This window comes from Toxorhynchites rutilus, chromosome 1 (genome assembly GCF_029784135.1).
Source record: "Toxorhynchites rutilus septentrionalis strain SRP chromosome 1, ASM2978413v1, whole genome shotgun sequence".
In the NCBI taxonomy this organism is placed as follows: domain Eukaryota; kingdom Metazoa; phylum Arthropoda; class Insecta; order Diptera; family Culicidae; genus Toxorhynchites; species Toxorhynchites rutilus.
The window spans coordinates 205,565,469-205,637,557 of NC_073744.1; the positions used below are offsets into that span (position 1 = coordinate 205,565,469).

The 72,089-nt window shown below is 40.9% G+C and overlaps 3 protein-coding genes across 5 annotated transcripts; 1 reads left to right on the top strand and 2 right to left on the bottom strand.

Annotated features, from left to right (window-relative positions):
• The first annotated feature begins 22,275 nt into the window (after positions 1 to 22,275).
• Positions 22,276 to 26,847, top strand: LOC129764466 (solute carrier family 25 member 35-like). 2 transcript variants are annotated; one of them, XM_055763575.1, is made up of 3 exons: positions 22,276 to 22,440; positions 23,047 to 23,797; positions 26,463 to 26,847. In XM_055763575.1, the coding sequence occupies exons 1-3, from the start codon at positions 22,438 to 22,440 to the stop codon at positions 26,651 to 26,653; spliced, it is 945 nt and encodes a 314-aa protein (XP_055619550.1). In that variant the 5' UTR covers positions 22,276 to 22,437; the 3' UTR covers positions 26,654 to 26,847. The 2 variants fall into 2 exon arrangements, with proteins under 2 accessions (XP_055619550.1, XP_055619558.1); XM_055763583.1 differs by lacking the exon at positions 22,276 to 22,440 and adding an exon at positions 22,580 to 22,853.
• Positions 26,848 to 36,468: 9,621 nt separating this feature from the next.
• LOC129764424 (uncharacterized) lies at positions 36,469 to 39,351 on the bottom strand. The gene is made up of 3 exons (XM_055763493.1): positions 39,096 to 39,351; positions 38,580 to 39,014; positions 36,469 to 38,517 (listed from the first exon to the last, which is right to left on the bottom strand). Exons 1-3 carry the CDS (start codon positions 39,179 to 39,181, stop codon positions 36,810 to 36,812), a joined length of 2,229 nt encoding a protein of 742 aa, XP_055619468.1. The 5' UTR covers positions 39,182 to 39,351; the 3' UTR covers positions 36,469 to 36,809.
• Positions 39,352 to 63,421: 24,070 nt separating this feature from the next.
• LOC129764459 (BTB/POZ domain-containing protein 6-B-like) lies at positions 63,422 to 71,317 on the bottom strand. Of its 2 annotated transcripts, XM_055763552.1 has the most exons (3): positions 71,090 to 71,317; positions 64,579 to 64,650; positions 63,422 to 64,519 (listed from the first exon to the last, which is right to left on the bottom strand). In XM_055763552.1, the coding sequence occupies exons 2-3, from the start codon at positions 64,621 to 64,623 to the stop codon at positions 63,422 to 63,424; spliced, it is 1,143 nt and encodes a 380-aa protein (XP_055619527.1). In that variant the 5' UTR covers positions 64,624 to 64,650; positions 71,090 to 71,317. The 2 variants fall into 2 exon arrangements, with proteins under 2 accessions (XP_055619527.1, XP_055619535.1); XM_055763560.1 differs by lacking the exons at positions 63,422 to 64,519; positions 64,579 to 64,650 and adding an exon at positions 69,559 to 70,833 and having other exon boundaries at positions 71,090 to 71,280.
• Between the last annotated feature and the right edge of the window lie 772 nt (positions 71,318 to 72,089).

Sequence of the window (72,089 nt, forward strand, 5' to 3'; positions counted from 1 at the left end):
TATTTGTGAACGATGATTCAAATTCTATAAAAACATGGGCAGAGGCAAATAGTTTGAAGCTCAATGCACAAAAGTCAAAAGCTCTTCTTATTACACGGGGTAATAATGATAACCATTTGAATTTGACTATCGGAAATGACACAATTCAGTTTGTAGAAAGTGCCACTAGTCTTGGTTTCATTATCCAGCATAACTTCCAGTGGGATAAATTCATATTGGGCCAATGTGGCAAGATATACGGAACTCTACGATGTTTCCAGTAGAAAGGATCTTTCTTGAACCAGGAAACTAAGCTGAAGATATTCAAAAGCTTCATTCTACCATACTTCGTGACGTGTGACTTTCTACTGCTTTCAGTGAGCATACAGACTTTAGATAGGTTAAGAATCGCACTTAATGCGTGTGTTCGGTTTGTATTCAATCTTGGTCGTCTGGACAGTGTTTCGCATTTACAGAGTAAACTTTTAGGTTACTCTTTCCATAACTTTATAAAAGCTCGCTCTTGCTTAATACTTCATAAAATAATTACAACGAAATGCCCCGCATATCTACATGAAAAGCTGATACCTTTTAGAAGTAATAGACTAGAGAAATATGTTTTACCAGTGCATTCTACAGCCTTTTATGCCAAAACTATATTTGTGAGAGGTGTTTGTCTCTGGAATTCTTTACCAAACAATCTAAGAAATCAAAAATCATTTTTAACATTTAAGAAGCAATGCAAAGAGTACTTTAATTTAATGAATTAATTTATATAATGAACATTTTTGAAGTTAGATAGTACGTAAATGACTAGTAGTACCATGCACTCCCTATACTTTGTAGCAATTTAAAAAATCTTATGCTATTATTGTGAACAAATAAACAAATAAACAAATAAATGTAACGAACATCAGTTCATCAGTACTGTCAAGGAGAGTGTAAAGCAGTCTCCAATAGTCTCCAAAATCTACTAAAACTTGTTAAATATTTTACATGTCATGACTGAAATCATCTTCGGCGACGAAGCACATTGCACATTGAATGGGACGGTAAACAGGATTTTTTTCTTTCGGAGGAATAGAAATCCGAGGCAGATTTAAGGTGTCGTTGACCTCCCTTTTTTTTGATAATCATGCTGGTACGACGGCAAAGGATAAGTGATTCCGTATCCTGATTTTTTTACACGTATGACTACGTCTATCATTTCTGTACTGGGATGTTAGTTAAAAATTTCGAAAACAAGAGCGTTGTGTTAGGGGTTTGAGGTTTGAAGCGTTAACAACTGCGAAGTATACAGTCTACCCAAGCTCAAGCTAAGGTTTTGAGAGTTAATACCTCTTTGTCGGCAGTACTAAGTTGTATGACAATTACTTCATTCGAAAAATAAATGGTTTTTACTCAGTGACCAAAAACTTTAAAAGAAAACGATAACCGCTTCGAAACTAAACTTTTGAAATCATAAAACTATAAATATGAGAAATTTCATTCCAGTCGTGAGCGGTCAACGCTTTGCCAAACAAAATTTGTTTGTTTGCTTGGTGGGCAATGTCAACTTGTAGGCAGCAAAAGACAAATGATTTTGCCAAATAAACAAGAAAACAAACAATCACGCAAAACGATGCAAAATTTACACTCCGCTCCCTCATGTAATACATTACTTGTCACTTATTCTCAACCCCTATTCCCTCATTTCTGTGTGATATATTTTTTTTGAAACAAACTATTGAATAATCACAAAATGTCAATCATTATCTAACTGCGCTAAACCCAGCGTTCTGATTGCTCTAAATTTTGCACCTGAAATTGTGCCAACCAAATCGAACAAAAAAGTAACAGCGAAACTCAATTTGAATATATCCACACAATTGCCCAATCATAGCGAACCATAGTCTATCTTTATATCCAAGGGAAAAACAGAAATAAAAACACAAACGTAAAATAACGCATAATATACATACAAAATTGGTCGCCTAAGAATGCATTCTCAGAATATGCACAAAGCAAGCACAGTGCAGAGCTTACACTGCAAAAGCAAAATCGCTTCGGATGATCGGTAGTGTGAAAGAAATCACACAGAAGCGCAATTTGGAACAAATACAAAATCATTTGCTGGACATAAAAATATGATTTCATTGAACAAATTTCTAAGCACAAAAAAAAAGATTACGCTTACGATTTTTTTGAACAATGCGTTGGAACATACTACGATTTTCGCTTCAAACCAAGTGGTGAGCGAGGGTTACTTTTCGAGTTGTGGCATAAAATTTTATGGTGAATGGAATCCAACACAACTCCGCCTGCGAATGACGGATCTCTATAGAAGCATGTCCGAAAATGGACCTGAAACTATTGAGAACCAGAGCAGAGAGTCCAGAGCCCCTAAGGAGGATGCTTGTAATAGCTGTTAACCATGGTTATTATGCGAATAAACAATGGATAAACCTCTAAGCCAGAATTTCCCCCTGTGACTTTCTCGGGTTAACAAATATATCGTCTATTCGAGGAATATTGAGTTTCTCGGCGACTTTCTCAGGTAGCCAACGAAATTTTGAAACGTAATACAAGTGATGAATAAAAATATATAGTTCGAGAGTTTTCAAATGAGTTTTCTCAGTGACCTTATGAAGTCAGAAAAAAAAAAGTTATAGGAGGTTGTATCCACCACACGGCCGCTTAAGACGTAGGACTACGCATTCGTTTGATTTTTTTTTTTTTTTGCTTGTATATCATTTCAGATATTTTTTAATTTTTTTAAATAACTCTAGTACAAAACTAAGAAATTGTTGCAACGGAACGGGGCCGACGCGCACGAGAGCTAATACAAATTGCAACTTAAAGTAGTGAAGGTGCGCTATTCATACGTACAGGATATCACCATTATTAAAAATTTCGCGCAACGAAAACAAGCAACACAAACAAATACAAACACTGGTGGCTTGAAGCGACTTCATAGTCACTATAATCATTTTTCACTTTTCTTAAAATATACTCTTTTGTTAGTATTATTCACCTCAAAAAGAGTGTCCGTCTTACCCCCATGTTGATTGCAATGCCAGTTGTACAGCAAGTGAAGTAATGTCCACAGCTCGAGGGAAAACGAAGATGACACAAAACGAGCAGAATAAGCGATTTTCGTTGTTTTGGATATAGAAAGAGACTGAAAATAATCCTCAGAAAAGATGCACTTTTTATACGCTAGCGAAATCGTACTTACTGTGCAAGGGTGGTGTTGGTGCACCGAAGTAGAGGAAATTTCCGCTTTTATAATTTTTTTCACATAGATTGAAAATTATAAAATTCCTGTTGAATACAATATACGAGGGTGGTTCAAAAAATAAGTTTCAGTGCCTCAGAAATCGCGGAAAAATAAAGTTAGGACAAAAAACAAGGTGATTTTCGTAATTTACGTTTTATTTTCTATTTTTCTACATTATCGCCGTAACGTTCGAGGAATTTTTCATAGCGTGGCACGAGTTTTTCTATTCCGAACGCGAAGTGCGTAGCGTCCAACTTTTTGAAGTAAGATGTAACTGCGTCACGAATTTCTTCAGTGTTATCGAATCGTTGACCGTTGAGATTACGAAAATCACCTTGTTTTTGTCCTAACTTTATTTTTCCGCGATTTCTGAGACACTGAAACTTATTTTTTGAACGAACCTCGTAGTTCTATATATGTTCTTTATGAATATAATATTTTATAACTCACGTTTACTATTTTCAACAACGTTGTAATTCTGATTTTTTGACGTGGGACTACGTCTAACCGGAGTATATGGAGGGTAAAATGAAAACCTAAGCACAGAACATGCAGGAAAAAATGAAAGATTCCGAATGCTTATAACTCGAACATTCCTTACTGGATCGGAAAGATGTTTGCATCAATTAATAGGGAATATTTCTACGTTTCTATCGCAATTAATAAAATGTTATTTTTCATTAAATAAACAATTGAAAAACTGTAAAATGTTAAGCGTTATCTAAACGCTCTAACTACCTCGTTTTGATTGGCTCAATTTACGGTTTCCCTAACACAACAATCAAAACCAAGCAGCCTTGGGGAAATCGGCATTGCAAATACATGAAATTCGGGGGTATTTTCGCTCCGACTGAAATGTGTTTCCCTAACACAGACTTCTAATCCATGGAGCGTAGGGAAATTGGCATTGCAAATTCATGCAAATCGGGGGTATTTTTGATTCGACTGAAATGTGTTTCCCCAACACAGACATCTGAACCAAAGTGTCTGAGGAAATTGGCATTGCAAATTCATACAAGTCGAGGGTATTTTTGTTCCGACTGAAATGTGTTTGCCTAACACAGACTTCAAAACCAAGATGTCTGGGGAAATCGGCTTTGCAATAAATACCAACTGCGAGTATTTTTGTACTCGCTTGCCTTTGTGTAAACTACAATAAGTTTCCTTAACACGGTCTCCTAAACTTAGGGACCTGGGAAAATCGTACAGACACTAGAGACGAATGAACTTTCAGGTTTAAATCCTCTATAGTATAAAAGTATAAGTTGAAGTTGTTGATTCATGCAAGCCGGAGGTACCTCTGCACCCGCATGTTTTTTTTTTGCATTCCGAAAAGTGTTTTCCCAACACGGATTACAAGAACGGATACGAACATAACGCTTTGGCTCGGTTATTCAAGATTGCATTGAAGAATATGCCTTCATATCTTTTGCTCACTGAAATGATTGCTAAGTTTAGGTAGTCCCACGTCAACCTTGCGGTTATATTACAGATATAACCCACCCATTTTTTTGTTATCGTACCTGAGCGAAACCCTTAGTTTAAGCTACTAGATTTATAATAATTTTAAATAAGATATAATTTCAATAAACTTAGGCAAATTATTACCTTCTTGATAAATCTAACAATTAAGCGCAATTAGATTTAAGTAGCACTAGGATTTTAGATTTTGACGTCGGATGTTTTGAATAAACTATTAGATTTAAGTTTACTGTACGTTCCAATATTTATAAGTATGAACTTTAGGGTTAAGCAATTCTTTTGGACTTCCTTTCTATTCCACTTTTATTTCAAACACTGACCTTTGTCCTTCTCAAAACTATTTTTTTTCCTTTCTTCGTTATCTTCTCCTTTTTCCTCTTCATCCTTCCTATAATCTATACCTATTGACCATTACTGACCATTTGGCCAGGGTGTAATATTCCTGTCGAGGTATGGCTTATCCGTACATTTGTTTGTATGGAATAGTGCTGCCAGTCAGAAAGAGGCGCGTACTGATAACAGTTTATGTCGCAAATATTCTCTTTTCGTTATCCCCTTCATTGTTTCTATTATCACGGCTTCATAAGTTACCTGTTCCTCACAGCACGGTAAGGTAAGTACACAAATGGACAGAACAAATGTATGAGAAAATAAGAGGGGATTAGCGGTCGACAAACTCAAAATAGTAAAGTAAGTAGAATTAGTCATTTAAAAACTTCTCCGCCTTCCCAACAAAATACGACTGAAATTTTCATATATGATATATTCTCAAAACTTCAATCTTATGAAAAGCCCAGCAAAAATGAAAGAAATTCATCTAAATATTTCAACCCGATTCTTTCGATGTAATTCTTGCAACTGAAATTAACTGAAATGAATCATTGCCATTAATGTGAATTTTACATCTAAAGAACTCATAACTGAAAAAAATAAACAATTTGAACATGTATGGGCAAAGTTATAAAATAGCTGGAGAAGTACACGTTTTGTTTCTATGTATTTCCCAGCTGAACATGCACATAAAAAGTCGTATGAATTATTTTTTCAGACGGGAAATCGAATAGTAGAAAAACTAGAACCAGAAGTGAAATTGCATATTTATGGCGATTTCAATCAAAATAAAGTAGAATCCATTCCCGATAACGAAAAATGTCGTCGGGGAAAATGAAACATTTTTCACATCTCGATCTTAACCAAACAAATCATGTAAAAAATACTCAAATTTTTTATCTGGACAATCTATTCACTAACGTCACCGGCGACTTTTGTGTGAATGAATCCATGACTCCCCTTTGGAAAAATGAAAAATTTCACACGGCAATTGAATACTCAATATTTATACATAACAGACAGTTGCCCATTGACTGGGAGAATGAAGAAGTACCGGAATACAACAAGATGAACTTTGAAGCAATCAAATTTAACATACAAGCCATAGAATGGCAAACTTTATTAAACAGCGAAGGAGATGTCAATTTATCCGTATATATTCTTCATGGAATTCTGATAAACATAATATCAGAATAAAGGGTGTGTCACATCAAATTGCATCACGGAAAAAAACCCCGTAGAAATTCGCCCAGTAGACCGATCCTTTTGAAAATTTTAGACAGTAAAATAAAAACTATTAAACAACTTTTGGTATTTTCTTTTTATTCATACTTCGAGTCCAAGCCCGTATGCTCGCACCTTCCTCTTTACCCCGTCCATAAGGTTCTGTACAACGTCAGGTTGTGGTTTTTTTTAACAGAAATCCATTTTCTCTTGAAGTCCGCCTCCGATTTGACAACTTTTGGGTTCTTCCGGAGGGCCTGCTTCATAATCGCCCAAAATTTCTCTATTGGGCGAAGCTCCGGCGCGTTGGGCGGGTTCATTTCCTTTGGCACGAAGGTTACCCCGTTGGCTTCGTACCACTCCAACACGTCCTTTGAATAGTGGCACGAAGCGAGATCCGGCCAGAAGATGGTCGGGCCCTCGTGCTGCTTCAATAGTGGTAGTAAGCGCTTCTGTAGGCACTCCTTAAGGTAAACCTGCCCGTTTACCGTGCCGGTCATCACGAAGGGGGCGCTCCGCTTTCCGCAAGAGCAGATCGCTTGCCACACCATGTACTTTTTGGCAAACTTGGATAGTTTCTGCTTGCGAATCTCCTCCGGAACGCTGAATTTGTCCTCTGCGGAGAAGAACAACAGGCCCGGCAGCTGACGAAAGTCCGCTTTGACGTAGGTTTCGTCGTCCATTACCAGGCAATGCGGCTTCGTCAGCATTTCGGTGTACAGCTTCCGGGCTCGCGTCTTCCCCACCATGTTCTGCCTTTCGTCGCGGTTAGGAGCCTTTTGAACCTTGTATGTATGCAGGCCCTCCCGCTGCTTGGTCCGCTGGACGAATGAACTTGACAAATTCAGCTTATTGCGACATCCCGGACCAAACTTCTCGGATCACGTCTAAACTGCTTAACTACGCGCTTGTGATTTTTTTCACTGACGGAGCATCCATTTTTTCCGTTCTTCACCTTCCGTCGATGGTTAGGGTCTCGAAGTATCGTTTTAGTACTCTGCTGACCGTGGATTGGACGATTCCCAGCATCTTACCGATGTCCCGATGTGACAACTCCGGATTCTCGAAATGAGTGCACAGGATTAATTCACGACGCTCTTTTTCGTTCGACGACATTTTTCCAAATTTACGAAAAATTGACAGTGAAGCATGGCCAACGTGATCTATACACTCTTATCTGATTATAGGCGAAAGCTGAAGATATAATTCCTAAAAATTTAATTTCTACAGCGTTTTTTCTGTGATGCAATTTGATGTGACACACCCTTTATGTGCTGAAGAAAAGGAGACGATGAAATTCAACCAGCAAATATCCTATTTGGTTAAAGCTCAAATGAAAAAGAATAGAAAACAAGAAGCACATAAAAAATACAAAATAGACAAAAGTCAACAAAATATGCAAGAATATCTGAAATTTTCCCCAAAAATCTATATTTTGCCATTAGAAGTGCACACAAAGAGTATAATAGAAAGGACGAAACCGAAGTCAAATCATGCCCGAATAAATTCTTTAATTACGTAAAGTCTAAGCTCAAAAGCAATTACTTCCCATCGCAGATGCATCTCGATGAAGATGCGAGGAATTCTTTGAACGAAATTTGTATATACCACATTTTCCGAAGAAAATCGCGATCGAGACTACTTTTAATTCTTTTTTTAATCAATTGAAACCATTTACAGACTGTGCGATTGTAATGTATAGCATATCAAACAAATCTTAGAGAATTTTCGATTCGATTGATGTGCAAATCGTCAAAATCCGTTCGCAGCAAAAATAGTTATTAACGTTAACTTTATTTCATAAAAATGTTACCTTCTTTTCGATTTGCAACCCTTAATGAAAGACGTTGTCCTACGTCAAAATACTTACGTATAACGCACGATCAATCACATCACTCCCCACATTGAATCCTGATTTTTTCTTACCCATTCTCACTAACAATCTTTCTTTCCATGATATGATAATAGCAAGAAAACCACGCTATAGTGGCGACCCTTCTGGCCGTAAATATCATACTAACATTCCTTCCCTTCCTTGCACAATAGTCTGCTGGATTTCGAGTTACGATTTTTTAGAAGGTCAATGATTATGTTTTTCAGATAATTTCTCTATAATAAGTATAATTTGTTTTTTTTTTTATTTTACACCAGGCTTTCTACGTTGCTTTTCAAAATGTGTTCGTCATTATCTTTCTACCAGATGTCATATCGACGAAATATTGAGATGCTGGAGAAGTCATGTTTTCCAATCAATCAAAAACGGAATACCTACACACAAATTTCGTCATAGGCCAATCGGTACCATTTTCGAGCTGGACAACCATGGCAAATCACCCAAAGCAACGGAAAGGCGCATCGGAATAGATTTCAATTTCGTCGATTCATTTGGGTAGCCAAAACGCGCGTCTCTTCCCACGGCACTTATTGGCGTACTTTTTTTGGTCGAACACTGCGCTGCGTTCGCTTTTTCCCCGTTGCCTATAAATAAAATTTGCCTATTAATAAGTATTTGGAACTTTGGCAATTTTCGATTCAAATATCACGGAAGAACGAGGAGAACGCAAATGTGACGACGAGCACCTTTGCAACCCAATGGCGACAGCTCTCTAAATTAGAAATGCTCCGTCGCGGGCAGTGAGATCGGTTGGATATCAGGCCGGTCTAGTTATGTGTATTTTTTTTCCCATGCTTTCCTCCGTCTCGAACCGAGATGACGTTACTAAACCGCCGCGTAAGAGACCCCGAACCGAATGTGTCTAATGTTTATCTTAATGACTGCTGAGTGATATATTTCATCTGCTGTGTTCGACGCGCGATTTACCACCCCTTCAGACAGAAATGATGCTCCCCCTCCCCCCTTGCGAGAGGACCAGATGAAGTTTATCGAATTGCGGTCTGGATTTTGGAATCTTCATTTTGCGTCGCTAAACCTGCGAAACTAGATTGTTCCTCGAAATCAAACAACAACCAACGGAATACGGAGGGAAGTGAAATAAAAGCTCCATACAAACAAAATAAGGGTCTCTCCCCCAGAGACCTGTATGATTCTTTTCGAACCCGACCGAACGTAACAGTTTCCGGCGACGGTTCGCCCGAACGTGTGCTTTGTGGTTGTTTTCATGTATTTATAATGAACGCCGTAAAACAATTTTCCGGCTAACGGCTAACTGCTGCCTCTGCTGCTGCCTTTGCGACTGATGAGCAACTAAACAACATCGTCTGGGGGCTGTTTTTTTATGCAGAAAATTGATTCTCCCACCCTCACGTTCTGCTTGTTAGTACTATTTTCGATTAATTGAATGTTCTTTGATGTTTGGGTTGGAAGATTTTTAATGTTTTTTTTTTCTTGGGTGAAAGATGATGACGGATTTTCAATTAAATGGTAGTTTTTCTCCCACACTATTTGTTAACTGAATTTTCATTAGTCCGAAGTGGCAATCAAAACTGGAAATTGTCATTACTCATACGTCTGTTCCGATGACATTGGTGTTCGTGCGCAAGCGAATGCGCGCCCGTTGACAAATGGAGACGTATGATGCTTTAAGGGGGGGAAATTGCGCTAAGCTCCAGATTGAGGAAAAAAAATCCCCCAACCAACACATATGTTCTGCTTTCACTTTTTTTTCTCGTGGAACTGGGAGACACATTTCCGACGTCACGTGTCTGCTTCGGAGTAAAAAAATCTATCGAATCAAACCGATGAAAGAAAGAACGATTCTATGCTGTCTTCGTCGGGGTCATTTTCTTCTCCGATTCAAGTTCCACATATACAAGGGAACTTCGATATAACGTACATTTCACTTGTGTAGCTGTTTGAGTTGAGTAAATATTGATGAAATAGAAGCTGAAGTATGATGCTCAGATGAAACTCAATCTTTCTCTTCATATTATTGACGCTTTAGCGTGATTCATTTAGAATCCGGAATCATAAACCAGTTGTAAATGTACAACAAATGTTTTTATATCAAAATATAGATAAAATATTGTAGAAATTATTCCTTTACAGTTTTGATTAAATTTCGTACTTTTCTTCGGATACCCTCTATCAATGTTTGGACTCTCTGTTGATCAACCTCAGCGGCCTTTTTATTCCACGATCTCTTCATGTCTGCAGCATCCCGAGTTAGTTTAGTACCAATTCCGCAATTCCACTTCACAATTGACAACCACGATTTTTCGATTGGGCGGAATTGGTCTGAGGACTTTTTCAATGTAATCGAACCCATTGTCACGTGGTACCACTGAAACATCACTCGACTGTAGTGGCAGCTTACCAAATCTGGTCAGAACTTAATCGAACGTTCCTGCAGACACCCTCCCCTATATGTTTCCGAGCCCATTGTTTTGTTTGTGACGAAAAACTTGGTCACATGTTGGATTCCAAACGTGAGACGCGTCTTCTGATTCATCAGAACAACACTTACACGTTCACGAAAACGTTTCAGTATACCATAGACTGTCGATTTACCAACCTTCACCGACTTCGGGATTTGAGTACCTGTCCACGCCAAATTTTTAATGTTGGTGTCCAAAATCATATCACTCCTCTCGGCATCCATCCTGTACAACGAAACAGATCATCGTAAAATTTTCACCATCGAATGATACAGGTTTTCGCCTACTACGACCGCTGGTATAAAATGAACTGGGATTCTAGATTCTAATCAAATCTTATGGGTAAATAGCAATGTCCTGGAAAAAAGGTAATGAAGATGGTGGTTTTTCGAGCGACATAGCATGCGCTGCCATCACTATTTTCCAAATAGTGACGTCAGTCGTTATGTTTATATTCGATTGCCTACCACATCCATGTGAAAATGCTATTTTCAGGAAGTGTTTTATCAAATAAAAACGTACATTTTATTAGAGTTCCCGCTGAATATGAAACCAATATGACAGTGTGTAGTGAATATTTCTGAAATCACGTCGGAAAATACAGATAAAAGTGATATTTCCATGTGCCATTTTCACTCCCCCACGTTCATAGAAACAAACGAACTTTCATTATTTTAACGTGACGAAGTTGATGTTTAGAAGGCTTTCAGTGTCGGTGTGTATGTTGTGAGAAAATAATCGGCAATTAATAAAAAATTCGCCGAAAATGTTACTGCTTTCGAGATCTAAGTATACGACTGCTCTCTGAACCTTTTTACTACATAAATAATCGAAATAAGCCGCAATACAATTGTCATCTGTTAAAAAACAAACAGTTGAACGATTTCATGGGAATTTCGGCTCAAATTATCATGCAACCTTGAGTACTTTGAACATTGTTTAGTTTCTTCCATATACATTCCATATTGAATGCAAATAATTACGACACGATATTTTGCTTGCCAATACAGATATACTTCGCCTACTGCTCCACCTCGATATGTACCTCATTGGGTAAATAGATAAAATGACCCCTTGTATTTTTATTTTTTAGCAAAAGTGTTCAAACCATATTGCAGAGCATGTAATGCAAACATACGAATTTCATATGGAAGTCCTGGTTATGGGCTATGGTTTCGGACATGAAAGTATAATCACCTTATTCTTAATGCACAATTCAAAGGTAGATTATTTTTATGTGGTATCCAATGCTCTAATTAACATTAACATTTTCACCCAGGCCACCAAATTACCTTTGTTGAACCTGTGAGATTGACATGAAACTCTCAGTACCTATTGCGAAAATATTTTCTACGCATTGAAAATATGTGCGTTATATCGAAGTTCCCCAGTACCATGAAAATAACTCACTTCCACGTGAGAGAACGTTTCCAGTTGGCTATCATGTCTGGGAAAGTTTTCACAAGTGTATTACAGATTGTGAGCTGTTTTCCCACTTCCAATACCAAAACGGTCGAAATTCGGATAGTCACATCTTCGAGTTGCTGCGTAAATTTCTGGCAAAAGCCTAAAGAGTAGTTCACGATACCAATGGGGCGATTTGTTTCTTTGACCGTTGGAGATCAAAAAAGAGCAATGTGATATTTGTGCAGTGGATGGAAATGCCACCGCTTGGCCTTTCTTTTTGTCTGACTATTATTTATATTCGGAGACAAGGATTTATTTTTCTCAAATGCTAGAGCGTATTCCGGTTGGTAATGTATGCGCACAAATCGTTTGCGAATTCTTAATTTCGGTAACATTTTTCGTTTATTTATATCTATGCTAATGAGCGTTAGACTGACGTACAAAGACTCCTTGCTATAAATATATTCAATTAATATGGTATTCTTCTTCAACCACAACAGAAACAATTATGCGGATAAGTTACACATAAATAATTAACTTTGAAATGGAGTATTTTATCTCTAAAAAAGGAAGAACGATAACTAACATTCCGTTATTTATCAATTGATATACTTTTCATATGAACATTTTCCCCAACCCAATGGTGAACCTATGAGAATGGACAATCCACTGGATCGAATTCAGTTCTAGCCGAAAGTTTCTCTTTGTTCCCATCAACTGAAAACGGTTCCCTTGAAGGCATCGTTAGAGTAACCTCTACCACTACCACATCGTATTTTATACCTCTACCACTTTCACTGGCGGTGACAGCACCAACGAAAGATTTCCGGTACCGGAACCTGTTTCCTTTTTCCATCTTCTGTCCTGGAAAAATAAATTCATTGAGATGATGTTCTTTAACACCGATCGTGAGAATGTTGCTCTATACATCGTCAATTGGTCCTGTAAAGAGCACACGGGTATTAACTGGGCAACATTTCACCTAATTTGAAAAAAAATTGAACTGACATTCGAGTCAATGAAGCGTCAATTGGTTGAAGTTTTGCTTTTCGTGTTAATCCTGATACCAACACGCGACGATTGATTTTTTTTCTGGATTGAGCCGGGCGCGAGTCACACGTCAATCGACATCCTCATTTGATCAGTTTGTCGAAATTTGCATTCGCCATTGTAGATCCGCTAGTTGAAGTGTGAAACAAAGCAGAGACAATCATTGATCGCCACAGTCAAACGAATCAACCGGATCGTTAGGTGGACATCGAGGTTAACCGCAAAGGTGTAATCTAGTACGAAGCAACCTCCCATCAAGTCGTATCCTGAGTTGATGGGAGCGATCGGGGAAGGTAAGCCAAAACCTCAGAAAAAAGGAGATAAAACGAACTAATGAAAACTGAGATTCCCTCACTGCACTGCACACCGTTCATCGTTGCCTAAGTAAGTGTTGCTAGCTATCGGGGGACGCGGTTTTTGTCCATGATACTTCCAAGCTGTCGTCGATCGGTAACTGATACCTGAACCGGCCAAATCTGCTCACTACTAACGATAAAAGATGGAAAAGTATATGGGATAGAAGACATCATTAGGATCGTGATTGCACGTTACACTCTAGCCAACTTCTATAAGACCACCCTGATTTTATTTTCGTTGCAACACAAACAGTTAGAATTTCAAAATGATACATTCATACATTGTTGAATGCTTAGAATAAAGCATATTTAACGTCAATTTCGTCAATTTTCATTGTTAATGTATTTATTGTGCTTAAATATGACAATTTCCGCTGTCCAGTTTCTATAAGACCATTTCGAAATTCATGACTATTATCAATGGAAAATTCAAAACGATCGGCTGATTTACATGTCAATAATTGACAACCTTGCCATTTCGGCCAATAACCTGGAAAATTCGTCTCAGAATACTATTTACCAACTTCTTTTGAATGGATTTTTCGATATTTTTCCATGTTTCCGAAATTGTGACCTTGAGCTCTTCAATCGTGGTGTACCGTACCCTCAGTGTAGATTCTACGTACAAGGATCCCCCTAAGATTTTCAACAGGATTCAAGTCTGGAGAGCGAGCCAGCCGACCCCGAGTAACATTTGAATTGAAATATTGCATTATTTGCATAAGCGATTTCGAGGTATCCGAAGTTGTTCTAGCTATTTCCCGCTAATCCCGGTCAGAGCGCTTCGATTTACGTGTAGCTCTCTCCTTTTTATCGTATCCTTGACGATTCGCCAAATAATTGAGCACTACTTGATGGTATCGTCCAATATGACGAGAAATTTGCTCTGATACCAACATTTTCTTGGTGAAATGCATCGATTTGTCTTTCTTCTCTCTCCGTGAGCACTTTTGCCTTCTGCTTTTCCAGATTTATTGATGAAAGCAACTAAAACAACGGAAAATGTAACTGGTCTTATAGAAACTTGACACTTGAAAAATGCAAAAACATTACTTTACGCTCATCGCTTGCACACACACTTATGAAAATCATGCAGTGTATGGTAGTCACCAATACCTACACACTAGAATATAAGTTTTAGCATTGTTTGTTTATAATGACACAAAGCAGCAGGATCATCACCCGGTCTTATAGAACTTCGACAGAGTGTAGTTCTCAGAACTCAGCTTATCACATTTTTATAGATCGTGCGCATTATCCCTTCTTCCACTTTCTCTGGTACTCGTCTGCTACTCCGTGTCTTAGATACCGGCTATCAACAGGTGCACGCATTTTCAGGATAGTTTGGTAGGTTCATGTCTTTCGGCGCTAAATCCACAGAATTACCACTCCTGCATGGTTTTGGAGTAGCCGAATAGGGCCAAAACAACGGGTTTTTATCGTGCTGTCACAAAAACGGTAACGGTTCTTCCATTTGAAACGGTCATCCACAGCAAACTTGTCTTTACCCATGAAATATTCCTGCCCCGGCAACTGATTTAAATCCGCGTTGATGTAGATCTTATCATCAATGACACAGCACGAAAATACCCGTTAGGAACACCCTGTAGAGTTTACGGACGCGCATTTCCATAACACTCTGCTGGCGTTCGTTCCGATTTGGGAAGTTCTGCAGCTTGTACGTTTTCGATCCGGATCGTTTTGGAGCCCCCTTTTACAAGTAGATTTTAATAAGATAATCTAAACCGTACATAGAGAAGAATCCAATAAGGATTCTCAAATGGGAAAGTCGTAATTTTCCATACAAATGGAAAATTCCATGAATCATAATGTACAATCTTCGATAAAAAGGTCAATGGATTACGGATATACTTAATACAAAGAACACGTGATACGAACAATGCGGATGCGATTAACGATTCATTAACGATTAACATTAAACAAGAAGTTGACAAAGTACGTCTGATCGTTACAAGGGTTTTATTGGAACTAATCTAAATCAACTGAGTGCGGGCCCAAGTCATCTGAGTCGGGCCTTACTGTAGAAAACTACTGCTACTACTATTCCTTATAGTAGATAGGTTAAGTAAAAGTGAGTTTCTCCGCTCTCGCCATCATCAGTAAGGCTGATGATCGGTGCAAAGTGGGTTCGGTGGTCGAAAGCTTTCCTAATATTATACACATAAGCTAGAGAGAAATATAAATAGAGTAAAGGGTGTGTCACATCAAATTGCATCACGGAAAAAACGCTGTAGAAATTTAATTTTTAGGAATTATATCTTTAGCTTTCGCTTATAATCAGATAAGAGTGTATAGATCACGTTGGCCATGCTTCACTGTCAATTTTTCGTAAATTTGGAAAAATGTCGTCGAACGAAAAAGAGCGTCGTGAATTAATCCTGTGCACTCATTTCGAGAATCCGGAGTTGTCACATCGGGACATCGGTAAGATGCTGGGAATCGTCCAATCCACGGTCAGCAGAGTACTAAAACGATACTTCGAGACCCTAACCATCGACCGGAAGGTGAAGAACGGAAAAAATGGATGCTCCGTCAGTGAAAAAGATCACAAGCGCGTAGTTAAGCAGTTTAGACGTGATCCGAGAAGTTCGGTCCGGGATGTCGCCAATAAGCTGAATTTGTCAAGTTCATTCGTCCAGCGGACCAAGCAGCGGGAGGGCCTGCGTACATACAAGGTTCAGAAGGCTCCTAACCGCGACGAAAGGCAAAACATGGTGGGGAAGACACGAGCCCGGAAGCTGTACACCGAAATGCTGACGAAGCCGCATTGCCTGGTAATGGACGACGAAACCTACGTCAAAGCGGACTTTCGTCAGCTGCCGGGCCTGTTGTTCTTCTCCGCAGAGGACAAATTCAGCGTTCCGGAGGAGATTCGCAAGCAGAAACTATCCAAGTTGGCCAAAAAGTACATGGTGTGACAAGCGATCTGCTCTTGCGGAAAGCGGAGCGCCCCCTTCGTGATGACCGGCACGGTAAACGGGCAGGTTCCACTATTCAAAGGACGTGTTGGAGTGGTACGAAGCCAACGGGGTCACCTTCGTGTCAAAGGAAATAAACCCGCCAAACGCGCCGGAGCTTCGCCTAATAGAGAAATATTGGGCGATTAAGAAGCAGGCCCTCCGGAAGAACCCAAAAGTTGTCAAATCGGAGGCGGACTTCAAGAGAAAATGGATTTCTGTTCAAAAAAAACTACAACCTGACGTTGTACAGAACCTTATGGACGGGGTAAAGAGGAAGGTGCGAGCATACGGGCTTGGGCTCGAAGTATGAATAAAAAGAAAATGCCAAAAGTTGTTTAATAGTTTTTATTTTACTGTCTAAAATTTTCAAAAGGATCGGTCTACTGGGCGAATTTCTACAGCGTTTTTTCCGTGATGCAATTTGATGTGACACACCCTTTAGGTAACAGATTAGACAAACTTTACCTGAAGTTTGTCGGTAGAAATTAGGACAAATAATGTTATCGTTAAGAGTAATGGATCAAACATACTAGGGTCTGAATTCTCAGCTTGAAATAAAAAGTTGTTTTTATTTCTTAAAGAAAGTGCCGTCCCCGCTCGGGCGCTTCAGTTTCTTGGTTCTCTGGACTAAACTTCACCAACCATCAAGCAAAGTCCCGCATCAAAATGTTTGAATTCCGTTCGGATTTCCGCTCTCTCGGTTTTTTGCGTGTTATCTCCGGTTTTCGTCCAGCTTTTGGATTGTGGTCTACTCAAACCCGTTCCTGGAACCTTTGGATGACTCTTGAGACGGTCGAATAATGTGACAACCTAGCATTTTGCATGTGGGTGAACAAAATTTTTCAGAGAACGGTTTGCTGTAGAGATGGGCTGTTCAAAAGAACTAATTCACCAAAAAGAGTGAACGAACGGTCGTTCTTTACCTACTGGGCAACAGTTCTTTTGAACTGTTTACACAGTTCAAAACCAGTTCATTTGAACTGTTTACACAGTTCAGAACCAGTTCAGAACGAATTGTGTGGGGTGATCAGTGTACAAGAGAGAAGCGAACGAGGCGAGTGATAGATAAATGGTGCTGCAAGGTAGTCCTCAAATTAACGATGAGAAACAAACGATAGCCCCATGAAACAATAAAAATAAGATGTCGGTATTGTAGTTTTCATAATAAAACGCAACATTTTAGATCAAAAATTTTGTTTTCACATTTTTAAGTTGAGAGTCGTGCTCCCTTGGCCGAGTGGTTAGCGTCATAACTAACATGCCGGGTGTTCGGGTTCGATTCCCGTTCTGGTCGGGGGAATTTTTCGTCAAAGAAATTCCCTCCGACTTGCACTGTGATCACGCGTATTCTAGAGCTTGCCACTCAGAATGCATTCAAGGCGTGTTAGTTGGCATAGAAATCTCAACTAAGTACTAATAAAAATGACGCAAGTAATACTACGTTGAGACGGCGAAGTTCCTCTAGGAACGTTAGTGCCATTGAAAAAAAAAAAAGTTGAGAGTTGTTGCTACTGGCAACGCTTCCGATTACACATCCAATACCAACCAAACAGAACCGAAGTGACAGGTTCTTAGAACTGTCACATTTGTTGAATTAAACAATAGTAAAAACGATTACTTAAAACTAGAGGAAGATAGGTTCGATTAATTGTCTATTTTCAATGATTGATTTCTTTATATGAAAAATACGAGGTGAGCAATACATTATATAGAAATATAGAAATAATGGATATATTTCTAATTGAACGTAAAATTTCAAAAATTGTTATAATTTATAGTGTTCATACACAATCACATTCGCCATCGCTTAACCTAAAACTAATTTGTTCTGGAACAAGGAAACAAAAAGCACTGAATTTGTAAGGATTTCTTTTTTATTATTTATATATATCTTTAGATGAGCAAATTCCTGAAATAAATATTTTTTGTAGCTTAAAGCACTACGCTAACGAGAATCGTGCGTTATTCCATCCGTTCTCGAACAAGAGTAAATATTTCAGTAAGATGATATGCAAATCGTCCTCACCAAGAAAGTACAGTTCAAAGCGAAATGTTTCAAACAGTCTTGTTAAACAGTGAATAAATATTCGGATCGCTGATATGAAATATATTGTGCTCGATTAATTACAGATAGACATTCGCGTTTTGGTATAGTTTTACGATAGCAGTTATTGCCAAACATCGAGAATCGTTTGAAAAGCAGCGCGAAGCTAGTTTGTGCTGAAAACAGTGAATCACGGCTCAACAAAATCAAAATTCAAAATCAAAGTTTGATTTCGTTCTAAGATATTTTTAACAAAATTTGCTAACGAACAGCATTTTATGAATGAACAGAACAGTTCTACCGAACATCCCACAATTTTTATACTTGCTTTGACATATCCCTCTACTGTGCGAAAGGGTGAGTGAACTGCCCAAAAGAACTAGTTCACTTAAGTGAACAGTTGGTCAGTGAACGGTTCATTAAAGTGAACCGTTTTGCCCACCTGCAAAACTGAGCACTCTAAAAAGAAACTGGGCAAAATTTAGTTAATTTCGGTCAAGTATGAAAAATGTTACACAAGTTCGAAAGCGTTCTTATCGACTCACCCTTTATGGTAGTGTTCTTGGAGACATCACGGATTATGAGCCTTATGTCAATTACCGCTGGTTCGCTAATAAGCGTAGAATTCACTACAACATTTAAAAAAAAAGTCTCGCATTAATTCTATATACGAATTAGTTCTTCCACGCAATTTGAAAGTGCTGACACTATACTGCTGAAACATGTCTAAAATGAAGTTTTTTTCGACAGAAACTCTAAATTTGCACCGAAATTCTGGACCCGTGTGAAATGAAATATTGATCAAATTGCCTCTACTCACCCTTTTACTTACCCTTTTTGAGATGTTGAAACAGAACAACCACCCTTTTTATTCAATTCATTTGTTTATCACTTCCGATAATACATTTGTTTAAAAAATAAATTTTCAAATACACTTCTTGGCACTCAAGAGTCTTTTCATTCACTACGGTCACTCCATCTCGGATTTGGAAAAAGCAATCAACCCTCCGAGCGATTGTTATATGTTTGCCCTCGGACATAGCGGGGGCAAAACCGCTGTGTATCTGGGAACTGATTGGCATAAAGATTCATTTCGACAAATTACACTCTAACCCACAAATGCTACTTGTCCGTTATCAGTAAACCTGGCCTATTCAAAGCAAAAAAAAAAGTTGGTTCACGAATGCCGTTTTGGCTTCTGCATTGCACCAAAATCACCCAAAAAATCATTGACTCCGATGCGCACATTTTGCGCTAAGCCTGTGTGGACACTTACCAATGTAGCCCATTTTGAAGTGGTTTGTAGTCTGACGTCGGGTCCATCAATCAATGCCTGAAACGCTCCCGCTCCCGTCGTCAGTCGCAACATGAACGATCAGATTTACCGATCCGCAGATTGTTCGTAAAAACGTGAGAATCAATTACCACTCCAATCCGTGTTTATCTTTGAAATTTGGAATGCTTCGGCAGACCAATGTTAGTAGCGCATGCCTCAAGCACGCAATCTGTGCCACATCATTTAAAGCAGGGGTTCTCAAAGTGGTCGATATCGACCCCTTGGGGTCGATTTCGGTTTCCCAGGGGTCGACGAGGTCTAGAAATCGACCCCTATGAATGAGAACAAGTTCTCATCTGAAACTTTTAAGATACTGTATAAGTTGTGTTACGTGAACCAACTCTTAATAAAAATGATATTAGTAGAAAATGTTACTGTTGTAATTTGTATTAATAGCTGTTAATTACACTTGACATTTATTGAATTTTATGTCTATTTATTGATGAGCAAAAGATGTCAAGTTTACTCACTCAACTAACCGCAAAGTTATGGAATTCCCAACAAACAATCATTAGCTGTTATTAAACTAGCCAATTGAATAATGGTCTAACAATAGTATTGAGTGCTTAATAAGACGATATGCTAGGCTATATGTTGAATAAAAACTTATTCAGACCAAATTAAAGCTATTGTTCTACCTTTTATATTTAGCTGGATAATACGTCAGTGAATAGTTTTGAGGGGGCTTTATTTGCTCAACAACTCATGAAAAAACTGAACAGACGCTATTTAAGTCTGAAATATATCTTTCATTGGACTATTCACACTCTACCCTACCAACACGAACCGATCATTTGCTGTAAACTCTCTCGCTAAAGGTCACGAGTTCAACTCTCACTTCCGACATTCTTCCAGAAAATGGAAGTAAATGTGATGAATCAGCCAAAATGTGCTGAAAGTTACTATAATAGAGAAAAAAAAATTAGCTGTAATAAAATTAATCAGTTTAATAATGCTCAAACAATAGTATTGAGTGCTCAATATGTGAAAATATGCCAAACTATACGTTGTATAAAAGCTTATTTAGACCAAATCGAAGCTTTTGTTCAACCATCGATGTTCACCTAGGTAATATGCCAGAGAAACGATTTGAAAACGTTTGTTCAATTGTAAATCAGCACATGACGGACTACCAAAATGAGCATTTGCTGCCAGTGTTTTTAAGCTCATGTTCGACTGCTTGGCATTAAATTTTAAAGTGTTCTAACGGAGCAAACGATTTGATGGATGATCATCGATGCAAAGGTCGTATGTTTGAGTCTTAGCCATTTATAATTATCTTCTTCGATATCGCAGTCTAAGTAGAGCTAATCAAATCAGAATATGGTCGAATAGACGTTTTTACCACACCTTGATAATTCCTCCTAATTTGCTTGAACAAGGCTTGAATAGAGGATTTGATGACAATTAATTCAGTCATTATTAGGCATAGAGCTGAATAAAACCATCATAAAAACGTGGCGAATTGTTAGTTGGGTTGGCAAGTATTTTGAATGAATAAGATACATATAATTTTTCAAAGATATATTGCTAAAGGGGTCGATGGTATCATTTCATTCTGGTAAAGGGGTCTCTTGCCCAAAATAGATTGAGAATCCCTGATTTAAAGTATTCACCTCGACATGGAAGAATTCCGCACCAAATTCGATTCATTGCTCTCAAAAAAGCGCAGGTTTATTGTCGTTCGGTTAACTTCAGAATGGCCAGGAATTATGTCCGGTGGTCAAACCAGACGTCAAGGGTGATACAAGGCTGGATGCTATTGAAAAACGAATTAACTCTTGAAATGAAATGAAATTAGGGTCGAATGAAAATCATCTCCTGATATTCTTCAACGCCAATGCCAGGAGTAAGAAGTGTCGCTCAATTGAATGATAGAGGGAGTTGATTACAGATATTTGGACCTTCAATAAGTTTTCGATGATAAAAAAGACTTTTCCAATCTTTCTGACAGCATTTGAGATTCGTTTCATCAAGTCTACTGATGTCATCCACGGAAATCATCTCATTTCTTGACGTCTTTATAAGAATGAGAAGGCTGTTCATACAAGCCTTATCATCGATCGGAACAAGTGATAGTCGGAAGGAGCAATATAGGAAACGTCGGGTGGGGTAGAACATTCCATTGAAGTGATTTTAAGAAGGTTAATAATGGGGCCGGGAGTGATCATGTTACAAAATTACTTTTGCCTATTTTAAAATACTTATGGATTTCAACTGTCAGTACTTGAAACTTTTCAGTATGTTAAAAATAATAATATCAGTTCCTTCGTTGGATATAATTTACAGGAAAACACACATGTATAACAAAGCATTTTGCATTCCTAATTTCCAAAAAAAAACATTTCCCTCAGAACAACCCTAATACGAGAAAATCTAACGCTGTCGAGGCTGTGTTTGACAATCCCTTCGCCATTGAACTGCGCATGTTCGTGCCCTACTGGTGTGGAAAATCACGTGGATTTTCTCTCCCTTTCCTGCGAAATGTTTTCACAAGAAATAAACTGACATTGCATGTTTTCCAGTTTGCAGTGATCACTTACGTGTTATGGTCATCAGAACCGACCTGATCTTCTCGCACCTTTTTTACGTAGCACTGAGTATCCGCGGAGCAACTTAACAATGAACCAACGCATTGAATAACTCCCATCAAAATGGTAAACATCTCGAGAAATACATCATCCTTTCATCTTCCCATGTTTTGCTCGCGAGTTTCACTGCCGCAAAAAGCCGAGTACAAACTATCTCATGATCGATCAGCATCATCACCGTTCTCTCGCGTGGTTTGTGTAGAAACGCCGTGGAAAGAAACACCAAATCTCGTTAGTGTTTTTTTTTCTTTTGGTTTTCTGTTTTTGGCAAACCTTATGATGCACTCGAATTTGAATGCAGTGCCAGCGCCGTGCAATTTAGGATGGCGAAAATAGATTCTGAAACTGTTTGCATCCGTCGATTAACTAAGTAGTGAGCTTGATATGCGCAACGCTAGAATAGAAGGGTAGTGAATCATTTTTCGTCTACCACACAGAAGAATTGTCATAGAATATTTCGTGCAGAAGACTAGAAACAGGTGAATAACGTGTTTCAATTTGTTTTGTTCTGTTAAATGATCACGTGCTGAGGAAAGATTTCGGTTTGTCCGCGGTCACAACCGCGTAGACGCAAACGAGAGGAATGGGTATTTCATATTCATCTGCAGTGAAAATTACATAATTCATTGAGTGCAAAGAGTGAGATTCGATTCGTTATTTCGTTACTAACAGCCTCATCCAAAGGAGGAAAAGTTGCCGCCATTGTCGGGGATGGATTTCCTGTTGGGCGGTTGTGCGGCGACTTGCGCCGGTGTTTTCAGTAACCCTTTCGATGTGATCAAAACTCGGCAGCAACTACAAGGCGAACTGATGGATGCTTGCGAACGTCAGAAAAATCCCTACCGATCAGTCACGAAATCGATCCAATCGATTCTGAAAGCCGAGGGATTGGCGGGTCTCCAGAAAGGGTTGGTGTCGGCGTTGGCTTTTCAGTTCACCATGAACAGCGTTCGGCTGGGGATCTATCAGACCGCCGAGAATTACGAGTGGACCCGTGGCGACACCAAATTCGGCACAGTGCTTTATTCCATCTTTTGGGGCGGCTTAAGTGGAGTGGTAGGCGCAACGATAGCCTGTCCACTGTACATGATCAAAACCCAGATACAGGCCACCTCGCACGGAAAGTACGCCGTCGGCTTTCAGCACAACCACGCCGGTACAATCGATGCCCTGGCAGGCATTTACAGGACGTACGGAATCAAGGGACTGTGGCGAGGATATCCAGGAATCGTGACACGTACTGCTGTTGGTTCGTCCGCGCAGTTAGCAACGTTCTCCACATTCAAGGATTTGTTCGTGCAGTTTGAGTTCTTCCGGGAATCGGTAGCAATTACGGCATTTGCGGCCAGCATGTTTAGTGGATTTTTCTGCTGCTTCTTCATGTCGCCGTTCGATGTTATCGCAACCAGGCTGTTTAATCAAGGTGAGCATCATATGTCAAACACGTTTCAGTTTACTGGATAAGTTCTATGAGTTGAATGTGCGTTATCTATGTTCCCATGACAATCCTCTTCTATGTATCGCCAGAGAAATACCGTTCTGAATCATATTTCGGACACTTTGTTCTAATATCTTGAAATGCTGAATGCACTGATGATATAACTATAAATTTAATATCACAAATGCTTCTTTAGAGTACTTCCTTGATTTCACTATCACTTCATTAGAGAATTGCATTTGAATTATTACATAGTCGAAAAAAAACATCCAAAATCCAAAATCCACTCATTATCGTTTGTGTTTAACGTTTGCTTAGCGTGAGCACGTAGAATATATCCCTTCATCAATATTTAAATTTCTCTCGTGTTTCATCAATTCTCATCATCGTTATCAGGTTACTGTGATTGCTTGGTAAGTGTTTCGCAGTTGACTATACAATATAATCAAGTGTAATGTAATTTTCGTTCAAAAAATTACAAAATAAAATGTCCGAAATTTGAATTCAATCTGTCCGAAATTTGATTTTTTTTTTATAAATGGTGTCCGAAGTTTGATTCTTATTCGCTTGATTCAAAAAGCATTTTATTCGATGTGTTTTTATGTTTTCAATCAAATAGCTACCAAAGTAGAAAGCTTAAAAGCACATTGAACTAATTTATTAAAAATATCAACCAAATAATACCTGTGCATAAAGTTAAGATCTGTTTTCTGCATCATATGCCTTAAGCGTCCGAAATATGATTCAGAACGATATCTGCCTTTCCGAGACAATTAAGGTGAAGGTGGAAGCTAGCCACAAATGGCTGCCAAAATGGCGCTCATTTCTTTCATCTCCCTCCCACACCCCTCGCCCGAAAATCAATGATTTTGCGAAACAGTGTGAAGAAAATGATCGTTTTCGCACACTTCCCATGAAGTAATATCAACCAAACTCTAATCGATTACTCACAAGATATTAAATTTTCATCTGCTGTCGCACTGTATAGAGAAAAATGTCGGAAAACTCGAGCAAGTGCTCTGAAAGTTAATTTTTCATTTTTCAATCTTCGGCAATGGTTTTGTTTGTATTGGTGAAAGCATTTTTTCGACACTGATGCCAGACAACATCATCGAAACAGCTATCAAAACCACTCAATAAAATGTTATTCCTGAGTTATAGCGTTTCATGTCATGAAAATCAATAGAATAAAAATGTGTTGATATCAATACAATAATTATTTTTACGTTTAATGGGTCTATAATGTTAGTTTTAGCAACTTTAACATTGGGTAAGAAAATTGTATTGCAGAGATCGGAACACTGCCACGGCTGCCTATGCTTTCAAAAACAGTAAACGGAAAAGTATTAAATTCAATCTGAATGCCTCGGCCAACGAAGAGAAGAGTTAAGGCTCTCCAACGTGAATATGTGAAAACAATACGATCAACGAAGGAAAATATTAAGGAATTATCTACATCGAGTTACTATGCGGAAGAACTTGTGAATATCTAAAGAGCCCCAATTCGCATGTGTTATAAATTTGCTCATGTAACGCTCGCGTATTATTAGAATTTTACTTCATATGCAAATGCACCTACTATAAATTATATATATATATATATATATATATATATATATATATATATATATATATATATATATATATATATATATATATATATATATATATATATATATATATATATATATAGATAGTTTGCAATTGTTCATCGGAACATATCGTTCATACATTTAACTTCAGTATTGAATTGTTATTGTTTTTTCAAATGTATTCAAAGACTCGTGTCAATGAAGCACCACACAGTCTGATAAGTGAATTGATCTATTTACATGTGCTTTTCTCTTCTATCACAAACACTATTACCCCATTTTTATACGTGGGTTTACCTATACTACTACAATGGCTAGCTTCCACCTTCACCATAGCTTAATCCCTTAGCAGATAATTGCCTTGACTTTTTTGATGTATGACTACACCTTCCAGTAAAGATGTCAAATCATCAAACAGATCACGTTTTCATAAAATAATGTTAACGTTAATAGTTATTTTCACTACAGTCGCACGAAATGGATACGTAGAGAGCAGACATTAACACATGTGAACGAACACTGTGAAGAGAGAAAACAATGCAATTCAAGCTCCGCCAGATGCTTGGCAACCAGAACGTAAAAGCAGAGGATTTCATTATGCTGCTACGCACTCCAGTTCTTTCCAGAGAGCAGTCAGCATCATATCGCAGCGTGATTTTCTTTTTGCTACTTCAAATGAAAGGTGGAACTTGATGAAATGATACAATGTGTCGGTTTTCGTGCCGTCTGGTGGAGAGCGCTTGTGTATTGTTGCATCACAAACACTAGTCAGCTCCTTGAGAGAAGAGAAAACTGGATTCATACCCAGTATCCAAAGAAGTTCCCGCTGTAGGCTCTCGAGCTCAAACATCCTGAGGCACGTTTTCTCCAATGAAACAGGTGGTTCTTCTATGAACCGTGTTTCTTTTAACAGCTGCGACTTATTTGTAAAGAATTGAGTATCGTACGCTCGTTCTGACGAACCGAAATAAAAATTATTAATGCAAATTACCTCAAAGTCGACTCTGTACAATGCCATAAAACTGAAATTTTAATCATTCCTTACTTCTCCCCCTTAGGAGTGGACAGCAACGGCAAGGGCCTGTTGTATAGCAGCGTGTGGGATTGCTTCAAGAAAACCCTGCACGCGGAAGGACTCCACGGGCTGTATAAAGGATTTGTACCCAACTATTGGCGCATCGCTCCGCACACCATCCTGAACCTTACCTTCTGGGATCAGTTCAAAAGCTGGAAGGATCTGTATTACTAAGTGGGTAAAGTCAATCATTGCGAATTTGTCTCCATAGAGAATAGGATTGTAGAAGGAAACCGATGTTTCGACAAAGTGATATTGTACTTAATTTATTGAAGCATAAGTAGGCTTAACTTGTTAAAGCATAAATAGGCACTTAAGGAAACACCGATGCAATGCGAAATTGTTCATTAAAACGAATGATCGAAGAACGTGGATTGTCAATTTTAATAAATCTGATCACCACAGTCCATATAGAAGCGCAATGCATGCCAGTGATTCCACACCTGGGATCAAAATCCAGCTAGTGGAAACCGAACACAATTTGAAAAGTGAGCGAAAAATAAATAGCGTCCGAATGGTAGAGGACGAAAGGAAATGAACGAGGTTTCCGAATGAATCGAAAGCGCACCGTGTAACTGAGCAGATATTGAACAACTGTTGAACTGGTGAGTAGGTTGAAGGAAGCGCTAGAAAAATAACCTAAATCCGCTTCATGCAACCTAGGTGACAATGAACAAATTCTAATGAATTTTTTTTCCAAAGCATACTTCATTTAGAATCCAGAATCACAAATCCAGTTGTATCTCGGGATTGTTTGAAGATACTAAAACTGTATTTATATCAAAATGCAGATAATGTATTGTTCTTTTCAGGAAAAAATATCTCCTCAATGTTTGGATTATGTTGACCATTTTATTTCACGATCTCTTCATGTCTGCAACATTCCGAGTCACTTTAGCACCCTTTTTTAAATTTCGCTTGACAAACGGCCAACATATTCCGGTTGGGCTGATTTCAGCCAATTGCGAATATCGAGGTGTTTTGACGTAGGATAACGTCTTCCGGGAACATAGTGGGGTGCAAATAGAAAAACGAAATTCTATCGCATCGTGAAAATTGTTCAATTTCTACATTTTCTCATAATGGATTGATGAGATTTTTGCGCAACTCGAATTGGACATTCCATAAGATATTAATGATGATGATGTTGATGATGATGATGGCCCACCTCATACCCCTACAAAGGTTTGAGCAGGACGATTTATCTTATAGATAATATTTATTTTAAAACATATCAAGAAGCCAGTATTATAAAAACAAAAACAAAGCGAACTGGCTCTGTTGCAAGCATAAATATCTATCAATAGAACATTTAAAAAAATAGGCATAAACTGCGAAAAAACAAACAATGTTCCTATCCATATTGACATTGACATAGTCATAGTCTCAACTTCAGGCCCAAAGTTTTTTCCAAGGCATGTCAAGAAAATTTCCAACCCGGGAAGATCCTTGACTGATTGGGAATTGAACCCAATATCCAAAAGTTTCAACTTAGAACATAAAAGAGATCTGCTACAATCAGAAATAATCGATACCACCATCTGATTAAAGATAGTTTACAACAATTCTGAATGAGCTATCCCAATTCCAGTTTCCACTTCAGACCCTACATAAAATTTCATTGTGTGTCAGTTTTCTGCCAGTGTTCATTATTAACATTAGTCCAGGCCCACCAAACGCGCGCGAGGCTCAAACTTTCGTAGACAACGCTCGTTTTTCTTTTTTTTTTTTTAAAAAAATACAATACAATAAAAAAACATCATCATCATCAGTACGAACATGGCAGTTTGAGATACCTGTATTTTTTTTTTAATTTCAATAATTAGTAAACATAAATAAATTAATTTACAAAAATTTTTCGAAACCCTGTTTACAAAACAGATTTAACGTGGGAAATACACATTCGCTTAAACTCTGCCATTGTTGCCGCTCGTTTTATTTCCCTGGGCATCGAATTGAAAAAATGTATTCCTTTGTATAGCAACGAGTTCTGCGACCTACTGAATATAAAGTTAGGTGTTCTTGCATCATCCGCGTTTCTAGTATTGTATCTATGAACATGACTTCCTCTTTCAATTCGATCACACAAATATCGAGGCAGCATACCGTTTAAAATTTTAAAGATGAACACCATTGTCAAATAGTAAATTCTTTGCTTCACAGATAGCCACTGTAGCGCGTCCAACATCAAATTAGAGGAAGTGTATCTACTACATCTTAAAATCAACGCATAATTTTATTTTGTAAACGCTGCAATCTCGTTAATTGTGTATTGTTTGCAAGGAATAGGATCGACGAGCAAAAGTCTATGTGCGGTGAGATCAATGATTTATACAATTTAATTTAAATTGTCATCACTGATAACTCCTAGGTATTTGATTTCATTCACGCGTTCTAATGTCTCACCATCTATTTCAAAATTTACGTCAATACTGGAGTTTGCTGAAGAAATTAGCATGTATTTTGTTTTGCCAACATTCAATTTCAATTGTTTGAATTTAAGCCACTGAGCCAGAGAATGCAAATCTTCGTTTGTGTGTTCCTCGGTTTCTTTTATATTCTTAGCTGCGATGAACAAGACAGTATCATCCGCGAACAAATTAATGTCACAAAATCGTAAAACCCGTCGCAGATCATTTATATATAAAATAAACAAAATGGGCCCTAAGACACTTCCCTGTGGCACCCCGAGTGAGTTGCCGATGGGATCGGAAAAAGAATCATTAAAACGAGTCTTTTGAGTCCTGTCGCACAAATAGCTCTCGAACCATTTGTACGACATTCCTACTATTCCATTGCGCTCTAATGTTTGTAACAATAAGGGCCTAGAAATTGTTTCAAAAGCGCGTTTAAAATCCAGAAATACCGCAAATATAGTCTCTTTCGCCTCGATATTCTCTTTCCATTTTGCTAATACCAGATTCAGCGCGGTTTCACAAGAGTGTCCCTCTCGATATCCCGACTGTTCCGGTATTAGCAAATTGTTGTTATTTACAAAATGCATCAGCTGGACTTTCACAACAAGTTCTAACATTTTTTCTAATATGTGCAACATGCTAATAGGGCGGTACTCTTCGGCTTTATCCGTCCCATTAACTTTGGGGATCGGAATCACAAGGGATTCCTTCCAAACCGTTGGCACGTGCCCAGTTCGTAGAGATTCATTTATTAGGTCCAGTAGATCGTGTCCAATGACATGAAAGCAATCTTGTATCACTTTTGCGTTGACATTATCGATACCAGCGGATTTTTGCAATGAAAAACAAATATCTCTTAACTCAGCAAAAGTGATGGGTGAAAAACAATCTAGTCTACAATTAATATTAATCGGCTATATTATTTCGTCAGGTTCACTGACCAAGCCAATACTTTGGTTGATCAGCAGAACACTATTGACGAAATAACTGTTGAATTTTTCGGCAATAGTTTGGTCTGACTGCTCTTCTGACCCTTCGAAAACTATGGATCGCGGTACACTATTTTTAGAATTTAATAACTTTTTCAATAACTTCCATAGTTCTTTGCTATTATTTTGATGTTCATCGATTTTCCTCTGTATATATTCACTTCTAGTCCTTTTCAAGACCTGTGAATATATATTCCGCGCGAAGGTGTACCTATTCCAATCATTTTCTAAATTAGTCCTTATAAACTTTCTGTACTTTTTATCTCTTTTGCGTTTGAGACGCAGCAGATCAAAAGAGTACCAGCTGTTCGAATTGTTTAATTCAATATATTTTTCAACCACTAATTTATTGGTACACTCTCTCAGAATATCGGTCAGAACAGCTGCTTTATCATTCAGATGTCCCGCCATTGCTTCAAAATCCAGGCTTGTCGAAACAAGCTGAGACATGGCTTCTTTGGAATATCTATTCCAGTTTTTAATTTTTATTCTATTTCCATCACGGTCATCCTGTCCATTCTCAATGTAAACAAAAATTGTCTCATGATCAGTTATTTTGAATTTGGCCTCTGTAAAATTTGAATACACGTGATCTATTAGAGTTCTACTATATTTAGATATTCTCGTAGCTTCGTTAACAGATTGTTTTAAGGTAAAGTAATGTGATAATTGTTTCAATTGATTCGAACTTCGGACATTAAGCCAGTCAATGTTAAAATCACCAGCAATTATATTTAACTTACTGCAATAACAATTAATCACTTTGAAGAAAATAATATATTTATATCATGAAACTAACTATCGAACAATTGGTCCGGGTTCTACCAAAAAGCACTACTATTCCACAGAGGCGAGAGCTGAGGGATAAAAGTAACCCACTATCGTTAAGTGAAAATGAGTGAATTTGTCTTATTTACGTTTCCGATATAAATGATAATAATTATTCTTTTGTTTCAAGGCTTCGGCAGTATATCAGACTTGGTCGAGAAGCATTTCAAAATATTTCGGATACAACCGTGTTCCAAACAACTTTTAGAAGCACTGCTACTCCTGCAGCCTTGAAATTAGCGGCCGTTTTGAATCTTCCGGCTTCTGGCCGTACCAAATTAATGTAATGAAGGAGAAAACTTTTTACTTGATATGGCTCAACCAACAGTTTCATCAGTGTTCAATAAAATGATGCCACTTCTGGAAAGAAGCTTATGCGAAAAATGGATCGAATTCGATACAACATCGTTTAATGAAACAAAGCAATATTTCTTCGTCAAATTCAAGATACCCGGTGTATTGATGGTACTCATATACCCATTCTAAGGCCTTCTTCTTCTTCTTCAATGGCACTAACGTTCCTAGAGGAACTTCGCCGTCTCAACGTAGTATAACTTGCGTCATTTTTATTAGTACTAAGTTGAGATTTCTATGCCAAATGACACGCCTTGAATGCATTCTGAGTGGGAAGCTCTAGAATACGCGTGATCACAGTGCAAGTGGGAGGAAATTTCTTTGACGAAAAATCCCCCCGACCAGAACGGGAATCGAACCCGAACACCCGGCATGTTAGTTATGACGCTAACCACTCGGCCAAGGGAGCACCATTCTAAGGCCTACGGAAAATGAATAAATGAATTGTGATTCCATAGTGCTGGATTGAAAGTATTGTATTTATACTCACATACTTATACAAATAGACGTCAAACCAAAGGAAATGCAATTGAAATTTTTTATGAAAGGTAAGCATTAAAATCCACGTTTTACTAGCATTTTCCCATATGACGATCAACCATTTCTTGTCGAGACATTTGTTCTCGTAGAAAAATGCAATTGCTCGAGTTGAAAAATGCTCGAATACAATGCACAATGGTCCAGGAGATGCATTTAAGTGGAAATTAGCATTTAGAGCTCGACAGTTATTCTCTAGACAAAAACTGTCTTAGACAAAGTTGTTACTCATGATAGAGCGCTCGTTTTTATGTTGTCAAAAATATGGTGACCAAAATTTTCGATGAAATAAAAAATCTAACTTTCTCATCTTTATAGATAGAGGTAAACATAGTTCGACAATGTTGTAGCTCTAATTATTTGAGACATCTTTGTAGAACAAAGTTTTTCTCTGTTTCTTGAAATAACCGATATAGCGCCTTTTTCTGTAATTCTCTTGAAACTCTAAATAGTAGCCCTGAAAAGTAGCTTTTTCGGTGGAATAATGTTCGTTTGCCGACTATCACAATCAAGTCGCATTGGTTCTACTTCTCAATCTATCATAGAAGGAATTGAGTCATTGAGAATTATTAATATGAGTCATGAAGATTAATATTTCATTTCGTTTCATTTTTGTGATGCGATGTATTACCGATCTCAATAGGTCCTCGCATGATTATCGCTACCTAGTATTGATATCATTTTTCGCTGTACAATTCCCATGTTGTCGCAGCCCGGAAGACACTCGTTTATGGAGTCCATCACCCCGTCATATACAGAAGTCATTCCCTAACTGGACTATCTTCAACTGGACTTATCTATAACAGGGCATACGTTAACTGGGATGCAAAGCAGTTATGTATCAATAATAGATGTTATCTTCAATTCGAAATATTGCTTTTGCTGTTTTGCAGCCCAGTTAGCGAGTAAAATTCGATAAGTGTATTGATTTTTCGGCCCAATCAACGAACGTCTTTTTTGTTAAATTGTACACAAGTTTAATTATTTTCACTGTTGATGTCTCAGGCAAAAAAATGGATAAATTTGCTGTCAAATGGTAAATATTATAACATATATCGTAAGAAAGATTCTGCGTAATATGCATTTGAAAACTCTTAATAAACGTTACATTTTTCGTAAAGTGACCCTTCTATATAGAAATCAAAGACGTAGTTCTACGTCAAAACTGAACTAAAAATTTTCATTTAAATGTTAAAATTTCAAAACTGCATTCGGGTGTTCTTCTCTGATATAAACGTTGATGATGCTGAAGTTAAAGAAGTGGCTTCGCATACTCAATCTGCATTTCTGTAACCATTTTTAAAGTATACCGATTTTTTGAAAACAAAACAAAATACGTTTGTGCACATTTGTGAACTCTACAACAGTTCATACGTTTATCTTCGAATAAAATACTAGTAGCAGCTGAATACTACTTAAATAATGAGAGAGTGCAAAATTCATTCAAACTCTTGTGATCATCCTTTCCCATGAACATTTCAGATAAACCCACTTCCGCTTTCTGCCGTACTGATTTCTACCGCTCCTCTAACCCAGCTTTACACATTAGGGACCGCACGCTTTGGGGCAAACTTGAACTCTTCATTTGTTCGGATTCCACGAATTCCACGAGGCATCGGTAGGCCTCGTTAGATTCTTGGGAAACCAAGGATTTAACCTTCAAGTGTAGAAAACACTGGTTATTTCGTGATCCATCCGTAACAGACGGAACGCGAAACACGAGAAATCTCGTGAGCGGTCCGCAATATGTTAATAACCAAACGGGCGCACTTTTTCCGTAGATCTGCCTTGAACTCACCGAGTAGTTCGATAGGTTTGGCAATGATAGCTAATTTTGCAGGACATCTTGACTTGCGAATCATATCCTCTAAGCCGGAGCTTGCCTGAAACCGATGTCGTAAACGGCTAAGAAATTATCTTGAATGTTTATATAAACATATTCAGTTAAAAACATGCATTGGTTGCACGAAAAGAACTGGTAAGACGTGGTTGAACGGAGACCGCGCTATAAGAGAACCGCGTTATAGGAGGGCTGTCGCAATTTCATCTCCGCGTTATAGGAGGGTTGACTGTATAGTCATCAGTGTTTGGCTTTGTGTGTGTATTTTTTTCGTTGCGCGAAACTTAGAATTTGTTAATTTCCTGTACATGTGAATAGCACCGATACTTTTAGTTACCATTCGTGTCGACGGCGGAATGGTGTTGACATCTGGATACGACATTAGTTTGTGTGAGGCCAACTCTTCTCTATCAGAGTAGGCCCTAAGGCAGTTTTAAATTACATAAATTTGCACGGATTTTTTTTTTCTTGGCGTTATTTATCTACTAGAAGTACGTTGTTCTGACCCTAATTTGAACTATTTTCTATGAATTTTCAGAAATTCTCAACAAAACTTACCATTACAATATAAAATTATCTTTAGACACAATTTTTGTATGATATTTTTTCACTACTTGCAAGCAAAAGTGATTTTCATTTACATAAAATACTAATTTGATTTGAGAAAAATAATTTTCATTCATAATTTTTATTTTAAAAGTGTGTTCTTTTCTTCTGCAACCCATATTGTCATGCCTACTTCCCCATTTCGTAAGACGAAGCTCAATGCCGTCAACGCGGATTCATATTTGCTCTTGTGCGCATCGGCTCTGTTCTGATGCAACAACAAATTGCGACATATGACTAATTAGTGTATTGTTCTCGCAAACGCAAGGAAGAATCGTTGCTTCTCGAAATGATTCTACAAAACCACACAAGTCATTAAACCTTCTCAGGGTCCACGGAACTCTTTACTAAAGAGTTATCTATGAAACTTCGCAAATAATATCCGAAATGATAAACCAACAAATTTAAAAAAAAAAAAAAAGATTGCGTAGTCCTACGTCCTAAGCGGTCGTGTCTCGGGTACAACCCCTCGAATGATCTCCACTACTCTTAGAAAAATCCTCGGTCGAAAACTACTAAATACATTTGGTAATGCAAAATTAGTAGAATGTACAAATTTTTTGTACATATTGTCAACAAACCCGCATCCCTACCAGAGATTAGTATATTTTACTCGATAACATTAGTAAGCTTGGATATTGTCATATCTGAAAATTGGTGAGAAAAGTGCGTATTAACCATTTTCATTGTATGGGAACAATGAAAAAAATGAAAAGGCAATACGGAGGTATAATAAGGATACAATTCTGATACGTGCATTTTCGGCGAGAAAATGTAGCCGATATTGGGCTTCCGAATCATGGTTCTGCTTGACATATGTGTTTATTAGTACGGTCGAAAATGACTATAGATTGGTAGTATTTACCAAAAAATTCGTTATATTTACTAATTATTTCTCTCAGTGTACGCTACACTCGTGGGATCCTAAATAAATATTTTTTCCTTGCTTTATTCCTTCTTCGCACTCATTCCATGCGATAAAGGGTGAAGCCTAATTGCCCGCAGTAAACTTTACTTCTATTTGACCTGCCTAGCGCACTTTCGCCATTTTGGCGCAATTCCCGCTCGGGTCTCGTTATTTTAATTCTGGTTCGCTTATCTATACCATCCAGGAGGAAGAAAAGGAGAAAGAAATATGGTTCCCTTTTTGCTGGCATAGAAATAACTTGACTGAAAATGCGTCTGTTGTGCTTTTATTTCTAACTAGCTGACCCGACTTCGTCCCGAACGAAATAGATTTTTTGATTTGAATACTTTCAAACATCCACGTTTTCTTACTAAGTGAACGTTAGTGAGTCCAATCACTGAACTCTTCATTGATTGAGTACCCTTTGACTCTTTACAATTTCCTTTTACTATAAATTGTCTAGTACTTCTACAAAAATTCGTTCTTATAATATAAAATTATTTTCAGACACAATCCTCGTTCAAGATTCTTCAAGCATTTGGAAATAACATGTTTCTCCGTTGCATGGAATACATGTTTGATACAGAGAATATTACAAAATAAAGACAGCTCAAATTGGGGTCAATTTTGGTTTTAAGAGGGTTTAAACTTTTCAGTTCATTCGCCTCTAGGGACCATTCCTTCCTCGGGCTTAGGGCACCCCAACACATTTGGCCTTCCATTTTTGTTTTAGCTAATTCTAGAACAAATGGGAATTCAATTTTCCGAATTTTCCGATTTTTCTCTCCGCTATATTGATCAAATGGGAATACAATTTTCCGAATTTTCCGATTTTTCTCTCCGCTATATTGATCTACGGGAAGAGACGAATACAACGAAATATAGATGACTCAAATTGAACCATTCCTTCCACGGGGTTTGCGCTTACCAACACATTTGGCCTTCCATTTTTATTTATAGATATAGATATGAGATATGGAAATGCGTTATTTCGCCTGAAAATCCATTTCCACTTACGAAAAAATATCAATTTCGATAGCGCAAACATTGAATGGACTAACAACGCTTATTGTGATGTAATTTTCGAACATGTGGGAATTCAATTTTCCGACCTTCCTTCAGTTTTCTGAAAATTTTCCGATTTTTCTCTCCACTATATTGATCTACGGGAAGAGACGAATACAAAAAAAATAAAGAAGTCTAAATTCGGACCATCTCTTCTTCGGGGTTTTCGCTTACCAACAGATTTTGCTTTATATTTTTATTTATAAAGATTATACATTACGCCTGATTACGCTTTAATGAACGGCCAGGCTATCTAGGCTGGGTCCGTAAAACTCGTAACACTCGCACAACTTTTTCAAAACAAAACGATTCAACTTGAAATTTTTACCGTCGAAAGATACAGGTTTTTCAAACAATTTGCTGTCAAAAGATATAAGAAACGCCTACTACGACCGCTTTTATGACACTAGCAGTGATTTCGGATTTTAACTAAAATAAAAACGGAATAACAGGGGCCTCTCTCAACTTAAAGAATTGTTACACATTGTGTGAGATAATAAGGCATCTTTTCCTAATTCAGTTACCCGGATGTTGCGAATTCAACTGCTCTTTAACTGTTCATTCAGTCGAGCCTGACACGATAACTCAAACTGAGTGTTTAGTCCAGAATGTGTCGTATTAGTAAAGCCGGCTCACGGCTCGAAATGTGTCGTAATGGTTCCCGAATGCTGGGAAATAGATCAATTACACATCGAAATCATCAGCCGCAATTGCGAACATAATGAAACGCAACAAATTGTTTATTAAACTCGTTTGATGCAACACCACTTTTTTTTTTTGTATTTATCTAGTCATTTTTACTTTTCTTAGAAGCGTCAGATGATCCCACACCATAGACTGGCTTACACATTCCGTACATCTGCAGCAATGCCTTTGGACACGGATCCCGTCCTCGGAACTGTCGGAACACCTCCGATGGGTGACATCCACCACCGAGCGCAAGAAACGTTTCGCGGAACCTCCGGCCGACCTCTTGCTCTTGACCCTTGCTCTTAGCCTCCACAAATGCGTTGTGAATATCGGCCGCAACCAAGCGAGACCACAACCGGCTGAAGTAGGCTGCTCCCCAGTCACCGGAGAATATCGTACCCATTGAGCACGGGTGGGCATCTTTCTTGTCTAACGGGAAGTGATGAAACTGGGGATACAGCCTCCTGACAATATCCAGCCAGAAGTCAGACGTTTGATACAATTCCAAGTCCAGATTCGACAGATAAAGCTCGCGACAAAGACCGTATCCACCGAGGTGTGTATGGCGTGTCTGAATGGCCTTCACCAGCTCATCCGTTAGCGGCTCATCCGTGCTGTAATGTGCGGTGATGGAACGAATCACATCTGGGTCTTGCAAAAAGTGGGTCAGAACATGACCCGAGACTTCAACAGCGTCCCATTCCACGAACGACAAACCTGCAATTTCGCTATATTTTGTCTCCGTCAGCAAATGCTGGAGAGCATGGCCAAATTTGTGGAACAATATCTGGACATCATCCAGAGTTAGAAGAGATGGTTTCCCATAGAGTGGGGCGGGAAAGTTGCAAATCAATGCAGTTAATGGTTTATCATTGACAATCTCACTCTTGTTAACAACTCCGATCATCCAGCCAGCATTACCCGCAACCGAAATTTTCTCCTCCTCGCGGGAATATAAATCTGCATAAAGTCCGGCTATTGGCTCACTGCCCTTTTTAGCATCGAAAATATCGTAGAACTTCACATCTTCATGCCACGTATCAACTCCAGATCGTTCCACGATACGGATATCGAACAAAGTTTCGGCCAATTTGAACAAGCCATACAACACTTTAGGCATCGGGAAGTATTCCCTCAAAGCTTCCCTGTCATACTGATGAACTTCAGCCAGCTGCCGCCTTCTCCAGTACGGGACATCGTAAATATCGAGCTCTCCCTTGTAACCTCTCTCGTTGGCAAAACCCTTCAACGAGACGATTTCGTTATCCATCGCGGGTCGAGCATATTGATGCAATTCATTCAGGGTACTTTTCAACGCATCGATCGAACCGACCATCTTCGTTTCCATTGACATGTGGGCGTAATTTTCGTAACCAAGCAGCTTCGCTTGACGTCTTCTCAGGCCACGAATCGTTTCCACGTGGGTACTGTTTTCCAACGACTTGTCCGTATGATTCGAACACTTCCGGGTGTCCGCTTGCCAGACATTCCATCGCTGTATACGATCTGGACAATACTCGAGAAAATTTTGCACCACAAATGGTTGCAGGGTGATTTTCCACGGCCCTTTAACAGCCTGCGACTGATCCAGGGCCAATGCTTGGAGCATCGATGGCGGAAACTCGCGCATCAATTCCGGCTCATTGACGGTGTGGGAAAACTTTTTAATGGCTACCTCCACTTTCCCGTGGAATCTTGCTCTCTCTTGGGAAAGCTTACGGATTACGTCTTTAAGTTCCTCCTTGGATGACCCATCGACTTCGATGCCGCCTAATCTGGATTCCAGTCGATACTTGTTGATTAATCTGCAATTCTCAAACGTTTAAATGAATAAATACAAGAATGTAAACCGCTGTGTGACTTTTACCGCTTCTCTTCCTGCGAGAACTTTCCTGCCACGCCGGTATCCACATCCTTCAGTGCATTATAGATTGGCAGACTGTTAAACTTGTAACTTCTCGCACTTCTCGCACGCTCATGGATTGTCATGTAACTTTTCGTGGGCATCTTTGAGCTGTTACCAAGATACAAAGTTTTAGACACGCCCCATGTTGTCTCCAGCGGAGCGCCCACCTTCTCCAGTGGCACCAAAATGTCTCTTATCACATCAAGCGTACCTCCAGCCGCCTTCTCACCGGTTATTTTCTCCTCCAAGGCTTTGACTTCTTTCTCCACGGTCCTCACCTGCTGACTGATGGTGCCAACGCATCGTTCAATCGTGACACTGTTGAATTCGGGCAATCCATTTTCAGTTCGATTCAGCGGATTGCGCTCTGACGTATCCTCTCCAATTTCGGGAACTCTGCAAGAGGAAGACCGCTTTTACTATGTAATCACTATGCCGGACGACGAAGAAACCGGTAAGATACAAAACAACACTTACAGCACAATATAACCGTGGCGCCTCTGGTTGGCCAACACATTTAGCCGGGTCAGCAGCAGACGTTTTCCACAGAATGATACGGTCATTGTCGTGTTGTGCAGGAGGTTTCAACGTCGTTTCATAATTTGAAAAACCGAAAATATTTGTGTGTATCTCCAACTCCGCACGGCCAATTTATTGCGCTGTTGTCGTAACTTTATTATTTTTCACAATTGACAGCGGCAAATCTCCAGCCTTCGCAGAATTGTAGGTCCATGGTTGCCAAATTGACGAATTAAGTCTTGAGCAAGATAAAAAAAATTAAACCGAAACGGAATGAAATGTTTCGAATTGAAACATTTCGCTATCACAAAGTAAGGGTCCTTCACATACCACGTGTATGGAAAAAGTACGTTTTCAGAAACCTACCTCCCCCTCCGCGGACAAGCGTGAACATTATCTATTTTTTGTTAAAAAAAAGTCACAGAAGGTTGTGTCCGAGACACGATCGCATAGTTGACGTAGGATTATGTTAGGCTACCTGTCGCATGTTGATTTTGGATGTTTGAAAAAATATATTGTTAAACTCTTTGATAATGATCTGATGGCCCTGAAAAGGGCCGTTTGGTTTGGTTGTTGGGTATTTTGTGTTTTTTGGCAGCGGTAGCTTTTTCGGAGCCGCTGCTGCTTATTTCTGTTTTTATTTTGGTGGTTTTCGTTGACACCATCACGTCGAGCTAAACGGCGAATAGCGAGTTTGATACACTGGATATTGTCATGTAGAACCTTGCGATACGCTTCGATCCTCCTTTGCCTTCCTTGCCGCATGAGGTCATGTTGGTTGATGTTGATCTGATGTGACCACACTTAAAACACTAAAAACATATATGTTTACCGATCTGAGCGTCGAACAAAATGAGAAATCTGACTGAGCAGCAGCATCAGCAGAAAGAGAGAACATGCCTGAAACTTTCTGCTCATGATGTTTGCTGTTGCCATCAGTACTGGACCGATGCGGGACACAGCTCGATTGTTGATGTTATGCCTCATCATTTGGTATGTGTGAAGTAGGCGCCTCCTACTCGATTGTCATGCAGCTTGCCGGTGAACGAACGCATCGGGCGCGAAACAGAAATGACGTCAATTTCGATCAATCAGGCCTAGGTATCTTCTGTTTGGATATTGGTTGAGATTTTTTAATTGTTCGATTGTTAGTTACATGATATATATTATTTTATTCAATGTGAAAAATTATTATGGAGTGCCGACAACGTATGATGCAAACATCTCATCAATCCATCATGAAATGAATGAGCAATAAGCGTTTGAAATTGGACGGGTCGCTCATTTATTTTCTAACGATCATTTATTTTCTAACCGGGAAGCAGTTGACATACTACGCTGCGCTTTTATGTACATGAAAAACCACTTTTAACATGCGGGGGAAACATCTTATATGAAAATTTCCAGATGTCAATGTTGCCAAGCGTGGTTATTGATGGTTAACCCTTCCGTTACGAGCGTCGTCTATAGACGACATCCGCGCGACGAGCTGTGTGTACGAGCGTCGTCTTTAGACGACATGAAATTCATACTGCTCTTCGATCACACCAGCGCGATGTGCATACTTTTCGGCGCAGTGCTCCGTACAGGGGTAGCACTTCGGCGGAGCACACTGCCGTAATGAAAGGGTTAAACCGACGCCGAACCGAATAGCGATGAACGCACCCATATCACGAACTTCGACATTTGATTTGCTATTATGGTGCTACTCGCCCGTGTAGTTCGCGCAAAGGCATCGGCAAAATATTATTTTAGAAAATTCCTTGAGGCATGACCGGAGCCGTTTCGCTATATATATATATATATATATATATATATATATATATATATATATATATATATATATATATATATATATATATATATATATATATACGTTACACCACAACCGACCGACCAAGGCGTCCCAGAAGTCAAGACGTCAGCAAAAGCCCAGCCGAGACCCATAGCAACAGACAGAGGCGTCAAAGTTACACCGCGCGTGTAAACCAACATTTGCCGACGCCGCGGAAATCAATCGAACGACGCGAACAAAGGTTCGATCAGGTTCGAACCACCGACGGAAATAATGAGATCAGCAGATGTAGTCTATTTAAGCCTTGTAATACGATTATAGAATTTAGTCTTGAGCGTAGCCGAGTTGAATACGGGCATAAAGGTTTATGAACCGAATGTAAAGTGTTATAAACGAATAAAAAGGGTAATTAGAAATTAAATAAAAGTTTTTTTTTTAAACCGCGAGTTAAGTCACGGCATAATTGGCGCAGTCATTGGCCAAGTGGTACAACGAAGTGAGTAGTGTTTATAGAGCGGATATCTGGAAGCACCGCCACCGAGTTAAAGAGGAGAAGTTTACATCTACTGAAGAAACCAAACGAACAAGCGAGAGGACCCCCTGAGCGAAAATCAAGGACTCGCTGCCGTTAGGAAAACTAATCCCGCCACCTGGAACGAACGATCTACGAGGAAACCGATTCAACCTACCCAGACTCCAGGAGATGAAAGCAGTAATCTTCCTGTAAGTAAACACGAACAATTATCTAAACCTAACACAACAAAATACTAATTCAGAAGTGCGAGCCCCCACCAGTGGTAAGCGGACACTTGATATATCACAAAGTGAATAACTAATTCATTAACAAGTGAAGTGTAGAACAACACATTTTCTCGCGCGTATAAAGTACGTAAGATTTTAAAAAAAAAAAAAAAAAAAAAAAAAAAAAAAAAAAAAGCTACCGCCACACGGAAACAGCAGCCATCGACATCACCCAAGAAACGCTGCGCCTACGAGACGTGTTGCGACTGCCAGACGACAGTCGTCCACACTTGTGGGTACAACTAGGCGCCGGATCATGTGGACACACGAAATGAACGAATTCGTGATCCGCGCCTATTACATCTGCACTGCTTTGGAGACGGACATGAGCGGTCGCCCTCGAATACTAACAATGTTCGAGGAAGCGTATCCAGAGTTCGTCGGGAGGCTTGATCAGAACGCGATGAACGCGAGGCGTAGAGCGATAGTACGCAACAACATGCTCTCCCAAACGCAAATCGACGAGATCAAGCAGCAGGTGCAGAGAGAAATAAGCTCCAGGAACAACAGAGCAAGCGATGTGTCGAGACGAAGTTCAGTACGGCTGAGCAATTCATTCGCGAGTGGGGCACGCGAATCAGCACCAGTGGAGGCCACAGTACTACAACCCCCTGAGCCGGAAGACCCACAGCCAGATCAACAACTACTACGCGATCTGGTCTTCCACTACGACGAGGCGATCTCACAGTTCCGCGACACAGACCCATTGTCGCGCCCCAGGATCCCGAAGTTGCAGCATTCCCGCAGGCTGACAAGTGCAGTAAAGCTCATGAACGAGCACGTTCTTCCGCTGCACTTGGTTGATGCTGAGAACATGGAGGAGCTGCAACTGAAAGTTTACTGTGCTGCTGTGGCGACCGCCAAAAGTTTAGGATACCGTATTAGGCCAAGAGGCGGACTGCTCCAACATCTCCGTGAAAGGCGTGAGCCTCCATGGCGAAGGAGATTGGAGCAACGGATCCTAAACAAGCGCGCCGCAATTGGAAGACTGATGGCGTACAAAAGAGGCAGCAGATCGGCGAAATTATGTCGCCAAGTTGCTGTGATCGTGCGGCCTACTGAACTTCGCCAGCTGGGAGCTCACCAGCTGACGGAAAAACTCGACACACTGGTACAGCAATTGAGCGTCCTAACTAAACGGCTGAAACGTTACTCTGACTCTGCAAAGCGCCAGGAACAAAATCGGATGTTCAGAGATAACGAAAAAGCGTTCTACGACCACATTAGCGACGAGAAGCCCGACTACCGCGAAGGTTTGCCAGATATTAGCGATGTGACGAACTTCTGGGCTGGTATTTGGGAGACCCCAGTACAACATCGCGACGGGCAAATGTGGTTAAGACGGGAGGAGGAGAGTTGTGGTGAAATTGGAGAGATGCCAGCTATCATCGTCGAAGAGAACGATGTCCGCGAAGCCTCGCGGTACCTGAGGAACTGGGCAGCACCGGGCCCCGATGGTGTCCAGAACTTTTGGCACAAGAAGCTGACCGTCGCACATCCAAAGATAGCTGAGTGCTTCAACAAGGTGCTACGTGACCCACACAACCTTCCTGAATTCGCCACCCGTGGCGTCACCTTCCTCCTCCCGAAAGACAGCAACACATTGAACCCATCAAAGTACAGACCGATAACGTGCCTATCGAGTCTGTACAAAATACTGAGCAGCATAATTACCGCCAAAGTTTCTGCTCACTGCGAACAGCATCACATCATCGCAGAAGAGCAGAAAGGATGCAGGAAAAATACGCATGGCTGCAAAGACCAGGCCATCATCGACGCAGCCATAGTCGGCCAGGCGGTATATAACCAGCGGAACCTAAGTATGGCCTACATTGATTACAGGAAGGCTTATGACTCCATACCTCACTCGTTTCTCGTCCGGGTATTGGAGCTCTACAAAATTGATCCCGTCGTCGTTAGGTTCCTGCAGCATGCGATGAGGCAGTGGAGCACGTCTCTGCACCTTAGTGATGGGGAAAATGTGTTGCAGTCTAGGACGCTGCAGATAAAGAGGGGGATATTCCAAGGCGACTCTTTCAGCCCGCTTTGGTTTTGTCTGGCACTGAACCCCCTCAGTAGGACGCTCAATAGAAACGGTCATGGCTATAAAATAAGGTATGGCGACGGCGCCCACGAAGAAGTGACCCATACCTTTTACATGGACGATCTCAAGGTCTACGCTGATTCACGTCAGCGTCTAGGTGTAGCTATCCGGGTTGTCGAAGACATAAGCAGGGACATCTGTATGGAGTTCGGCCTCGACAAGTGTCGCTGTGTCCACCTGCTGAAAGGACAACTTACCGAATCCGGAGGCTACGAGGTCTATGACGGCGAGTTTATAAGAGACATGGTTCGTGGCGAATCCTATAAATATCTTGGATTCCGACAGCTCACCGGGATTCGCCACTCCGACATCAAGACGGAGCTGCGAGACAAGTTCTTGAGTCGAGTGAACTGTGTCCTGAGGACTTTCCTCAACGCGGGGAACAAGGTACGCGCGATCAACACATTCGCGGTTCCCCTGCTGACCTTCAGTTTTGGTGTAGTCAAATGGAGCAAAACTGACCTAGAGGACCTTGAGAGGAGGATGAGGAAAGCATTCAAAGAGACCGGAATGCACCATCCTCAATCGGCACTGGAGAGAGTTTCACTACCACGCAAAGAAGGGGGACTTGGAATCGTCGATATTTCTGCACTGTGTGTTGCCCAGGTACGACAACTGCGCGAATACTTCGCAGAACGCGCCAACCAAAACGCGCTATACCGGGCTGTCTGCGCCGCTGACAGAGGATACAGCGCTCTGCACTTGGCGCAAGCGGAGTACCAACTAAATTGCAATCTGCAGACAGTGGAGGAGAAGATTGCAGCTTGGAAGCAGAAGGCAGTGCATGGTGCCCACCCCCATCAACTGGACCGGCCACACGTCGACAAGGCCGCATCTAATCTGTGGCTAACGCGTGGTGAACTCTCTTCAGTAGTAGAAGCCGACATGATAGCCATCCAGGACAGGATAATGCCGACGAGAAACTGCAGGCGGTACGTCTGGCATCAAGACGTTGATGACATTTGCCGGATGTGCCATCAACCAGGTGAAAACATAGAACACATTATGGGAGGCTGTCCCGTTTTGGCCAACGCAGCCTACACCGAGCGCCACAACAACGTGGCCCGTATTGTTCATCGACAACTGGCGCTCCAATGTGCTCTACTGGAAGACAACGTACCAAACTACCGGTACCTGCCTGCACCTGTCCTGGAAAATGACCGTTTCAAGCTGTACTGGGATCGCACTGTTCTGACCGACCTCTCGATCCACCACAACCGCCCAGATATAATGGTTTACGACAAGAGCGACCGCAAAGTCACCATCATCGATGTCGCTATTCCACTGAACCAGAATCTGGAGGAGACCCACGGTCGCAAAATCTGCAAGTACCGACCATTGGCCGTGGAGCTCAAGGAACTGTGGGGGCTAAGGGAGGTCCCAAGAATTGTTCCAGTCGTTCTCTCTGGAACTGGAATTATCCCGAAGACACTTCTGGAAGCGCTAAAGGTGTTGAACATCGAGAAGGAATTGGCCGGCATCCAAAAGTCGGTCATCCTTAGCACCTGCGCGATTGTCCGACAATTCCTCGGTCAGGACTAAAACAGCACGAGCATGCAGATACGTGCATTCCGCAGAGCCTAGTCCCCCTTTGGCATTCAGAAGCCCGGGGGCAGGTGAAAATTCTGGCTAGGTTCGCCTAGTTAAGAAGTGAGATAAGTCTGCCAAAAAAAAAGAAGGTTCTCAAATGGGGATCAACACTAGGGTAGGAGCCTACCTGTTGGTCTCAAATGTTCCTATCTCACGCCTCCACGAAGATCATATGACGACATTTTTAGATCGGGCGTGAACTGGAAACACACACCTGGTCTTGGCTCCGAGAACGGGTGTCGAAAGTGGCTAAGTGAGGGGGTGCGAGCGAGTCAGAGCGCTATATCTCTCCCGGGGAAGGCCTCCCGGGTCATGGAGGCCTTGCCAACCCGCTGTCTCCCGGGCAAAGGAGATACACCCAGAAAATGGAGCTACGTTCACGAAGAATACTCAGAATGCGATCGCCCGAGGAGGGTCCCCGAACTGGAGCTGGTCCTGGAACGGGCGTAAGAGCGAGCGGCCAGCGGCTGGAGGGCGATGTGCAAGAGCGGGCCACCAGCCGGGTTCAACCCGAAGAGCTACCGCCACACGGAAACAGCAGCCATCGACATCACCAACGAAACGCTGCGCCTACGAGGCGTGTTGCGACTGTCAGACGACAGTCGTCCACACTTGTGGGTACTACTAGGCGACGGATCATGTGGACACATGAAATGAATGAATTCGTGATCCGCGCCTATTACATCTGTACTGCTTTGGAGACGGACATGAGCGGTCGCCCTCGAATACTCGCAATGTTCGAGGAAGCGTATCCAGAGTTCGTCGGGAGGCTTGACCAAAACGCGATGAACGCGAGGCGTAGAGCGATTGTACGCAACAATATGCTCTCCCAAACGCAAGTCGACGAGATCAAGCAGCAGGTGCAGAGAGAACTAAGCTCCAGAACAAGCAGAGCAAGCGATGTGTCGAGACGAAGTTCAGTACGGCTGAGCAATTCATTCGCGAGTGGGGCACGCGAATCAGCACCAGTGGAGGCCACAGTACAACAACCCCCTGAGCCGGAAGATCCACAGCCAGATCAACAACTACTACGCGATCTGGTCTTCCATTACGACGAGGCGATCTCACAGTTCCGCGACACGGACCCTTTGTCGCGCCCCAGGATCCCGAAGTTGCAGCATTCCCGCAGGCTGACAAGTGCAGTAAAGCTCATGAACGAGCACGTTCTTCCGCTGCACTTGGTTGATGCTGAGAACATGGAGGAGCTGCAACTGAAAGTTTACTGTGCTGCTGTGGCGACCGCCAAAAGTTTAGGATACCGTATTAGGCCAAGAAGCGGACTGCTCCAACATCTCCGTGAAAGGCGTGAGCCTCCATGGCGAAGGAGATTGGAGCAACGGATCCTAAACAAGCGCGCCGCAATTGGAATACTGATGGCGTACAAAAGAGGCAGCAGATCGGCGAAATTATGTCGCCAAGTTGCTGTGATCGTGCGGCCTACTGAACTTCGCCAGCTGGGAGCTCACCAGCTGACGGAAAAACTCGACACACTGGTACAGCAATTGAGCGTCCTAACTAAACGGCTGAAACGTTACTCTGACTCTGCAAAGCGCCAGGAACAAAATCGGATGTTCAGAGATAACGAAAAAGCGTTCTACGACCACATTAGCGACGAGAAGCCCGACTACCGCGAAGGTTTGCCAGATATTAGCGATATGACGAACTTCTGGGCTGGTATTTGGGAGACCCCAGTAGAACATCGCGACGGGCAAATGTGGTTAAGACGGGAGGAGGAGAGTTGTGGTGAAATTGGAGAGATGCCAGCTATCATCGTCGGAGAGAACGATGTCCGCGAAGCCTCGCGGTACCTGAGGAACTGGGCAGCACCGGGCCCCGATGGTGTCCAGAACTTTTGGCACAAGAAGCTGACCGTCGCACATCCAAAGATAGCTGAGTGCTTCAACAAGGTGCTACGTGACCCACACAACCTTCCTGAATTCGCCACCCGTGGCGTCACCTTCCTCCTCCCGAAAGACAGCAACACATTGAACCCATCAAAGTACAGACCGATAACGTGCCTATCGAGTCTGTACAAAATACTGAGCAGCATAATTACCGCCAAAGTTTCTGCTCACTGCGAACAGCATCACATCATCGCAGAAGAGCAGAAAGGATGCAGGAAAAATACGCATGGCTGCAAAGACCAGGCCATCATCGACGCAGCCATAGTCGGCCAGGCGGTATATAACCAGCGGAACCTAAGTATGGCCTACATCGATTACAGGAAGGCTTATGACTCCATACCTCACTCGTTTCTCGTCCGGGTATTGGAGCTCTACAAAATTGATCCCGTCGTCGTTAGGTTCCTGCAGCATGCGATGAGGCAGTGGAGTACGTCTCTGCACCTCAGTGATGGGGAAAATGTGTTGCAGTCTAGAACGCTGCAGATAAAGAGGGGGATATTCCAAGGCGACTCTTTCAGCCCGCTTTGGTTTTGTCTGGCACTGAACCCCCTCAGTAGGACGCTCAATAGAAACGGTCATGGCTATAAAATAAGGTATGGCGACGGCGCCCACGAAGAAGTGACCCATACCTTTTACATGGACGATCTCAAGGTCTACGCTGATTCACGTCAGCGTCTAGGTGTAGCTATCCGGGTTGTCGAAGACATAAGCAGGGACATCTGTATGGAGTTCGGCCTCGACAAGTGTCGCTGTGTCCACCTGCTGAAAGGACAACTTACCGAATCCGGAGGCTACGAGGTCTATGACGGCGAGTTTATAAGAGACATGGTTCGTGGCGAATCCTATAAATATCTTGGATTCCGACAGCTCACCGGGATTCGCCACTCCGACATCAAGACGGAGCTGCGAGACAAGTTCTTGAGTCGAGTGAACTGTGTCCTGAGGACTTTCCTCAACGCGGGGAACAAGGTACGCGCGATCAACACATTCGCGGTTCCCCTGCTGACCTTCAGTTTTGGTGTAGTCAAATGGAGCAAAACTAACCTAGAGGACCTTGAGAGGAGGATGAGGAAAGCATTCAAAGAGGCCGGAATGCACCATCCTCAATCGGCACTGGAGAGAGTTTCACTACCACGCAAAGAAGGGGGACTTGGAATCGTCGACATTTCTGCACTGTGTGTTGCCCAGGTACGACAACTGCGCGAGTACTTCGCAGAACGCGCCAACCAAAACGCGCTATACCGGGCTGTCTGCGCCGCCGACAGAGGATACAGCGCTCTGCACTTGGCGCAAGCGGAGTACCAACTCAACTGCAATCTGCAGACAGTGGAGGAGAAGATTGCAGCTTGGAAGCAGAAGGCAGTGCATGGTGCCCACCCCCATCAACTGGACCGGCCACACGTCGACAAGGCCGCATCTAATCTGTGGCTAACGCGTGGTGAACTCTCTTCAGTAGTAGAAGCCGACATGATAGCCATCCAGGACAGGATAATGCCGACGAGAAACTGCAGGCGGTACGTCTGGCATCAAGACGTTGATGACATTTGCCGGATGTGCCATCAACCAGGTGAAAACATAGAACACATTATGGGAGGCTGTCCCGTTTTGGCCAACGCAGCCTACACCGAGCGCCACAACAACGTGGCCCGTATTGTTCATCGACAACTGGCGCTCCAATGTGCTCTACTGGAAGACAACGTACCAAACTACCGGTACCTGCCTGCACCTGTCCTGGAAAATGACCGTTTCAAGCTGTACTGGGATCGCACTGTTCTGACCGACCTCTCGATCCACCACAACCGCCCAGATATAATGGTTTACGACAAGAGCGACCGCAAAGTCACCATCATCGATGTCGCTATTCCACTGAACCAGAATCTGGAGGAGACCCACGGTCGCAAAATCTGCAAGTACCGACCATTGGCCGTGGAGCTCAAGGAACTGTGGGGGCTAAGGGAGGTCCCAAGAATTGTTCCAGTCGTTCTCTCTGGAACTGGAATTATCCCGAAGACACTTCTGGAAGCGCTAAAGGTGTTGAACATCGAGAAGGAATTGGCCGGCATCCAAAAGTCGGTCATCCTTAGCACCTGCGCGATTGTCCGACAATTCCTCGGTCAGGACTAAAACAGCACGAGCATGCAGATACGTGCATTCCGCAGAGCCTAGTCCCCCTTTGGCATTCAGAAGCCCGGGGGCAGGTGAAAATTCTGGCTAGGTTCGCCTAGTTAAGAAGTGAGATAAGTCTGCCAAAAAAAAAGAACAATGGTTCTCAAATGGGGATCAACACTAGGGTAGGAGCCTACCTGTTGGTCTCAAATGTTCCTATCTCACGCCTCCACGAAGATCATATGACGACATTTTTAGATCGGGCGTGAACTGGAAACACACACCTGGTCTTGGCTCCGAGAACGGGTGTCGAAAGTGGCTAAGTGAGGGGGTGCGAGCGAGTCAGAGCGCTATATCTCTCCCGGGGAAGGCCTCCCGGGTCATGGAGGCCTTGCCAACCCGCTGTCTCCCGGGCAAAGGAGATACACCCAGAAAATGGAGCTACGTTCACGAAGAATACTCAGAATGCGATCGCCCGAGGAGGGTCCCCGAACTGGAGCTGGTCCTGGAACGGGCGTAAGAGCGAGCGGCCAGCGGCTGGAGGGCGATGTGCAAGAGCGGGCCACCAGCCGGGTTCAACCCGAAGAGCTACCGCCACACGGAAACAGCAGCCATCGACATCACCAACGAAACGCTGCGCCTACGAGGCGTGTTGCGACTGTCAGACGACAGTCGTCCACACTTGTGGGTACTACTAGGCGACGGATCATGTGGACACATGAAATGAATGAATTCGTGATCCGCGCCTATTACATCTGCACTGCTTTGGAGACGGACATGAGCGGTCGCCCTCGAATACTCGCAATATGGAGAAGGAATTGGCCGGCATCCAAAAGTCGGTCATCCTTAGCACCTGCGCGATTGTCCGACAATTCCTCGGTCAGGACTAAAACAGCACGAGCATGCAGATACGTGCATTCCGCAGAGCCTAGTCCCCCTTTGGCATTCAGAAGCCCGGGGGCAGGTGAAAATTCTGGCTAGGTTCGCCTAGTTAAGAAGTGAGATAAGTCTGCAAAAACAAACTCTTTTGAAAAAACAAATTTATTAAAATGGCCGAGCGGGAGCAAATGATTTCTCCGGAACTTCTGGCCCCGGAATTGGATGATCATGCACCAATTCCGCAACAAGAAATAACAATTCAAGGGTTACTCCAACACATAAGGAGCCTAACTCACAATCAGAACGAACTGATTGGGCAATTGAGAACACTTAAAGCAAAAGCGGAGGATCCGTTTATGCAGTTTAGAACTCCGGATCCTATTAAGAATTTACCAACATTCTCCGGAAACAAACGGGAAACAAACGCATGGCTTGAAGACGCCGAAAACACCCTGCATCTTTTTGAAAGATACAGAGATGATCCGGTCTACAGCCAATTGGTCAGAGCGGTAAAGAATAAAATCGTGGGAGAGGCCAAAGAAATTTTGATTGCTGCCGGCAACCCGAACAGTTGGGCAGAAATCAAAGAAATTATTCTAAATTCATACGGCGATAGGAGAGATTTGACATCTCATATCCAATCGTTGTTTTATATAAACCAAGGAAAAAAATCCATCACTGAATACTACAACCGAATCAAAACCATAGACACTGCTATTAAATCCACAGCAGCGACAATGGATGATTATAACAACTCTACAAGAGCAATAAATAATCTAGTGAGCCTTATGACTCTCACTAGATTCATAGATGGGCTCACAGAGGAATTGTCTATGCACGTGCGAAGCTACAGACCTAAAAGTCTGGAGGAAGCGTATGCAATCACCATACAATATGCCAACGCTGCATATAGGCAGAAGTTAAACCAAAAACCATCTGACACAAATAAAAATATCAGATCCAACAATAGTAACGGTTCACATAATTCGAAACCGTCTCCCAACCCCAATAGTAATGGCAATCACTTTAACGCGAAGCCATCCACCTCAAATTCTAACAATAACTTGCATAATCAAAAACCATACGGGTCTGCGAAATTCAAAGCTAGAGCTCCACCGCCAGATGACGATGTCTCGATGAGGACAGCGAAATCGCGGGCAGAGGTTAACAGCCACGAAACAGCAGAACACAGCAAAAATCATCAAACAGAACCTGACACTTCGGAACAGCTGGACGAATCCGTCCTCGATTCGGAAGATGACGATTATTTCGTCAACGATGAACTAAATTTTCACGTGGCCGAGGCGCTACAAAAAGAAAAATAATGAACGATAATAACTTTATTCCATACATCACCATTGCAACATCCAAAGGCGAGATGAAATTTTTGATCGACAAAGGAGCGAACAAAAATTACATATCACCCGAGCATGTAAACATAGAAAACTGCAAAACAGAACCGATTTCAAAAGTAACCAACATTAAGGGAACCTTTACAATCGATAAATCCGCTTCCTTCGACCCATTTCTTATAAATAAAAAACTGAAATTTTTCATTTTCAAATTTCATAAATTTTTCGATGGACTCATCGGATACGAGTCATTGAGAAATTTAAATGCTAAAATCGACGTCAGTAAAAATACATTGAGGATCGGGAGAAAAACTTTCGCAATGAAAAAGAGATTTCCCGAGAAACATAAAATCAATTTAAATGAACAAGAATATCAGTTCATAAAATTGAAAACCAAGAAAAATGGAGATTTTCTTATAGAGGAAGAAAAGCCTCACGGAAAATTTTCTATCTTGCCAGGCCTCTACAGAAGTGCTAATAACACAGCCTTTGTAGCAGTGCAAAATTATACAAAAAAATCGATGGAAATCAATTCGAACGAGATCAAGCTTTGCAATGACTTGGATACAGAGGTTGACCCATTCGAGCTGACAGAGCTACCGAAAAAGGTTGACTCTGAAAATTACACCATAAGAGACGATCATATGAATGAGGAGGAGAAATATACCCTCAGGAAATTGATCAGGAAATACAACGACGTTTTATATGTGGAAAGTGATAAGTTATCATTCACCCATAAAATTAAACATAAAATACGCACCGTGGACAGTATTCCGATACACTCCAAATCGTATAAGTACCCCTACGTGTACGAAAGCGAGGTGCAGGAGCAAGTTAAAAAGATGCTGAAAGACGGAATCATAAAAGAGTCAATCTCGCCTTACACGTCACCTGTGTGGGTGGTTCCTAAAAAGTCCGATGCATCTGGACGAAAAAAATTCCGTTTAGTGATCGATTACCGAAAACTAAACGAGAAAACAATTAATGACAAATACCCTATACCAGAAATTACGGATATTCTGGATAAATTAGGAAAGGCGAAATATTTTTCAACAATCGATTTAGTTTCTGGCTTCCACCAAATTCAATTAGCGGAGGAAGATACAGAAAAAACTGCTTTTTCCGTAAACGGTGGCAAATATGAGTTTACTCGTATGCCATTTGGCTTGAAGAATGCCCCAGCGACTTTTCAAAGAGTCATGGATTGCATTCTGAGAGATTTAGTAGGAGTATGTTGTTTCGTCTATATGGACGATATCATCATCTTCTCCAGCTCGCTTCAAGAGCACTTGAAAAATTTGTCGCAAGTCTTCGCAAAATTGAAAGAAGCAAGACTAAAAATTCAGCTGGACAAATGCGAGTTCTTTAGGAAAGAAACGCAATTTTTAGGTCATACAGTCTCTGAAGAGGGAGTACGACCAAACAGCGACAAAATTGATGCAATAAGGCAATGGCCAATACCTAAAAGCGAAAAAGAAGTGAGACAATTCCTAGGAATGCTTGGCTACTACAGGCGATTTATTAAGGATTTCGCAAAAATTGTAAAGCCGTTAACAGCACTTCTCCGAAAGGATATTGAATTCGAAATTACACCAGAAGTAGTAACATGCTTCGAAAAGTGTAAGCAACTTCTGACGATCGACCCGGTATTAATTTACCCTGATTTTAGCAAAGAATTTTCACTAACAACGGATGCGAGTGACCACGCTATTGGTGCAGTGTTGTCACAAGGGCCAGCAGGTAACGACCGACCCATCGCATACGCCTCACGTACTTTGAATAAAACGGAAGAACGATATTCCACTACCGAAAAGGAGTTTCTCGCGATAGTATGGGCAGTGAAACATTTCAGACCATACCTCTATGGTAGAAAGTTTAAAATGTTCACCGACCACCAACCACTAACATTTTCTTTCACGAACGCTAACCACAGAATAATTAGAGGAAAGCTGGCTTTAGAGGAATTCGATTACGAACTAATCTACAAACCGGGAAAACAAAACGTTGTCGCCGACGCGCTGTCGCGCGTAAACATAGAAAAACACCTGAACGCACACTCGCAATCATCGCTTTCCCTAAATGTTGAACCTTCTGAGCGAGGAAACGAACCTTCAGACGACGAAAGTGACGGAACGACAGTACACTCAGCGGATACGAGTGATGACTACTTTATTCGGTATACTGAGAGACCTATCAACGTTTTTCGGACACAAGTCATATTCAAAATAGGAAATGTAGAACTTGCAGCCTACGAACAAATTTTTCCAAAATATCACAGACACACAATAGTAAAAAGAACATACACCGAAGAAGACATAGTTGAAACGTTGAAACGGACCCTGAATCCGAAGGGTTTGAGTTGTATAAAAGTACCTATCTCATTAGCACAACTAGTGCAGGAGACGTATAAAAAACATTTTTCCTCAAATATTATTTACAAAGTATTTATTTCAGAGACCATGTTGGAGGACATCAGAATGGAAGTCGAGCAAGACGAGATCATAAGAAGAATTCACCAATACGGACACAGAGGAATCAAAGAAAACCGGAACCAGATTCTACAAACACACTTTTTCCCGCAACTCGATCGAAAGGTCAAAATTTATGTCGATTCCTGTGATATTTGCAAAAAAGCCAAATATGACAGAAATCCACCCAAACTAATTAGAAAAAGCACATTTGGACAGAAACCTTTCGACAGAGTCCACATTGACATTTTCTTCCTAAAAGGTCAAAAGTGGCTCACCATAGTTGATTCATTTTCAAAATTTGCAAACGCGATTCCATTAAGCACAAGAACAATAGTTGACATCAAAACCGCAATAACCGAACACATTCGAAATTTTGGAAGACCTCAAACTATAGTGAGTGACCAAGAGCCATCTTTCAGGTCCATAGACTTTATGGGATTCCTAAATGATCTCAATATAGAGATACACCTCGCAAGTGGATCCAATTCAAATGGTATCGTGGAACGTTTCCACTCCACTTTAATTGAAACCTTCCGCACAAACAAAGCAAAATTTAAAGATTTAACATTAAACGAGCAAGTAAATATCGCCATCGACATTTACAATAATAGTTTCCACTCAGTAATAAAAACCCAACCGCGAAATTTGATTTTTAATAACTCTGGATCTACGAATATGGAAGAAATATCTGAAAAATCTAAAAACCTGCAATCTGCAGTTAAAATCGAACTAAATAGACGAAAAGATAAATACGAACAACAAAATATGAATAACGAAAAACCTGAAGATCTTCAACCAGGCGAAATTAAATACATAAAAAACTCTCAACGTTTAACAAAGGACAAAGATCCGTTTAAAATAACAACGATTAAACACAACAACGAACTAACATTTGAAGACGTCAATAATATTAAAATCCACAAAAATAGAATAAAGAAATAACCGATAAATCAATTATTTAACTCTCGTTGCAGATTTTCATGCATCGTCATAATAAATTGCACAAAACTTAAAGATCTATCTCACAACAATGGTATAATTGCCATAAAATTAAAACAAGTCAGGATTAGGATAGGATTCGAGAGAATTATCCAAAAGATTAATATCCACTCTATCGAACATAATATCAATTACATTGAAAAAATCGCAGGAAATATTAAAGTTATAGACCACTTAAGAAGTACTTTAGATTTCAAAATACAAAACTCAAAAGGTAAATTGATGAGCTTGTATTCCCACAGAAGTAAAAGAGCATTAGTAAACGCATTAGGAACAGCAATAAAATTAATAGCAGGAAACCCTGATAATGACGATTTAGAAATTATAAACCATAGTTTGGGAACTTTAGAGAAACAGGAAAATTTACTATCGAAATCTATATCAAGACAAATAATCATTAACGAAAAAATACAAAACAAAATTAATAACATAACAGACGTACTCAAAAAGATCAATAAACAGATTGTGGAACAGAGGAACAATTCTCTGGTAACCAGAGCAGATTTGGAATATATCAACATGATTGTAAACCTTGACTCTATAATTCAGATTCTCGGAAATATTGAAGAACAAATCGAGTTTGCTAAACTCAACATTTTAAACAGAAATTTATTTTCATTTGAAGAGAAGAAGTACATTTTCAACAGACTCAATGCTCAAAAGCTAAAGCTAGACTATTTAGATCAAATATTCCAGTACAGCTCAGGAAGCGTTATTGTAAGCCAAGGTGAAATTATAATACTGGTGAAAATACCCATCCTCGGGGACAACGAGTTCGACCTGATCAACATTCAGACGCTCAACATAAACAGTACACGAATCAGCACAGACGTAAAACTGGTGGCAAAGCATGGAGACATCATTTACAGACAAAGCGAACTTTGCGACATTTGCGAAGCTACAACCCTTCTCGAAGATGATTGCATCTATAACCTTCTGAATCACCAAACACCAAAATGTATCATAAAACCCGTCAGACAACCCATCCGTGTCGAAGAAATTAAGAAAGGAGTCATACTTGTTGACACAAACAAAAATGTATTGATCTCTGATTCATGCAACAATTCCAGACTGATCAACACCCCGACAATCATCGAAACAAACAACTGTACAATCAAAGTGATGAACATCACCTTCAATAACCAAGTAACTTTTGGAAATAGTGAAGAATACCTTCTCCCAATATACGGAAATAAGTTGATACAATTAAACTATACAGAGGAGAATAATGAAATCAACCACCTCAAATTGGAAAACCTTAACAGTCTGCAGGACATAAAGTTAGACCTGCATCGTTCAAAAAGGACAACAACCATCGGAGGAGGAGTCCTCCTCATGCTAATCATTATCTGTTCTTTTACCATTTATATCATCGACAGAAGATTCAAAGCGAAGGAAAGAGCAACTCTGGAAATTCGAAGCCATGTTGGAACCACCACGGAACTTAAACAAACCATTGGAAAAGGAGAATTTGGACCATTACCGAGTCTCGTCCTTTTCGAAAGATCGTCCGAGGACGGACGAGAATCTAAGGGGGGAGGCGTTACACCACAACCGACCGACCAAGGCGTCCCAGAAGTCAAGACGTCAGCAAAAGCCCAGCCGAGACCCATAGCAACAGACAGAGGCGTCAAAGTTACACCGCGCGTGTAAACCAACATTTGCCGACGCCGCGGAAATCAATCGAACGACGCGAACAAAGGTTCGATCAGGTTCGAACCACCGACGGAAATAATGAGATCAGCAGATGTAGTCTATTTAAGCCTTGTAATACGATTATAGAATTTAGTCTTGAGCGTAGCCGAGTTGAATACGGGCATAAAGGTTTATGAACCGAATGTAAAGTGTTATAAACGAATAAAAAGGGTAATTAGAAATTAAATAAAAGTTTTTTTTTTAAACCGCGAGTTAAGTCACGGCATAATTTATATATATATATATATATATATATATATATATATATATATATATATATATATATATGCATACATATGTCATTCGCCTCCCTTACCGCATCCAGTCAGGTTGGTTGATGGAAAGTATGTTTCTGACGTGATAAGTTTCCTGTTAGTTGCACATGATCAAAGAAAATATAAAAGTAAACAGTATTTTTGATCGTAGTTTTATATCATTTTTATGATATGTGGAAAACAATAAATTAAACTCTTTCGTTTCAAAGCAATATCGAAAGTCCTGAAAAGGACTGGAATGGTTAAATGGGTTGTACGGAATCTGCTGCGTGCTAATGTGAGGTTTCAGTCGGATGTAGCAGTTGTTAACTTTTTGGCAGCGGTAGTTTTTTCGGAGTCGCTGCTGCTTTCCTTGGCTTTGGCATCTTCAGCTTCTGTGCGGCGGTTTGCAAGGGTTTCGTTGACACCATCGCGGTGAGCTAAACAACGGATAGCGGGTTTGATACACTGGATGTTGTCATGTGGAACCTTGCGATACACTCTTCCTCAACCGGATCCTTTGTCTCCTTTACCTCCATAACCGCATCCAATTGTATTGGTTGATGTGAACAGGAGTACCAGCAATGCACACTAGAAACACATATGTTTATCGATCTGAGCGTCCAACAAGAATGAGAAATCTGACTGAGTAGCAGCAGCAGCAGCAGCAGCAGTAGAGAAAGAGAGCATGCCTGAAACTGTCTACTCATGATGTTTGTTGTTGCCAACAGTAGTGGACCGATGCGAGACACAGCTCGATTGTTGAGGTTCAGCCTTGATGTTAACCGCCACTGCTGCTGCTACTGCCACTTATGTGAGACACAGCTCAATTGTTGGCCGCTCAGATTCGATACTGCACTTTCACGATGCCAAGAAACGTTCTCGCATTTCTGACGGAGAGAGCGTGCCTGAAACGATCCGCTCGTGATGCTTGCTGCTGCCACTAGTAGTAGACCGGTTTCAACAACCGTTGCTACTGTTTGTCGCTGCTTATGCTGCCATAGAAGCTCGATGTGAGACACAGCTCGCATTTAGACTGCTCAACTTCTATGCTCGCCTATATATTAGCCGCTTTCACTGCTGCTGCTCTCCACTTGTTGTTGTCCGTTCCACGTCTGTTGTAAGAATGAATGAGATCCACGAATGCTCCTTCCTTTTATATCATTTGGTATGTGTGAAGTAGGCGCCTCCTACTCGATTGCCATGCAGCTTGCCGGTGAGAGAAAGAATCGGGCGCGAAAAAAAAATGACGTCAATTTCGACCAATCAGGACTGGGTATCTCTGTTTGGATAGGGGTTGAATTTTTTCAATTGTTCGATAGTTAGTTATATGATATATATACTATTTTATCCAATGTGAAAAATTGTTATGGAGTGCCGTAATCGTTTGATGCAAAAATCTCATCAATCCATCATGAAATGAATGAGTAACAAGCGTTTGAAATTGGACATTTTTCACGATGCAATCGATTTTCATTTTTCAATTTGTACCCCAATATGTTCCCGAAAGACGTAATCCTACGTCAAAATTAGAAAAAAACCGAAATGTGCTTTGATTCAATTTTTTACATAGGACTATGCCTTTGATTTCTATATAAGGGGGTAACTCTGCGAAAAATGTAACGATTCATTAAGAGTTTTCAAACGCATATTACTCAAAATCGCTATTGCGACATATGTTGTGTTAGATACCATTAGACAGGAAATTTATTCAGCAATTTTTCGCTCGAAACAAGAATAGAAAATATAGTAAAAAAGATGGGTGGGTAATGTCGGGGACATAACCGGAGTGACGTAGGACTATACAAAGGGGACAGCTTTTGTTAAATATATATTTTAAATATATTGTTTTATTTTCTTCTCCTACGTGAATACCTACCTATCTACCTTAAAAATGGATTAGTTTACTGTTTACTCTTCATGAATATGTTGATGGTTCTGAAAAGAACCTTTGGTGTTGTGTTTTTTTTATCACTCGATATTCCCATCTTGTTCGGTTAAACCTTCCTGTTTAGCTATTGCGTTTGCCACTCGCCACAGCTTTCACAGTTGGAAAATTTCTTCCCATCCAGCTTGTGACATGTTGTTCAGTAAATTACATTTGATGCGACGTGCCGGAGAAACACTTTGCCACTCACTGAAACTAATTGTTGCCTTGATGAGCGCCGAACCGAAGCTGCTCTGTTCTTGATGCGGGTTTTCTGATTATCGTGAGCAGTTTTGCAAACCAACTCGAGCACTCCGACGGCCGAAACTCTATAATCGCTGTTAGGTATACTGGTGCTCCGGCACCAATCCGTTCGGCCTAGTTACCCTTGCGGAGCAATCAGTGAATGCGACCAACAGGGAACTGGAGACTTGCACGGTTCGAGTGAGACTTTGCCTTTCCCTTAACTTGTCCTCCTTTGTTACGTCCACGATGCCGATGCCGTACAACCACACGGGTTTACGGTTTGAAAGAAAATAAGATATTTTTTTGGGGTCCGTGTGTTTTATACTCTAGCGGTACACACTCACAGGATAGAGACAAATCGGCAGACTCAGCCAGAGGGGCGAGTCCAGTGAGACGAACGAATGAGCGTTAAAAGGGAGCGATGACAAAAAAATACATTCATTACGATTCGCTCGTTGGATTCACATGCAGGCTAAAAAGGGTCCTTTTCAGGATCACAAAATTATCTTCAATCTAAAGAGTTTATTGTTTTGTTATCACTCGATATCCCCATCTTGTTCGGCTAAACCTTGCTGTTTAGCGATTGCATTTGCCACTCGCCACAGCTTTCACAGTTGGAAAATTTCTTCCCATCCAGCTTGTGACATATTTTACAGTAAATTACATTCAATGGCACGTCGCATTACCACCACTCAGTATCGGATTGGAGGTAATTTTAACCTGTAATTGAACATTTGCGATGACAGTGGTACAGTGTCGACTTTCAATGTGGGGTCATAATTTGGACCCCGAACTTTATGTTTACAAAAATATCCAACTAAATATGACGCATTACATGTCCGTCCAATTAGCTAAATGTCGAGATAAGTGTAAATTACTGTACTTTCAATCTAGAAGCAATTTAAGAATTGGTGAAAATCAATAAGCTCAGAACAACTGCCAAATTCACATACTCATCATATCCTGGCAAACAAATTATGAAAAAATCAATTTGTGTTTTATTATTATTTTGGATATTGTTTTAGAAAGCATTGAACTGTATTTCCTAAACTCTTTTTTGGAAGGTTTAATGGCCCTGAAAAGCGCCTTGTTTTATGGAATGGTTCCAATTTAGAAAACTTAGTACTCGTGGTTTTGAAAAAAACCATTTCGAACGCCCTCGATGCCGCCTTGTTCTGGATTTGCCACCAAAGCAGTGTGTATAAAGAACAAACTTTTTTCTTCTGCTACCTGATGCCGTTTTGCGATTGCGTTTGCCACTCGCCACTCGCTGCAACTGCCTGTTGTCTTGATGTCCACAGAACCGAATGTGTTCTGTTCCGAATGCGGGTTTTCTTATCGTCGCGAGCAGCTTTACCAGCTAACTCGATCACTTCGGCGGCCGAAACTATATAACGCCGGCTAGGTGGACTGGTGCACTGGTACTAACGCGCTCGGCCTAGCTACCCTTGCGGGGAACTACAGATCAACACGGTTCGAGCGGGATTTTGCCTTTCCCTTCACTTTTCCTCCTTTACCATGTCCAGACATGGCTGCTTGGGTTGGTTTGTTGATGTGTTGTGATGCGAACCGATGTGGTGTACGGTTTGAATGAGAATGATCGTTACGGCAGCGGAGCGGGGATTTTTAAGCTGACTGGCTGGCTCGAGAATTACGCCTGTGTGAGACTGCGACCAATGTTTCGTTCATTTTTTTCTTTTTCCTTTCCAATCGTGGTTCATTCTATTTCGCTGCTGCTCTGGTTGCCCGTTTTGGTCGGTTCGATTTGAGGAGCACAAAATGGACCAATCAAAAATGGGCACATAGTGCATTTTGACAATGCTTGATATTTCACAATTATTCAATTATTTATCTCAAGAAAAATGAAATGTTATTCGTTATGATAGATGCGTAGATATATTTCCTATCAATTGATGCAAAAACCTTTGCGATCTATTGAGAAATGCTCGAGTTATAAGCGTTCCAAATCTTGCATTTTTTCCTACTTGTTCAGTGCCTAGATTTCCATTTCACCTCCTATATCTTCCGGTTAGACGTAGTCCTACGTCAAAAGATGGAACATTCGTGCTCATAACCATCCAAGGGTTTTTTTTATTCAAATCGTTTATTTTTACAGGCTCAGTTACATAAGTTTAAAGGAGCCGAACTCCTTACTGTATTGTTACTAGTATATATACATTTTTCCTTAATTCTAATGTTAATAATATAGAAAACCGATTACTCGCGGTCGACTCGAGTTTAGAAGGGTTACATATTTTCTTCAGGAAAAGGAGGGGATATGAGGATATGTTGACAATGATCTCACTCACACTCTCAATCACACTCATCACACTCAATTCTTAAACCTATCTTATATCTAATATATATTTACATTTCATCTTATTCTTAAGAAGGGATCCGATCTCTCACAAAGGAAAAGGAAAAGGAAAAACTAAGGGTATAAGGACAATCACATACGAAGATCGATAGCTTTAAGGAATACATATATTTGGGACATGTAATCAAGGTCTAACCGAGCCAACACGTCTCTCACCGGCACCATGGGCTGCCTTCCTCGGGCCCGAAGGGTGTCTTCTAAATTCGATCTGGCGACAAGATACAGCTCGCACGACCAAACAACGTGCTCGATGTCGTGGTAACCTTGGCCACAAACACAAAGATTGTTGTCGGCAAGATTAATACGAAAGAGTAGCGCGTCTAACGAACAGTGATTGGACATGAGTCGGGAGAAGGTGCGAATAAAGTCCCGACTCAAGTCCAGACTTTTGAATCATGGTTTGAGGCTAACCTTAGGGATAATCGAGTGGAGCCACCGGCCCAATTCATCTTCGTTCCATTTGCGTTGCCAGTTAACTATGGTATTTTTGCGGACTAAAGAATAAAATTCATTGAAGGCGATTTGACGCTGATAAATATCGCCTTCAATTGCACCTACCTTTGCTAATGAGTCAGCCCTCTCATTACCCAGAATTGAGCAATGTGAAGGGACCCAGACAAAGGTAATGACATAACAGCGTCTGGATAAAGCACTCAAAATTTCTCGTATTCTCTCAAGGAAGTACGGCGAGTGCTTTTCCGGCCTCACTGAACGGATAGCTTCGAAAGAGCTAAGACTATCCGTTACAATGTAATAGTGTTCAACAGGTCGTGAGGCGACGCTGTCCAGCGCCCAGTGTATCGCTGCCAATTCAGCAATATACACTGAGCAAGGATTCTGAAGACTGTGGGAGGTGCTAAAAAATTCGTAGAACACTCCAAATCCTGTGGACTCATTCATAGAGGACCCATCAGTAAAGTACATATTATCACAATTGATATCCCCATACTTTGCATCGAAGATCGTTGGAACGATCCTCGATCGAAGATAATCTGATGTTCCATGGATATCCTGCTTCATGGACAGATCAAAATGCACAGAGGAATTGATGTAGTCAGGAAAACAAACACGGTTGGGAATATACGAAGAAGGATCAACCTACATGGAGATGAATTCATGATATGGACTCATGAACCCAGATTGAAAATTTAGTTCGATCAACTGTTCAAAATTTCCGATCACCAATGGGTTCATAACCTTACACCGGATGAGAAACCGAAGAATCAAGTGGTTTTTAAAATTGTTATTTTTAGAAATTCAATGGTTTCTTAATTTTCTACACAGATAACTCCCTTAGTTCTTCACTGGCATTGATGTCGGAAGATTGTGGAGGAAAATCAATAACTTTTGAGTGATTGTGATGTAACCATGTGGGAACTTTATGTCTTGAGCTCTGGGTAATTGTCTTCGAAAAACTTGGGACCTCGATTCCATCACATTTTGTTGACACTTTGCTTCATATTTTCCTTCAGGATGTTCAAGTAAACATTCTGATCTAATACACTATCGATGAAAACCAAATTGCTCATACACGCATCCTCATACCATCACTCCACCACAACCATGTTTAAACGTTGCTTTCAGATTTTTTTACGTTTAATTCATCGTCGGCTTCCTCCATACGAAACGATAACCATCGGAGCCAAAAATATCAAATTAGGACCCATCTACGGAAATAACATTTTACCATTAAGACATTGGTGTGTTTCATGCTGTTTGGAATAATCAAATTGGAGTCAAATTGGGACAAGCATCTACAAAGTTACTTATTTATTCAAGCAATTTTATTTCCGAATCTCATCATAATAAAGATGCGAAATCACACTCTTAATTGCACTAAAGTCACTTTCCAAATCTAGCTTTACTTTATCATGACAAATTTGTGGGTTGATAATGGTGAAGGAATCTCCCTGATAACTAAAGTTCACCGAGATCGAATACCAGTCATCCGGATGTAGTGTAAGTTCCTCGAAGAATAAGTTAGCTTTGTTAACAGCCGCTGGATCTTTATTCTCGTAATCAAATCGATAACTTCCCAGCGACTCCAAATTTTCCGTTATTTCAACCTCAATCGTCACAAATCTTTCGGTGGATTTGACAAATACTCCGATGCCGAAGAATGCCAAACTATGGTTGCACATGATAGAAAATTTCAAATCAGTCTGTTCAGCCATAGACATATTTCCGAAGAATCTCAACTTTGAACAGTTATACGTTCGTATTTGGTTCATAACCGATACCATTTCGTCTGCATATTCGCTCTCGTTGTTCTTTTTCCAATCGCGAAGCGCCTGAAACAGCTGCTCATCGCTACAGTTGATTTTTTTGCTGGCCAAGATAATTTCCAGTGATTTCCTATCCAAACTGGTGAAATCTTCGTGACGAAAATACGTCAATGGATTTTTTCGAATAAGCGTAAGACATCTATCGTTAATGAACGAAAACTCATACAATCGATTATGGGTGAATATCTTCAACACATTATGCGAATCGATGTGATTTTCGAGAAAGCGAATAGTTCGCCGACGCAACTCGTTCAACATGTATTTCTGCGCATGTACGTATATTTCCAAAGCGTTCTCGATCGTTAGCCGCACCTTTCCGCAGTAGATGAATCGGAGAATCTCCAGAAAGATATCCGGCTCAACGTCGCTCACCTCAATCTCACCGGAGCTGGACTCTCTGAAGTTACCATTAAACATAGCGTTGAAATACTCGGAAGCAATTATTAGCAGCAGTTTATGTGCGTGAATTGGTTGGCGCTTTTCGCCTACCATAAAAGTGACATCGGATTGGAACCTATTGTTGATCAGACTTTCCTGACGCTGCGAGAAGGAAGTATCGTACTTCAGTCCAATTGAAGTATCCAAGTTATATGAGATCTAAGAGAAACAAGATAATGTAATGACGAGGTTTCGAGAGGTTTAAAACATCTTTATACCTGTTCTACCGCTGATAGCATTGTGATAATGTTCTCTAAATCCATCCGATAATAATATGATTGATTAAAATGCTGTAACGAAAGAACAAGAATCATATTTTCTCGTTTCAAATGATAGTATGATAGTTTTCTCGTTTTAAATGATAGTTTCAGCCGAATTGTCCTCCTTAACAAATTTTGTTTTTATACATCTAAAGAACACATTCCTCACCGTATTCCTGGTGTAGTAAGACGTACTTTGTTCGCCCTCAGCTACAAGTCCAAGCGGGAGAATTCTTTCTCGCTCAAGTGGTATCCAAATCACGTGTTCATATAGTGAAACGGATAACGCGCCAAACGGGACATTAAAAAGAGTGGCTTCACAGTGTCATCGCCATTGCTATTGGCCTCGTAATCACGCCACGGAACACATATATCAGTGTGAATCACTGTGAGTGAGAATGCGAGAACGAGCACCGAACAATCGCAGCGATGTCTGCGATCATCCGATCGAGCATCAGTCGTGATCGTATTAATTCGCTTCTTTCAAATTATAGTATTTTTCAGTCACATCATAATGGTAGATAGTGGGGGGGTCTCTTAACAAGAAGATGCCTTTCGTTTGCTCAAAATGGTACCGGGAAGTCGCTTAAGCGCGTTCCCGCATTATTCATCTTTCGAAGAAAGAAAATCTCTCAATTTCATTTAGATAATGAAAGATCTGGCAAGATATTACTCCGTGGTCGAATTGTCCAAAATTAGAACGAACAAGCTGCGTGTTGTCGTTGCTAAAACAATCTAACGACACGGTCGTCGACCAACGGATTGTATTAGAATATCACGCCTACGTGTCTTCCCATAACGTTGAAATTTCTGGACCGATAAAAAACCAATGCAAAATATGGGCTAATGAATTAGAATAATATGTACTTTACCGATGGACTTGTCCACAGGATTTGGAGTGTTCAACGAATCTATTAGCACCTCCCACAGTCCTCACTTTCCTTATTCAGTGTATATTGCTGAATTGGCACCAATACAATGGGCGTTAGACAGCGTCGTCTTAAGACCTGTTGACCACTATTACATTGTAACGGATAGTCTTAGCTCAGGCGAATCTATCCATTCAGTGAGGTCGAAAAAGCACTCGTCGTACTTCCTTGAGAAGATACAAGAAATTTTGAGTGCTTTATCCTGTTATGTCATTTCCTTCGTCTGGGTCCCTCCGCATTGCTCAATTCAGGGTAATGAGAGGACTGACTCATTAGCAAAGGTGAGTGCGATTGGAGGTGATATTTATCAGCGTCAAACCGCCTCCAACGATTTTGATCCTTCAGTCCGTCAGAATACCATCGCCAACTGGCAGCGCGAATGGAACGAAGATGAATTAGGCCGGTGGCTTCACTCGATTATCCCCAAGGTTGGCCTCAAGCAGTGGTTCAAAAGTCTGGACTTGAGTCGGGGTTACCTTGACATCGAACTCGTAGTTTGATCGTGCGAGGTGATTCTTGCCGCCAGATCGAATTTAGAAAACTCCCTTCGGGCCAGAGGAAGGCAGCCCAATATGCCGGTGAGAGATGTGTTGGCTCGGTTAGACCTTGATTACATATCCCAGATGTATGTTTTCCTTAAAATTATCGATCATTGTGTGTGATTATCCTTATATCCTTGGTAAACGACTGTATAGAGCAATGTATATAATAGATGGCCATGCAATATTTTAGGAACAGATAAATAAACGAAAAAGGTATTCTTTCTCGGACTCTAAGGGAGAACGGTTGTTCTCCGTTGAAGCTTACAATATCTGGATGTAAAACATTACTGGTTTCTACAATCTGGCGACGAGGTGAAAGCAGAAGATAATTAGTCAATGTTTTTTGCATCCAATTATTAAATGAATTCAGATTGTCCGTGTGATTTATCAACGGTTGAAATTGAATGGAGTTTCTACATTGAGTAGCGGTATGGAGATTCTACCTTTCGGTAGCGGTCGAACTCCGAACTCCGAACTCCGTCCAATGAATGGAGTTCTTCTACCAGCCTGGTAGCGATGGAGTTTCGGACTCAAATAATGGAGTTTCTACCATTTAGTAGTGTTTGGATTTCGAATCCATACTATGGAGTTTCTACCTATATGGTAGCGATGGGATCTCTGATCCTGTAAAAAGAGATTCTACCTTGATGGTAGCGATGGTATTCTGAATTCCTGATGTTTCTACCTGCTGGTAGCGAAATTCAAATTTTTATAATTAATTTAAAATTAGAAAAAAAGAAGTTGTTAGGTTAGGTATTTACCATGGCATATTAAGAAAGGGTCAATATGAGCCTCATAAAAATATATATTTTGGGAAAAAAGGGTCAAACTTTTTCACAAATCGAGGCATGAAAGTGGCGAATGAAAGTGGCGAGGAACAAGTTAAGAGTCTGTCTAGCTCTCAACTAAATGATAAGAGAGAGTATTATGTTGAAGAGCGTACAATTGGAGGATTGCAGGCTCCAAAATTCGACGACCGGACTGTGAAAACTTCGACGATCCGCAGCAACCAAAATCCACAGGATCGTGTAGCGTGTTTCATTTGCGGAAGACACGGTCATTTTTCGAATTATCCGCATTGTCCGGCTCGTAATCAAGAATGCAGGATCTGTAAAATGCGGGGTCATTCTGAGACGATGTGTCGTAAAGGAAAGAAACGTATTCCACTTGTTCAGAAAGATTAAGCCATTGAAGAAAGCACGGCTTGTTGAATCCGCTGAAATGAAATCTGATACGGAAGTTGAAAATGTTGAATCTGATAAGACGTATTATGCTTTTTTACTCCGGAAACAAGTCTAATTTGATTTCATGCTACATTGGTGACGTGAACCTGGACATGTTAGTGTATTCCGGAGCCAATCGCAATTTGATTACACCGGAGGCTTGGAATCTGTTGAAGGCTATTGGTATTTGCCAACGAAAGGTTGTGATCAGAAATTGAAAGCTTGTGGAAGCGAAAATTTGTTGTTACACGGAGAAAAGGAGCAGACTGTATTTTGAAGTCTATGAAAAAAGAGAGGAGAATAGAAGCAGCTAGAGTGTGAATACGATCGCTGCCCAAAGCACGACATCAAAATCATCGGTGATTCGAACGCTCAAGTCGACCAAGAGGAGGAGTTCAGACCAGTAATTGGTAGGTTAAGCGCCCATCCGCAAACCAACGAAAACGGTCTAAGACTTATCGACTTCGCTGCCTCCAAGAACATGGCCGTACGTAGCACCTTCTTTCAGTACAGCCTCCAATACTGTTACATCTGGAGATCACCTCAGCAAACAGAAACACAAATTGACCACATTTGATCAACGGTCGGCACTTCTCGGATATCATCGACGACGGAACCTATCGTGGCGCTAACATCGATTCAGACCACTACCTGGTGATGGTCAAACTGCGTTTTGAACTGTCAGTCGTCAATAACATAAGACACCAGCGCTCACCACGGTACCACCCACGATGACTGCAGGAGCCGAACATTGCTGCAACCTACCTGCGGCGTCTTGAAGCTGCGTTACCAGGAGTAGACGAATTGGAATCGATGAATGCTGGAACAACTTGAAAACAGCCATTAGCAGCACAACAGAGACCGTCGTCGGGTACGAACAAGTTCAACAGAAGAAAAGATTTGACGGTGAGTACCGAGCGCTTCTGAATGAGAAGGATGCAGCACGCGCAGCCATGCTGCTACGAGCGACTCGACAAAACGTGGAATGATACAGACTGAAGCGAAGGCAGCAAAAACATCTCTTTCGAGAAAAAAAACGAACGAACGCGAGGTGATAGAAAAGTGGAGATAACACTACGATGTACACCTGAACAGCGTGCAGACAGGAGAACAAGGCGACGACTACCATGGCGAATTTGTCTACCTTGGCAAGTTGGTAACAACTGACAATGACAACAGCCGTGAAATTCAAAGACGCATAGTCAATGGAAGTCGCACCTACTATGGGCTCCGCAAATCATTAAGATTCAACCAACTCCGAATAATATACGAATGAATATAGAATGAACCACGAACTGGCGCAACTCTACGGCGAACCCAGCCTTCAGAAAGTCGTCAAGGCGGGACGAGTGCGATGGACTGTGCATGTTGCAAGATTGGCGGACAGCAGTCCTACAAAAATGTTGTTCGCATCGAATCCGGTAGGAACAAGAAGAAGAGGAGCCCAGCGAGCGAGGTGGTTGGACCAGGTTGAGCAGGACTTGGCAAGAATCGGTGCAGTTTGGAGTTGAAGAACTGCATTGTGAATCAGATCTTATATCTCAATGGGATGTAGAATCATAGTAAATAAATAAAAAACGTAGTGGGAGTTTTTTTCAAGCTGACGACAGTCCATCAGACTCACTTCGGTTATCACCCCCGAAATTTCTACATTATGAGAAGGTACGTGCACGCGATATTCCAATACAAACCGCTTGTCGACAATAACATCGTCAGTGTGCTTCCGGTCAGCCACAACATCACGCAGTTCGTTCGGTCTAACCTTGAAAATTTCCACCACGAAGGAATATCTCACCAGATGGAGAGGAAAAGAGAAATTTTCTTGCGGAGGACTTTAGAGACATCTTCCGAGGTGGAAACGCGTTTAAGTGACTTCCTAGTTCCCGAAGCTATGAAGGGGGAGACAGTGGATTCAATCTCCATGTCAACAGTTCTCCTTCTGCCATTTAATGTGGCAGATGTACAATTTTTAGTAATTTTTCAATTTCTTTTTTTTTCGATTTTTTGGTATTGTTTAACCTAATGTGCACATTCAAATATTCTTGTTGCGCACACCAGTGCGGATGATTTGCAATGGTTCCCAATCGAAGGCCTTCTTCCTCTCGCTGTTTGCTTCACACTCTTGCAATCAGAAAAACCTGTGAGGGTGGAACAATTATTTCATAAACAACGAATGTAACGGTATCACTAGACGAAGAAAAAATACGACGAGGTAGGATATATCATTCAATAAAATATGAACAATTTCATTCTTCGCCACACGAAACTTTATTATATTTTCTCGGAAATGCCTAAGTACACCTAAATGCTCTGAATTTTAACGAGTTACTACTACGATTTGTTTTCTAACTCGAAGCGGCCACCTCACTTCCCTCTCAAGTATTCTGCTTGATCGCCTTGTGCTGTCTTTCCTTGCAGTGTAGATGAGCTATCGCACAGAACATGCTATCACAGCGTCCGTAGACCACATTCGCAATGGACATTTTGATACGATCGTGATGCATCTTCGGATTTTGAATGGTAAACGGTTCCACTGCCGGCGTTATATTAAGCGAAATCCTGTATCTATGGTGGGGCTTCAACACAATCTGTTCAAAGAACAGATTGGCCACATCCACGGTCAAAAAGTTTTCGTTCTCATACTCGAACAAATCGCAACCAATCTCGATGTCGTTTTCCCAAATCTTCAGCTCCACTGATATGACCGCCGCGCATGATTTGATGTACACTCCGATTCCATACATGTTCACCGTGGTTTCCGATGTAATTGAGAATCCAAAATCGCTTGGCTCGGAAGAAGAAGACGGCCCAAACATACGCAACTTATAACAATCGTACGAACGCTTAGCGTTCTTAATCACAGCTCTCAGTTCGTCCACACTTTCCTTTTCATGTGTCTTCTCCCAGATATCCATCGCTCCCAACAATTGATCATCAGTGCAATTAATCTTTTTCGAACCCAATATCAAACTCAACGATTCCCGGTCGATCGTCGCAAAGTCCTCGTGATTGAAGAAATACAATGGATTGTTACTTATCATCCTCAAACATTTCTCATCCACGAACTGAAACCCATAGAACCGATTCTGGGTGAATATCTTCAGCGCATTATCTGGCTCGATATTTTTCTCCAGAAAATCTGAAGCCATATTTAACAACTCCATCAGCATGTACTTCCGAGAGTGAATGTAAATCTCGTGGATGTTTTCAAAAGTTAATACAATCTTCCCGCAGTACACGAACCGCATGATCTCCAGAAAGATCGCTGGCTCTATATCCTCCAGCACAATCTCGTTCGCAACAGACTCCCGAAAGTTCCCATTGAACATCACATAAAAGTATTCGGATGCGGCAATCAGAAACAGCTTGTGTGCATGGATTCGCTGTCCCTTCTCGCCCACCAGAAAAACCACATCGGACATAAACTCATTGTTCACGAGGCCCTCTTTGCGATCGGTGGCCGAGCCGTTGTACCCCAGCACCGGATCTCCTTGACCTTGGTTTGCCATTTGCGTGGATCTGCGAGAGAAGAACAAAAACGAGTGGTATTAGAATTTTAGATGCGGGAAGGGTAATTTTAAAATTTCAAGCCCGGAAAGAAATTTTCTAGAGAAATTTCTCGCAGAAAAACGCATACAAACCAAGGCAGGAGAGGCGGAATGCTCATGCAAAGGGTGCGACTGCAAAATTATGACTGGCTGGTTTGCCAAAAAGCTAAATTGTTTCGTGAACTCCCCATGAACCCATTATTGCATTGTTCAAAAGTAATACATACCGGATTTACCACATCGATTTTACTAGGACTAATTTAAGCGACCAAATGTATCACAATTCGATTTTTTTCCGATGCAATCAACGAATATATTTTGCGAATATTCTGTGGCAGCTGTGGTAAACAAATCTCTTCGACTACGGAATGGGAATGATACGCCGGCAGTGATTCCAGAGATAATTCCAGAAAAGCTAGCATCTTTTGACGAATTTACGTTGGATTTACAACCGTATGGCGCAGCGAAAAAATGAGGATGTTTTGTTTTGACGTAGGACTACGTCTTTCATTTCTATACCGGGGTGTAAAATCAAAGTTTCGAAAACGAAAGCGTTACGCCGGAGACCGAGATTTTGAGCGTTAATAGCTCCTAAACAACTGAACGAAATGGTATGATAAACACTTCATTCGAAAGATAAAATGTCTACGCGTTCTATACTTGTTACTTTTTGACAAAAACTTGTTTCAATAGTCCTAAAATTGCTTTCAAAACAGGCTATTGAAATCACCAATCGGTATATAAGCGAGCGCCGCTCGAAAATCCACTCAGTTCTAATTGAACAGCGATTGGAGCATGTTGTCGCTGTTGTGGTGAAGCTCTTCGTTTATTATGAAAGCGCGGATGAACGGTGTCACCAAGAGCCTGTTTGTGCACCTTAGGCTAGACATGAATCCATCAGGAGGAGAGTGATGCCACAAACGGTTCCCCGGGAAGATCTCGAAGCAACCGCTACACACACACACACACACATACACGCGCGGAATTCTTTCCGTTTGGATGCCATTCAGCATCGAGAAAGTTCCGGAAAGATCTAATCATTGCTGGAAAATAATCTGCCAGTTCCTCTGGGAATTTAAAAATACATTCATGTGAAAGAGTTTATTTGAATGTTTTCTATCCATGTAACACTGTGATCAAATATGTTTCAATCAAGTACTATTAACAGATGGTTATCGAGTTAGCATAAACCACTGATGGGCTTCCAGTATCGAGGAAAATGTGGAA

Coding starts and splice junctions, on each gene's coding strand:
- LOC129764424 (XM_055763493.1), bottom strand. CDS start 39,181: ATGACCGTATCATTCTGTGGAAAACGTCTGCTGCTGACCCGGCTAAAT. Junction 39,015..39,095: donor CGCCACGGTTATATTGTGCT/GTAAGTGTTGTT, acceptor TTCCTCTTGCAG/AGTTCCCGAAATTGGAGAGG. Junction 38,518..38,579: donor TTCTCGCAGGAAGAGAAGCG/GTAAAAGTCACA, acceptor TGAGAATTGCAG/ATTAATCAACAAGTATCGAC.
- LOC129764466 (XM_055763575.1), top strand. Junction 23,798..26,462: donor AACCAGGCTGTTTAATCAAG/GTGAGCATCATA, acceptor TCTCCCCCTTAG/GAGTGGACAGCAACGGCAAG.
- LOC129764459 (XM_055763552.1), bottom strand. CDS start 64,623: ATGGATTTAGAGAACATTATCACAATGCTATCAGCGGTAGAACAG. Junction 64,520..64,578: donor TGCTATCAGCGGTAGAACAG/GTATAAAGATGT, acceptor TGTTTCTCTTAG/ATCTCATATAACTTGGATAC.